Source organism: Lytechinus variegatus, chromosome 1 (assembly GCF_018143015.1).
Source record: "Lytechinus variegatus isolate NC3 chromosome 1, Lvar_3.0, whole genome shotgun sequence".
Classification (NCBI taxonomy): Eukaryota; Metazoa; Echinodermata; class Echinoidea; order Temnopleuroida; family Toxopneustidae; genus Lytechinus; species Lytechinus variegatus.
The window spans coordinates 37,063,920-37,130,487 of record NC_054740.1 but is presented as its reverse complement, the minus strand read 5'-3'; the positions used below and the strand labels follow the sequence as shown (position 1 = coordinate 37,130,487).

At 35.6% G+C, this 66,568-nt stretch overlaps 1 protein-coding gene and 1 long non-coding RNA gene across 2 annotated transcripts in view; one reads left to right on the top strand and one right to left on the bottom strand.

The window, feature by feature from the left end:
* The window catches only part of LOC121413112, a 2,667-nt gene extending 1,485 nt beyond the window's left edge, over window positions 1-1,182 (bottom strand). Inside the window, exon 1 of the long non-coding RNA XR_005969681.1 lies at window positions 1,108-1,182. This is a non-coding gene — a long non-coding RNA (uncharacterized LOC121413112). The remainder of the gene's footprint in view (window positions 1-1,107) is intronic.
* A 9,149-nt stretch (window positions 1,183-10,331) lies between these two features.
* On the top strand, window positions 10,332-47,289 carry LOC121430468. The gene is made up of 41 exons (XM_041627737.1): window positions 10,332-11,069; window positions 12,374-12,448; window positions 13,631-13,839; window positions 14,408-14,561; window positions 16,321-16,514; window positions 16,887-17,043; window positions 17,197-17,442; window positions 17,725-17,841; window positions 18,418-18,531; window positions 18,684-18,797; window positions 19,366-19,479; window positions 19,630-19,743; window positions 20,437-20,550; window positions 21,592-22,734; window positions 23,179-23,292; window positions 23,853-23,969; window positions 24,551-24,667; window positions 25,296-25,409; window positions 25,834-25,950; window positions 26,391-26,504; window positions 26,976-27,092; window positions 27,853-27,968; window positions 29,136-29,369; window positions 29,707-29,938; window positions 30,657-30,782; window positions 31,344-31,428; window positions 31,954-32,053; window positions 32,490-32,539; window positions 33,048-33,177; window positions 33,989-34,098; window positions 34,559-34,658; window positions 36,065-36,215; window positions 37,660-37,726; window positions 38,408-38,471; window positions 39,190-39,287; window positions 39,789-39,915; window positions 40,709-40,750; window positions 42,196-42,408; window positions 43,385-43,486; window positions 44,525-44,574; window positions 46,790-47,289. Exons 1-41 carry the CDS (start codon window positions 10,982-10,984, stop codon window positions 46,905-46,907), a joined length of 6,078 nt encoding a protein of 2,025 aa, XP_041483671.1. The 5' UTR covers window positions 10,332-10,981; the 3' UTR covers window positions 46,908-47,289.
* The last annotated feature ends 19,279 nt before the right edge of the window (window positions 47,290-66,568 follow it).

Here is a 66,568-nt window from a genome sequence, read left to right as displayed (position 1 = left end):
AATAGAAATATGTGCTAGGAAAAAGTTATTGGCCCAAAAACACCAATTTTGAGAATAACCGGAGGATGGACAAGGAGTGAAATAAGGGTGAATAGCAAGAAATAAAACTAATTTTCTTTCTCGTTATATTTTTTTCTATAATTTTTACAATTAACCACCATTTGATCCCACTTGTCACTCGGTATATCCGAAATGGTTCACCGTCCCGAAGTGATCAGGTAGGTGAAGCATAGTGAAGTGGAGTGGAGCCTACACGAACACAAATTGGGAGTGTCCCAGAAAACAAGGATATCCTCATAAACCAAGACGAATCATGTCTTGATAAATTGAGACTGTCTTTGTTTATGGGGACTTTTTTTTTCACTTCCCCCTACGGGACAAAGACGGCAATTACGGAAATTGAGAGTGCTAAAAATAGATTCAGTGACCTCAATTCCCCCCAGTTCAACGTCTATTTTTCATGAATTACCGTCTTCCAATAATCTTGTTATGAAACCTGATATGTTTGCATTGACTAGCACACTTGATTGGTGTCGGCACTTGACAGGTGAATGAACTTTCCTAGATTTCTTGTGTGAAGAAATCCTTATAAACTGAGACAGTCCCTGTAAACTGGGACGATCCCAAATCCCCAATTTTCTGACCAGCGCCTCTACTGAATATAGCTTAAGAAAAAAAGAAAAAAGAACAAACAAAACTTAAAATGAAGAAAGATAAAGAATGAATAAACAGAGAAGAGAATTAACTTAGAAAAATAAAAAAATAAACTTCAACCTGCATTCACAAGCATCAAGCATATTAAGAGTAAAGACAAAAGCCTAACCTCGCACAAACAATGTGCTAGACTACTTAGGGATTTATCTCCATGTATTAAATTCGAACGCTTGTAGCACGGTAAGCGTGCGTAATACTAGTAATCGCCTGCAAAGGTAATAATACTGGCCTCGTACCGGTATGTGGGATAGGCAGTGCAGTGGCAGCGCAAGTTCGACGCCGGCCCATCGGCCATCAGGAGTCAGAACATGATCCAGATTCATCCAGTCAACTTAAAGCGAAGGCATAGTATTAATATGAATATAGAGGCTTACGCCTGCATTTTAAACTCACCTCTAAATTATCCTCGTAATTACAACAAAGAAAAAGAGACTTGTAACAGTGGAGCCGCTCTTTGAATCTAGCGCCCACAAGACATGTATTGTGTCGCCGAAAACCCATTGAAGAAGGAAAAAAAACTCTCCAAAAAAATGTATTTTTCTTGTAAGATTCAAGATTATTATTTATATTGGTCAACGAACGAATGCAAAGAAATTTGGTTTTCAATATTCCATATACTTTGGGTATTACAGCAAAAAGATCAGAAATTTCATCTTTAGCATTATGCGTCACAAAACTAGTTAGTAAGCTGGATTTCTGTATACCGTAACTTCAAAATACCTTTATACTTTCGATATCATATTTTTGCTTGTAACAATGGAGCTCCAGCATCCTCATCCTATTGAAAAAATCCAGCTCAGGAAAGTCAAATAAGAAGTCGCGTGGCATTTCAAACTTTCAACTGATTACAGCATTAAAAAGATGAACATTATAGCTTCAATTAACGTGATATAGACTGTCCCCTACTTTCAATGGTGTGAAGATTCTCTTCTCTTATCCCCTGATACATCCACGATTACACTAAAATATGTACAGGCTACATCCGATTTTTATGAATTTTATATTTAAGTTTACTTTTGCCATTCTTTCCATTCAAATCAACTTATGTTGTTCGGGTTTCCTAACCTTGACCTATTAAAGGTCAAGTCCACCTCAGAAAAATGTTGATTTGAATCAATAGAGAAAAATCAGACAAGCACAATGCTGAAAATTTCATCAAAATCGGATGTAAAATAAAAAAGTTATGACATTTCAAAGTTTCGCTTATTTTTAACAAAATATTTATATGAACGAGCCAGTTACATCCAAATGAGAGAGTCGATGATGTCACTCACTCACTATTTCTTTTGTTTTTTTTATTGTTTGAATTATACAATATTTCAATTTTTACGAATTTGACGATTAGGACCTCCTTGCCTGAAGCACAAACTGTTAAAATAATGGAATTCCACGTGTTCAGGGAGGAATGAACCTTCATTTCACATGACAATGACGAGAAAATAAAAATAGTTCATATTTCATATAATAAAATACAAAAGAAATAGTGAGTGAGTGATGTCATCAGTTCCTCATTTGCATACCGACCGAGATGTGCATATAACTGTTTTGTGAAATGAAGCGAAACTTTAAAATGCCATAACTTTCTTATTTTACATCCGATTTTGATGACATTTTCAGTGTTATGCTTGTTGAATTTTTCTCATTTTATTCAAATCAAGATTTTGTTGGGGTGGACTTTAACTTAAATACTCGATATGCCACGCATTTCTTAAAAAAAATAACATCTAAAAGAAATGAGATATTTTTTAACAATAAATTGATTCGACTAAACGGGCAAATGCTATTTGATGAAAAATTATTTCTTAAAAATATATATAAATTGCATCATTTTATTGTTCACAAGGAAGGTATTATCAAATCTCCTACAGACTTTCTGAAAATGGGGTTAGGTGGAAATGAAATAAATAAAGTTTATAAAGTTTTTGAAAGTATTTCAGCAACATGGAAACACCTTTTGAAGAAAAAAAGACAACTGTGAAGACACTGGTCTAAATCTAGAACTTATATTTAATGGTAAGATTAACAGTTTACCAAACGTGACATCCAAGAAAATATACAAGGCACTTTAAAGTATTAAATTGGAAAAATCTTATGCGTTTAATAATATAGAGAAGACATATAATTTCTCCGAAAATGATATCTGTGCTATATTTTCAAGACCCAGAAAATGTACTCTAAGCAGTAGGCTTAGAGAGTTTCAATTTAAAATGCTTTATGAATTAATATACACGAAGAAATATCTACATTTATTCAAAATTCTATCAGATAGTGAATGTTCATTTTGTGGGAATACTGAAGAAACTTACGAGCATATTTTTTTTTGTTCATGTGAAAAGACGAGAGACGTATGGATAGATAGTGGTAACTTATTCAATATGTATGAAATAGAAAAAATGCCAGGTGCATTGGTGGATATACACATTGGTTTTAAGCATGATAATATAGAGTAGGAACAGATAATTAATCACATTATTCTTTTAATAATATCTGATCTTTGTTTACAGCAGGACTAAAAAAAGACCACCATGTCCCAACGAAATTAGAGAGAAGGTATTAGAAAATGAACGTGAAGAGAAAATTTTAGCAGTAACGCGGGGTAAATTATCAAACCATATAAGGAAATGGGAAAATTTCCTTACAAGAGTATAGATGCGACAGAGCTCACGAGATTACGTTCGTTCATTATTTTTTTTTCTTGTTTCAAACGGAACGCGGGCACCGTATGCAAGGGCGTTTGAAGTGTGTGAGTGTTTGAGGGTGTGAAGTGTGGGGGTTTGCAAAGGGAAGGGGGTGGGTAAGGAGGGGGCAGGTACAACGCATATACTTTATAAGCTTTTTTCTCTGATATTTGTTTGTTAAACTCATCTGGTAGTGGTACGATGCAGTGTCTTAGAATATTATTTCATGATGTGCATAATGTATACGAGTTTAAGAAATCTGTTCGAATTATTATTTACAATTGTTATTTTGTAAACTGCATTGTATGAAATTTGATTTGAGAGAAAAACAATAGAACATTTAATAAAAAAAAAATCCGCATCCAGGTATAGGGGCATATCGGGCCCGTCCCCCCTTTCAGAGTCATAAACAATGGAAAATGTCGTGCATACGCAAGCGAGGATTTGTTGTTGTTTCTGTTTTTACTTCTTGTTTATTTTTTGACTATCAAATTTGTCGTGACATAAATCACCAACATTCAGGTAAGAAGACCAACTTTTGTTTTGTTTGTCAACAATTTTGTGAACAAAATGCCCCCGGCCCCGTTGGAAAATGCTGGATCCGCCCCTGCATTTTTGGCTCAAAACTCATTGCGAGTTGAGGATGAACATGCCGTGTTTGAACTGGTCAAAGTGTACGGCACCCCTCCCCCTCTTCGTTGCATATACTTCTGATGTTTTGTTTGTCTTTGTTTTTCAACCGTTATAATAGATTCAGGGTAGTGTATAAACAATAAATTGGACATGCAGGCAAAACTTTGGGAGTATACACTGTTAAAAATAATCCCGGGGGGGGGGGGGGCCACTTCCATTCACGAGTGGATACCATGCGCGACCATGGGGTCTCGAAAAGCACCCTAAACACGTAATTTTCATTTTCTGAAAATGCACCCCTTAACAAGTATTGGCGTTTGAAACCCTACCCTTAACAAGTATTGGAAACAAAACGATACTCTTGGCAAATGTTCCCTGAAATGAACCCCTAAACAAGTAAAGGAATGTTTTATTGTTACGGGTCCTTCGGTCGTCGGCTTTACCTTATTTGGTTTAGTACGACCCCACCTTCTACACCTCGCGCAAATCGGACCCTAAACACGAAGTGTTGGGGCAAAAAAGACATCCTTTATAAAACATTTTATCTTTGTTTTATCATCCCCGCAAATTCGACCCTAAACACGTAATTTTCCTAGCGAAATAGATACCCTTTTTTCATTATTTTTGTGTTTTTGACACCCTTATCACGTTACGTACGTAACGTGCCCTATCGTGAAAAAGACATCCTTTTTACGTGTTTTTTTGGTCGCGCATGGTATCCACTCGTCAATGTAAGAGGCCCCCCCCCGGGAAAATAATTTAAACAATGCTGTTTACTGTGTGAATCACACAGTAGTTGTTTAAACAGTTTAAACAAGTGTTCAAGATCTTGCAAGCATATATCATTGATGATTAAACTTTGTTGTTTAAGATTTTAAACACTTGTTTAAAATGTTACAGCTATTGTGCGATTCACATAGTAAACAACGCAATTGTTTAAATTATTTGGAATAGTTTGAATGCCGGTGTGAATGGTCGATGCGAGATACCTACTCCCGCAATTTTCTGGGAGGGGTGGCCTTTAAAGTAGATCACAAGTGATACATTAGTGCAATATACTAGTATCTTGTTTCATTGCATCAATGAAGTCTCCCTTTTCTTTATAATTCAGTTTCGGGTTCAAAGTGACACCCCCCTCTTTCTCCATCTGGCAGGTCTGTCTTCTGAGTGATTCAGCTTACCCGTTTTTGTTGATTTTTTTCTCTTTTATTTTAAATCATATTTATTTCTTCCTCCCTCATATCACATGTAAAAATATATATATATAACATGACATCATTAAAACTTAATTGTTTCAAGTTTACACATAAACATTTTAACATGGTGAGAAAAGGAATATATATGAATTTCAAATGTAAACTTAGAATTAATCTGCTCACATTTCTTTAACAACTTATAATCACGAAGGGATAAATACAGAACAGAATCCGGGTACAACAGCAAATATCTAAATTACGGAAATAAATCTGTATATAAACTAATATATAATATGTATATTAACTAATTAGTTAAGATTCTCCATACTCTTCAATTAAACTGATTAATGAGGAAGTTACATTAATAAAAAAACATCACACAACTTAAAGCCAGACCCTTAGTTACACTTAACCCCCCTACCCCCATAAACTACAAATAAAGAATAATAATAATAATGATAATAAAGAAAAAAAAATCGGTAATGCCGAGCAAAATCGTTTGATTTTGCCAATAGAGGCAACTCTTCTACCTGTGTATCCTAGATGCCTTAAAAACAAGAACATGCTTTATTATTATATCTTCAACCATTATAGATACAAAGTTTTAAATTAAATGAAAAAAGGGATTGTTCGTGATATTACCCCTAATTCACGGGCGATCATGAACTCTCTTCAATCAGTATGCTCTGCCCGACGTTTTACTATAAATCATGAAATTTATTTGTGTTTGCTTCTAAAACAACGATTGGTCTATAATAGTTCACTTCAATAGCGCATTCTCCCAATTTATGCAGCATGAATGATATGGGTGGGGCAAGACGAAATAAAGGTGACGTAACTTTTTCTAAAAAATAGGCCTATACTGCCCATCTCTATCTTCACTTTTTATTCCTCTTTTCCTTTTTGTTTCTTCTCTCTTTCCTTTCTATAACACTTTATATAGGGACGGTCGCCTCTTGGCGAATTAAGAGAAAACGAGTTGCTGGAAATCGACAGGTCGACTTGGTTTAGTGAGTCATAAAACAAGATGACGAGTTGTTGAATCTCTGCAGGTAATTGCTCGTTCTTTTAAGCCAATATTGCCAATCATATCTACGGTTCGTGCGATATTAGCCCTAATTCGTGGACTATCTCTGGAATCTCCCATTCTGAGCGATCCAATATGATGATTCTCTATGCATAGTGCATTGAGGGGTGTTGTGTCTGATTTATTGTACACTGTTAGAAAAAACAGAATATTTTACAGAAGTAAAAAAAAACAAAAACAAAACAAACAAACAGGTTTTACAGAAAGAAATAACCAAATCATTCTATAAATTGTTATAACAGGAAACATTTTCCACAATTTTAAACAACAGGTCTTTAATTTTTTTTTATTACAATGAATTTGTACGGTTACATACACCAAATAAAAATTTTCTGTAATTTTACACAAGTATATGTAAGATTACACAGTGCAGTAAGATTTAAAAGTTCTCGAGACTCTGCTGCGGGAATTATGTTTTTTTTAAGTATAAATTTTCTAACAGTGTACATGTTGGTTGGTCAGAGAGCGATAAAAATACCTGCCTAGCAATTTCTTGATTTCTCAGGACCTTGAACTATCTTATGTAATTTATTATTTATTGGATTAATCCTGATGGCCCTCTTCATTTTCACCACCTTTATTGTTCTACGTTTCTTAAAAATCCATTGAATGACGCATTTTGAAAAGATGCATTTTTCATCGTCACTGACTCTACATGTATAAACACTGGCAGGTGCATTTGTGCCTTTTATTCTCGCTTTCATCATATCACTTCGTCTTTTACTTCTTTTATGTTACATATTTTCTTTCTTTCTTTATCTCCACTAGTTCTTCTTCCGCTCCCCCTTTATCCCCTTCTTCGTCTTCAACGCAGACCTAGCCGATATTTATTCTTATTATTTTCTTTAAAAAAAATCTCTTATCGCATTACAATGGAAACGGCTAAAGTATTCCGCATCATCCTCTTCGATTTTCAGTATCTATATTATCATTAAACTCTACCCACTAATCATTCTTCAGTTATCAGTGTTTTCCTTCAGTAGCTTTATTCCCCATTCAACCCTGCATCTTTCTCTCACCTGAAAGCAACACCAATTTGTTCCCATGACAACAGGACGCCACCTCGCCACTGGAGCAGGTGCTGCGCCACTCTCCCGCTCCAAGACGCAGTTTCCGCCCCTTTCAATCCTCCAAATGCTGTTAATAATCTATACCTTACACTCACTTCGACTTCCTGCCCCATCTATTCAGCAATTCAGTTTTATTTTGCTACCAACCATCTAGGAAGATCCAGGAGTTTCATCCTTGGTTAAAGGAGGAGGAGGAGGCGCGATAGCTCATCAGTCAGTATAGAGCGGGGGTTTCGATTACCATTTGATGCGCTAGTGCCCTTTGGTAAGGCATTAATTCTCATTACCAGGTCCCTCGGAGAGGACGTTAAGCTGTCGGTCCTTTGATTGTTTGCTTACAAGCGTTTATGCTTTCTTAGCAATTAGGTAAAAAAAAACACCACCCGGAGTAGTTGTTTACAGAGGGATATGTTAAGTGTCCATCTTTAATACCCAGAAGCATCTTTTAGTGTAGGAATTTTTTGAAAACAATGACAAGTACGGTATTCAAAACTGAAGCAGCTCAAATACAATCTGGATAAAGATGTAGTTTGGACATAGTCAATAACCCGATCCGCCGTACAAATTGTGTCCAATAAGAGTGTTTAACTGTTCAAGCTGTAATTCCGATACATTGTATTCATAATCCATTCCTATCACGTCCCAATCGAAAAGGATAATAGCCTTACCTTAAATTAAGCTGGAAAATGAGTGTATAATTAGGTGAAAAAATGGGAGTGATGTTTTGTTAAAAGACGTGATTGAGAAAAATCTCTATTTCCCCATTGTTATCGCATTATTGATTTCAGTTAAGGCCTTTTACACTGTAAAAAACTATTGGGTAAAAATGCTCCATGAGGGTGATTATGTGTCCAACCGACATTGGACATTTCTTTTGGGCATTTTCATTTATCCAGTGTGGTAAAAAAATTGCCCATTCTAAAGTAATCGCTGCTTATTTTTTAACCTTATTGGACAATTTTCTTCCCGCAATGGGTAAAATATTGCCCGAAATTGGTTGAAGGCAGATACCCTCGTGGTGGATACAATTTTACCCAATATTTTCTACGTGTATAGTGTATAGCTGAGAAGGTTTCAAAATTGTGTTATACCGGTAGCTACTTTTTGATGATTGCTAGTATTGTGAGCCTTTAAAAATGACGACGAAAGTGAATATCGTGTCAGTGGATCCAGATATAAAAACTTCTACGCATGCTCAAAACATTTAATTAAATACACAGAATGAAAACAATACATTTATTTTATTGAATAAAATGATAAACGATTTTTTTTCTTCGGAAGGTGTACTCGGGGAAAGCGGGATTTGGCATACATACTCAAATCGAGTTTTAACTGAAGTTGTTGTTTTCGAAATATCATAGACATTCATGAGATTATTAATATTCATAAGATAATAACTTATATCATGCAGATACAAAGGTCAGTACGATGAACATTGTCTGTTTAATTACATTACATAAAGGCCTATGTACATTGGGTGTTTCAGAAAATAAATCAGGTCAGTGACAGAAGAGTCATTTAAGGTATTTTTTTTTATAAGCACTTGTATCACGTGGATGACATGTACCTTGATGGGGTTTCCAGGGCTATCTACAACATAATTGTTCCAATAATATTCGAAATATTGTCGTGGTATATATATATATATATATATATATATATAAACACTGTAAACACTGCGGTGTTAAAATTGACACCAATTTGTGTTAATAGAGGACCACACCCTAAGGTGTTAAAATTACACCCTAGAGATTAAACATAACACTAAAGAGTGTAAATGTATCAACAAAAGGTGTTGTAATAACACCTATAGGTGTAAAACTAACACCACCAATTTAACACCGGTGTAAAATAACCGGTGTGGTCCTCTATGTATACCGGTTCACACAGTTTTTGCTGTGTGTGTGTGTATATATATATTTAAATTTATATATGTATATAATACTCTGCTTTCTGTACCCAATATTGGATAAAATGGTAACATGCATGTTGGTTGGGTAAAAAGATACGTAATATTTTGTAAATTTTACGCAATGTTACGTTGAAATTTACCCCAATGCATTTGGCCCAATATGGAGTAACAAAAAACCCCAGCTAACGTGCATGTTTCCTTTTCTACCCAATATTGGGTAAAATCTTACTCAATGCTTTTAGAGTGAAGCGACTCTGATAGCCGAAATCAATTAAATCATTTTCTTAGGGCCTTGTTTTCACTCTAAAAAGAAAGAAATGTTAACTTAACATTTGAAAGGTTGGAGGAGTGACAACATTTTCTATAGGTTGCATTTACCACTTTGAATGGTTCTACCCACACATAGAATGTTGGATTCAGCTTTACAGAAGGTTGGATGTAACATTTGGAAATGGTAGTCACTCCTCCAACCTTTCAAATGTTGATTTAACATTCGAATTTTAGAGTGTTGATTTGGGTAAACCACCTGCTATTTTACACAATGTGGGTACAAGAATAATCATCATTTTAAAACTCAAATTTTAAGAATACTGAATAAGTTAGTTGTTAAGTCAAATAACTCCGAGCTTATCAAATTTATATTTTGTCATCGGAATTATGAAAGTTTCTTGAAATCTCTATTTCATAGACGGTATGCCTACAGAAATGAAAAAGATGAAACACAAAACATATCATCGAGTCACAAGCCAATGAATGGATGACTACTAGGCGAGTTGGGGGGGGGGGTGGTGGTGATGATGACAATGGTGATGATGATGGCAATGGTAATGATGATATGATGATAATGATGATGATGATGATGATGATGATGGTAATGATAATGATGAAATGAGAAAATGACTTCTTTTCACTCAGTTTGAAGAATCTTCAAGAGCTGCTTCTGATAAGTGTGAACGCTCAGGTGTTCGAATAAGTGGTAAACACTATGGACAATATAAGAGAAAATCACCTGCCCCACACTCGTGCAAATAGACGCATTCATAGACAAATTGTCAACAGTATTGTGAGAAATCTACGTCAAGATGACCAAGAAGGCGAGTTCAAACAGTCTCTTCAAACCAATCAAAGTTCGATATTTTTTACCTTCTCTCTTTATTTACCATAATAAACAGATAGAGCAAAACATACAAGAGAGAGAGAGGTAGAGAGAGAAAACACACTTTTAGGCCTTGACCTGACTGTCATACCAGTAAGAAACAACAACAACAGACACTTATGAGATATGAAAGCACCAAACAGTCTGCTTGATATGAATTAATAAAGAAACCTTGGTGCGAAGATTCGTCCAATCAATGTCGACCAATAAGGAAGGCCGCCAGTTTAGTGGATTTCTCCAGACGACATCTTAGCAATACTTCATTTTGGCGCGAACCGATTAATCACCCACAGGCGTTTGCTGATTTCTCTGAAACGCCCGGATGCCAAACAAGCAATCGCCGATAAGCAATCCATCACGTATCGAACAAGCTATTGGAATTTAAGTATATCGGAAATTGGATTCATAAATTTGGGCTAACAAAACAAAAAAAATAATAATAAAAGAGGGAGAGAAGCTAGAGAGATGGATTAGTATCATTACCTCGGCCCAATTTTGAAAGTTTTTGTATTTGTTGCCTTCCCCCGTCAACAAAATGATGGACGAAGGCGTCGCCGATGATGATAGAGCGAGGGCGGGAATGAACAGGAAACCGTCCCCTGGTGGAGCACCCACGTCACCTGGTAAGTGGTGTCGAATTGACGTCGATATTCCTCGATGTTGTCGAATTAAAAACAATTAATATCCCCTGTAATCACCAGTTCATTTGAGAATAGCTATCTCCATGATTTGAGCCTATACATAATATAATGTCACTAAGGATCTTTTGTATGTACCGTGAACCTATTAATAGTGGGAGGACGTTAGATTGGATTTTGTTTTTTCACTACATTTAAAAAGTGAAATTGGCCAACGGCGGTCGGAGTAATCGGTCGGGGATATTTCTTCTCAACACGCAGGAAAAAAGAAGTGATTTAAGAGTATTATTTTGGAAATTATTTCACTGAACGACATCAACGATCAAAATAAAAATAGAAATTGCAGGAACGGGGTAAGTTTTTCATGTGATGTGTAGATATAGCATATAATTTAGGATGTGGTCTTTATAGATCATAATTATATACCTTTTTTTCTTCAATCGAACACCGTGTTCAGAGGCAAATATATATCAATACCATTTTCATGTTAGAATTGCATATTCTCACATAAACGCCGTTTAATTTATATCATTCTACATGCTCATGATAATAATCATTTTAGATAACACCCGTGATGTCCAGATTCATAGAAAATTAACATCTACATAATTTTACGGAAATGTCATCACTCTCATTTTGTCGTCGTCATAATCATTGCGATTATCACTTGCAATAATTAGGTCTATATATCGTTCCATTAATACACTTACAATTTATTCTTGGTAAATGAACTTTCTTTGTTATTGAGGCATTATGTTCTGAATCAATTCGATGCAGCCGCAATTTCGATATAAAAGAGAGGTTGATACTGTCCACCTTTTTTTTTACCATTAAGTCAGTAAAAATTCACTTCATTGATATTGTCAGAATTAGAAATGGGACGATACGGCGAGTGATTATACTACATGTATAAAAACCAGTAAAGCTGTTTAAACTCTTAAAATGTTGGGCAACATACTGTCCACACAACAACTGATGATTTTTTTTAAATCAATTCTGGGTATGTTTTAACCAATACTGCGTAGTTTTTACCCAAAATACCAATTGTTGTGCGGACATTATGTTGCCCAACATTTTTAAGAACGTAGGTTTGTTTCTATAAAACTGACAACATTGATTTAATATTTATTTTTGGGGCCATTCGTAAATCATCGTGAATAAAATCATAATCATAGTAATGATATTTATCACCATCTGCACGACGACGATTACCTCATTCTCCGTTTTGCTGAATCATTTTTTTATAAAAGTGCCTCGTAATTTTGTAGGATTTATCCTCCTTTATCCAGATTGGGTGATGCTTGCCCGGCAGTATCTAACGCTCGTGTTGATATCTCTATTTCTCTCAAGCTGTCACTTAGCAGGTAAATAAAATTCAGTAAAACTGTATTCATGTATAATTCATTTCAGTTAGGTTTGAATATTACATCAATACTAGGTTTTTTTTTCCGGGCTTCGGCATCAATTAATAAATCAACAATATTCATACAATTTATAATTGATAATACACATTGTGAAATATATGTATTTATCATATGTGCAGCGCTTAGAAATATTTATAAACCCTATATAAATGTCGCATATTATCATTTTTATTATAATTATAACTGAAAGGTAATGATAGAATGCACATTCTGCATGTATCTATTATGAAAAAAGTTGATTGAAGCAATACCGGCGGGTATAGCTATTGCACAATTCTTTCATTTTATAAAATGAAATGATAGCATTGTTTGTACTTTATGCATGCTATCCAAATGTTAATGTTAATAGTTTTAATGTTACAGGAGATTGTAGATATAAATCATCCACTATAGTTATTTTTTATTACTATTTTTCTCCCCCTGCTACCACCCATCAGTTTGCTCTTGATGACGATATTTTATTAAAATGGGGGCATGAAGTCATACAAATCATACAAGATATTTACTGCTAAAATAATTTAAAGCCTATTTTTAATGTATCAATTTACCAAGATAATAAATGTATAGGTACACCATTATGCAATCGCTATATATTAAAAGTCTATCATGTATATACTATTGATTTGATTAATTATTATACCACCTATTATACCAATTGATTTGAAGCAACTGACCCCTTATCTGCTAGGTGTGTATGTGTGAGATCAATTACATCAAGGGCGCCAGAAATGGGGGCAGGAGCGGTCGCCCCATCCAAAAAAGTGGGACAGGGTCAAAATGCATGCATGAGTAACCGTCTTTCTTTTCCGCTTGTATTGGTTACATGATGCATTCCCTTATAATTTCAAACTCTGACCCATTTCTAGTTTACATTTTGATCACAGAAGATGTGAATTCAAGATAAACAGATCCTTATTATGACAATTTTAAGTTTTTTTTAAATTATTTTATCCAAAATATCTTTACCGGAAAATGAACGTTTCTTGCATGGGAAAGAATCAAATGAATATGATAATGTTATCTGATTGGTTTTGAAAATCGAGAACAAGATTTCACTGAGATCAAAAGTCCTTCGTTCTGTCATGATGACCAAATACCATGACCACATTTATCCTTATGCAGGGAGTGAGCAATGCTTTGCGACAGACACCACAGACGATCTCGAAGCATGGTCGGGAATCATTCGGTCGGCCAACTTCGGCCTCGTGGCCTATCCAAATAACGAAGATTGCCGATGGGTCATTCGACTTTCACTCGGCTCACGGATTTCTCTTCAATTCAACCATTTCGACTTGGAACCACCAGGGAGCATATGCTTCGACTACATTGAGGTCTAAACATTAATTAATTAATTAATTCATTCATTTATTCATTTCATTTCATTACATTTTTGTGTCTATTAAGGATCATTTTTTACGCTTGATCATTCACGCTTGGGAAAAATAGAAAAAATCACAGAGTGATATTACAATATGAAACGAACATAATAAAAACAATGATACAAATCATATACAAATTTATTACATACATTCAGAAAATTCTGTTTCATTGCAATGTAATCATGGCGGATCCATACTAAAGGATAGCGACTGGGGTAGGGGGATGCTAAATTTGAAGACAATATACAGTTTTCACAAACATAGCAAAACTGCAAATAAAATACTTAAATGCTGATTTCGTTGAAATCATGCTTAAGTTCAGCAAGGACTAGATTTATTGTTGAGAGAATAGGACCTTCTTGTTACAGTTAACTACGAAGTGAATATAATAAAGCAGAATTGGTGGATAATTACACGACAAAGGTTCGATGAATGACATTTTGAAATAGAATAACCACACTAAAGATTTTCTATAATGGATGAGAAATGAAAGATAAGTTTGTATTTATGATATTTCTAGATTTTTGACGGCGGAAATACCAATGCTCAATCCCTCGGTCAATTCTGCGGGACTACTCCCCCAGAAGATATATTGTCATCAGGACACGAGTTAGCCGTTGTATTTCACTCGGACAACACGCAAGGATTTTCAGGATTTGAGCTGCAATACACAGGTCTGTATATTTCGTCTTTGGATATATCAAATGTTTTTTTTTAATTATGTGTTTTATTAGTATTCAATCACATATAATACAAATATTTACAAGTAAATGAAATTTATTTGAAACTATTCAAAGATAATAACCATCACAAAAAACAAAGGAAAAAAGGAAATAAAGATGTGACATTATGTAAATCAAAGCAAAACAACAGATGATACAAGTTATTGCATGGAAGTACAGTTCTCTCTCCCTCATAAGAAAAAAGAATTATTAGAAGATGAAGGAGTGTATGAAAGATAAAAAAAATAACGAAAAGGAAGAAAAGACGAAGGGGGGGGGGTATATTTATTATTTTGATAAAATGAATAAACAAATTAATCCAAAGAAGATATCAAAGAATATGAAGATTGTAAAGATGAAAGCACACGGGGGAAAATAAGAAGACGTTGAGGGCCCCTGGAGATGAATGAATTCAGAGCCCCTTAAATATTACAGAGTTTTCAGTGGGCTACAACAATCTGTAATATCTTTTGAACCGTGCTTGCCTACTATAGCAATACACACCTTATTGAAATAGTGTTAACGACCGTACAACAAGGACCATATTTTTTTGGAGTTGACATATTCGCTTTTAATGGTGGAGTTACAACAATCTGCAATCTAGTGAATGTGCTTGCCTACAATACAACAGCCACGCACACCTTCTCACTGAAAGGGAATTGGCTGACTTCAAAAATTATAGGCCCCGATTGTATTCTGCTTCGGAGGCAAACCGCTGTGAACAGTGCTTTGAACCCAAGAAGAAGATGATGATAAAGTAGAAAAGGGTGAATGAAAGAAAGAAAAAAAAAAACGTTTGCGATTGGAAACGTTCAATTATAGAATTGTATTGTCTCAGTTGGATAATTGCTGTTATATAGGCCTATAATTATGTATAATAGAGTTTTATCATGTAGACATTGTGGAAAGATAATGGTTCGGACCTTGATAAAGTTAATACGCTCTGGTAGGACCAACCAGTAACTGACAAGAGGCTAAATGGGTTCAGCCATGGTGGTGTTTATTTAGATGGTCTAACAATCCAACCATCTGCTAGTATATATGGGTTAAGAGGATACAAAAAAATATGATATTTATATTGGTGAATATGATCTGCTTTCGATAGACCATTGCGTTGAGTGATGTTTTATGTGTCTGTTTTTTTTACCGATGGGTTTCAAGTATTCCTAACAAAATGTATGTACTTACAAGCAACGAACCTGGCTCATTTCATGAATAATCATGGCGTAATGAGTAAAAAAAAATGAGGGGTCAGACATTGCGTATGAGGAAAATTGTAAACATGCACTCGCGAGCGAGCCAAATTTTTGAACATCTTAATAAATATACCTTATTTTATGATTGATCTTGACAAAAAATACAGAAAAATAATAGTAATTTCACACTTATTTTTCCTTAGTCGAGATTTTTGTTTTTGTTTTACGGAGGAGGTTTCTATGGCTCCCACGCCCCCTTTCTGTCCTCCATAGGAACCCATTGAAAGTGATTTTGTTCTTTTCTGGAAGTCTCTGAGTTATGCCCACCTTAATTTCACGTGCTCTAAAGTCGGATTCATAATTATTAGTAATACAGTATAAACATAGGACCCGTGTTAAAATAATATATTGTTGGTAGCAATGAAAGTAAAACGTCGTTCAAAGGTCTGTTTGCCCAAAATTTGGCAGAAGCATCAAAAGAAAATTTGATGATTTTCTTTATTCTGCTATGTCAGGAGTATGTTCCGCCGTCTCGTTCCCCCTTGAAGCCGACGAGACCATCACTATCGAGTCCCCTCTCTATCCAGCCGCTTCCCCGTCTCAACCGGCCTGCAGCTGGTCACTTGAAGCACCTGAAGGACATTACGTGGAAGCAGAATTCAACGATTTCCAACTGACTAGTGATTCGTGCGATGATACAGCGATAGAGGTCTGTAAATTACCATCATAATTATTATTAGCCGTCTTTATCAGTAGTGGATCAGCCCATTGATTTAGAAATGAACATATGAATAGGACTTAAAGAAAAGGGAAATAGAAGAGCAAGGGCACAGATACCTCTTATCTGAAATACGACATTTACATTTTAGTGTTATATACTCAATTGTAATATTCTAATGGGGTTTAGTTCCTACTTTTTCAATAAATATAATTATGCACAAAAATTTATAATGACATTGTAATTTTATCAATGTTCAGCACCCCCTTTCAAAAACGGCCCTGATCATGCCCCAAACCTGAACTCCTAAAACTATTGTATGAAAACAGATACACCACTGAACATTATTATTTTTTTTAACAGGTTTATGATGGAGAAGTCTCCCCCTCTGGTATTTTGATGACGGTTTGTCCCGATGCAACACCGCCACCTAAGTTGTTTTCGACCTCCAACACATTGATCATTGTCTTTGGAAGCAGTCAAAGCACAACCTTCGTGTTCTCGATCAGAGGTTCTGCAAGTAAGTCGTTAGAATGATAATAATTAGATAATTATGAGTATTTTTTTACAAAGTTTGTGTTAAAATGATATTTGTTCATGAGTACATCAAAAAGAAATTGAAAATACATGAGAAACGCTGAAATGTAAAGATTATGATCTATTTTTGTTTTAGGAGTCTTACCTTGCACATCTTATCCTTGCCTGTATGGCGGTTTCTGTTCAAACAATCTACAACTGACCCCTCCCACTTACCAGTGCACATGCTCGGTGGCATATACGGGTGCGCAGTGCGAGACAGAGATCAACGAGTGCGCACCCATCAGCCCATGCAGTGACAATGCGCAAGACTGCATCGATCATGTGGGGAGTTTCGAATGTGTATGCAGTTCAGGATTTACAGGTGTCTTGTGCGAAACAGGTAAAATCTTATTTCTATTATATACCTGCTTAAGTATTTCATAATTGTGTTCATACTATACGCTGTATGCCAAAACAGTTTGTCCAAAGTGATATCTAAAAATGTTTGACCAAAATGAAATCTAACATTAGGGGACCTGATGTATATAGAGATGCATTTTGAGATAATAATGATATAAAAATTAATTAATAAAACTCCTGCCAAAGCTGATGTCATATGTTTACAACATTTTAAAGAATATTCTATCAATTTCTCTTCAATTATTTGCCACCACATTGACAGATATCGACGAATGTAGTAGATCAGATGTTTGCTCAAACGGTGGCATTTGTATCAACACCGATGGGTCTTTTGAATGTCAGTGTGCCGGAGGTTTTACAGGAGAATTATGTGAAACGGGTAAGCAGAATACATGATATATTCCCCCTTCACTCTTTTTTTAAGGTTAGTTTTTAACTTGATTTTTCTCCTTGTTCCTGCAAGTCTGCTCTGATTCTTATGTCTGTCAGATTATTTGTTGTACCTGTCAATATAATATGTTCGTGCCTACCACAGGCATTTTCCAGTGTGTTCAATACCATGTAAAAATTGAAATTTCCATTTATTTATTTATTAGGAGAATAAACACTACCTTATGAACCTTATGAACGAATGGGTACACTTGCAGTCTGCAAGCAACCTGTCTGTATTGAGTTTATGCAAACTTCAATACACATGACAAAAAGTCATTAAAATATCCCTTTTGCAAACTCAAATGCTCAATTCCATTCAGTGATGATCCATGTTTTTATCATAATCTTGGGAGATTTTTTTTTACTCACCAAAGTGCTCAAAAATGTATTTAGGGGCATATTTATGTAAGGCCAATTTTGGTGGAAAGTAAAAACAAAGAAAATGTCGACAAGCTTTGGTCAAGATATATGATGAATAATTCGAGAAGAAACTGACTGCGCCTTTTCTATTCTTGCCTTTTAGATATCAATGAATGCGATGAGTACCCTTGTCAGAATGGAGCATCTTGTACGAACGAGCAAGGCAGTTTTTCATGCCAGTGTGCAGCGGGATATGAGGGAGATACTTGTGAACAAGGTAATATTAAGATATCAGCGATTGTGGTCAGAACTGGTGATGAAATATTGCATTTTATACAGTACATAAGCATGATATAGTTTTTTAAAAGATGTATTCCCACTCGATTTTTTTAATGGTGACTTTATTTTCAAAATTCTTTTCTCTTCTAGATATCAATGAATGCGATGAGTATCCTTGTCAAAATGGAGCATCTTGTACGAACGAGCAAGGCAGCTTTTCATGCCAGTGTGCAGCGGGATATGAGGGAGATACTTGTGAACAAGGTATAATCTACTCTTAAATCTGCCTAGAACACATTCATGTTAAAAATAATTTTCATGATTAGTCTCATACTCATTATTATCACACCGCCATTGTCATTAGCGTTATCATTAGTGTTGTAAAGTTACAATTAGGTGATCATAAATATTCATTGAAGTACACTCTAAAAATGAAGTGCTAATTTAGCTCTTAAAGAGCGTGTATAGTGACTGCACTTCGGAGTGCTGATTTGTCTAGTTTAAATTTGAACTGGACAAATCAGCATATCAGCATATTTGTGAACAAGGTATAATCTACTTTTAAATCTGCCTAGAACGCTTTCCGGTTAAAATAATTTCCATGATTATTTTCATACCCATTATTATTATACCACCGTTATCATTATAATTATCATTATCAATGTTATAATTAGGTGATCATAAACAATATCTTAAGTAAAAGTATACTGATCGAGATATTGTTGGATTTGATTGACATAAGATTTTTGGATACAATATTTAATTTGTATCAAAAATATTAGTTCGTTTCCTCAATACGAATCCATATTTTCCATGTTCAAATATTTTTCAGATATCAACGAATGCGATGAGTACCCTTGTCAAAATGGAGCATCTTGTACGAACGAGCAAGGCAGCTTTTCATGCCAGTGTGCTGGAGGGTTTGAGGGAGAAACATGTGAACAAGGTAATATTATATAATCAAGATATCAGCGATTATGGTCCGAATTGGACATGAAATGTTGCATATTATACAGCAGGTAGGCATGGTTTCCTTTGTTATATTCCCACTCTTTTTTATTAGTTGCTATATTTTCAATATTATTTTCTCTTCTAGATATCAATGAATGCGATGAGTACCCTTGTCAGAATGGTGGGTCTTGCACAAATCAGCAAGGCAGCTTTTCATGTCAATGTGCAGCGGGATTTGAGGGAGACACATGTGAACAAGGTAACATATTATCTACTGGTGCATTTCTCAAAGCTTTTTTCATATTGAAAAACTAATGGCAATTCTTTAATTTAATACCAACAGGCGTAATTTGTACAAATTCGAGATCCTTCTATGATAATGAAAAAAATAAAAGGCATTTATATTGCGCCATCTATCTAGAACTATTATATTCCGAGGCGCGTTGATATTATTATTACCACAGCTTTAGCTCGTGCTGCCTTTCAGCGCTCATGCATTAATCCTGCCGAGAGCAGCACAATGTGGATAATTTTCTTGCTGAAGGAAATTACGTCATGGCTGGGATTCGAACCTACGACCGTCTGTTTCAAAGTCAGAAGACTAATCCACTGGGCCACAACGCTCCATAGATAGTACATGTCCGATAATTACATGCACATAATACATGTATGATAATTAGTAATTTGTATCTTACATTTTTTCGATTTGTAGGGCCTTTAAAAGTAACAACGACCTACAATGTGTAAAACACTTAATAACTGTAATAATAATTATAATATTATCATTATAATTTTTTTCTATCACATTACGCATATAAATTAATCCTGATCAAGATGCTTCCAAATTTCGATATGAATGGGCATGCTCGATAGAACATTTTATCTCCATTCAGACATATTTAACATATTTAGAAATAGTAATTCGTCTTGTCTTTTATTTCTTATTTTCTAGATGTCAATGAATGCGATGCAAATCCTTGCCAAAATGGTGGGACTTGCACCAACAAGCATGGCAGCTTTTCATGCTACTGTGATCTGGGATTTACGGGCCTCACGTGCGATCAAGGTATATTATACGAAACAAGCTCCTTGAAAGAAAATCAACATTCTAAATTGAATAATTTTGATATTGAAATAATAACTTGCTTCGTATTTAATATGGTAATATTTACTAAATTTTATTATGTGTGGGATCTTGGGGGTTTAAGTAGGGTTCTACGTTTATCCGAGGAAAAAGTTCATTGACCGTCAACAAGCTATCATAACTCTTCTGTCAACCAAATGAGTGCCAATTAGGTGAGTCTCATATATGTGAACACCATGCCAACTAAATCAAGGCCAAGTGGACCATGTGAAATGGATTAAGAGCTGAGATATATTCAAATACAAGATCGAATTGAAATTGACCTCAATTATCATTACACAATCTCAGTTTGAGTTTGGAAATTATTACAAATTTTGATAACTGGACAATTCGACATAATAATAATAATAATAGGCATTTATATAGCGCCATCTATCTATAAATATTCTATTCCGAGGCGCACAAGAAAAGAAAGAATGAGAAAGTTAGGATGAGTGTCAAAGTGCCAATAACTAATACTGTTAGAAAAGATAAGATTTCAGTTTGGATTTAAAGGTCTCCAGTTTGCTTAACAGAACGAATATACACGAATATACACGAATATACACGTACTTGTAACGGCCACATTGCCACTAGAACATGCTTGGTGAATATTAGATGAATCATATGAACATTAAATAAACTAGATAATGGCATTGTATCTTTATTCTTGTTGAAATATCTTTCTAATTGAAAACTGATTTCCAGTTATAGAATTGTTTTATAAAATTGTTTTCGATATTTTTTTTACATTTGGCTTCATATATTTCACATGCCAGCGTTAGAGTAACTTCTGTTAGTGTTCGTGGGGGCATTTGCATGATGATGTACTTGTTATGGAAGAACTTCATATGCATAACTAAAAAGGAAGCAGTAATGACTAAATGGCTAGTACAATCTTAATATTCAGAAAGGTACAACGTTTCCTTGTAAGATTTTTCTCAAGTCTTTACGATTTGTTTGATGCACCTGCTTGCATTACAGATATAAACGAATGTTCACAGTCTCCTGCCATATGCCAGAACGGTGGTCAATGCATAAACGCTGAGGGGTCCTACAGATGTCAGTGTCTTGCGTCCTTCACGGGGACGCACTGCCAGGAAGATGTTGATGAGTGTTCTAGCAATCCCTGTGTAAATGGAACTTGCTCTAATAGTTTCGGTTCATACCTCTGCCTTTGCGCAGATGGCTTTGAAGGAAAGAACTGTGACAGCGATGTCAACGAGTGCTTCTTAGCGCCATGTCTGAACTGGGCAACCTGTGTTAACACTCCAGGGTCCTACTACTGCCATTGCTCGGAAGCCTACACGGGGAAGACTTGCAACAAGGATGCAGATGAGTGCGAGCTTGAGCCATGCCTGAATGGAGGTAGTTGCATCAATACGATCGGATCCTACCGATGCGAATGTCCGTTGTCGTTTACTGGGAAGAACTGTGAAGTGGATGTCGATGAATGCCTCACCAGTCCCTGCCAGAACGGTGGGAGTTGTACTAACATCTTTGGTTCGTATACGTGCACTTGCCCACCATCTTACTACGGTAATAACTGTCTCGATGACGTCAATGAATGTGATGTCGATCCCTGTTTTAACTATGGTACATGCGTCAATCTTGTTGGTTCATATCGATGCGAGTGCAATCCCCAATTCACAGGACAACTCTGCGAAGATGATGCAGACGAGTGCCAAGCCCTACCTTGCAACAATGGAGGTATCTGTACAAACACATTTGGATCCTACACCTGTGAGTGTACACCTTATTACACAGGACAAAACTGCGAGATCGACATTGATGAATGCGATAGCAGCCCATGTCTTAACGGGGGATCTTGCTCTAACAGCGTTGGTTCTTACGCCTGTACGTGCACGCCCTCATACAGGGGTCAGCACTGCGACGAAGACGTTAACGAGTGTGAAACCAACCCCTGTTTAAACGAAGGGAATTGTTCTAACAGTGTTGGTTCATATCATTGCGAATGCCCCCATTCTTACACCGGGCGACACTGTGGTGATGACGTAAATGAGTGTGAAAACAACCCCTGCAGAAACGGAGGAACCTGTTCCAATTTTCACGGTTCTTATCATTGCCAGTGCAGTGACCTGTTTGCCGGCGCACTTTGCGAAGAAGGTGTGTATACCATTTCGATTCTTCAAAGGAGTGCTTGTAATCTCGAATTTCACGACGAAAGAGCATATATGTCCTCAGGTTACATCATTATCTTGCGTGGCGATTTATTGCAACCATAAGGGGGAAGAAACAATCCTCTCTCACAGGCACTGTACAAATTTCGAAATTCGAGACGGAAGGGGGCGGTGGGAACGTGTCCCTCACCCCTATTTCCTATTTATCGCCGCCCATGATAATAAACAACCTGGAAAGTTCAGTCTCATTTTTGACTATACAGCCTGACCTAAATGCTGAAAATGTTGGATTGCTTTTAAAATGATTTAACCTTGTTTTCCTTTAAACAATGTCAATTATAAAAAAAAACAAATCTTTAAGCTTCTACGGTTTAATATCAAACTGGAAGAATCAAAGCTTGTATGACTTTTTTTTTATCATATCCCACAGACGTGAATGAATGTATAGACACACCCTGCCATAATGGAGGAACTTGTCTGAACTTACACGGTGACTTTTCCTGTACCTGTCCAGACACTATGACTGGAAAAACCTGCGAAAGCGGTCAGTATGTGGAGGCAAAATCAGGCTCTTTTTATCCCAGTCATTACTTTTCGTTCTGATTTTCAGGAATCTTGCATCAGTCCTATTTTTACATTTTGTGAGCAGAAATGGGACTAGATGTAATTATCATTTCATGCGATAGAATACAAAATCAGGCTCCGTTCACAAAGTGATGCTACAATAACAAATGCAAAATTTCTAAAACAAATTTACTATAAGCCAATCAGACTCTCAATGATTTCAGTAGCTTAATTTTAACTGTTATTGAAGTTTGTCATTATAACAAGTTTTATGAATCGGGCCCCAGATTGCTCAATTCATGTCCACGCGATATTCATATAATTTTCTTGACCGAAATGCCGAAATAAATGCAATGTTTTATAACAGTATAATTTACAATGTGTTGTCTGTTTGATCTGTCATATTTACAAATCATCATGTAGTACCCGTTTAAAGTAATATTTCGCCAAGTAAAGTTGCGGTGATAATAATGACAGTGTCTTTGACAATATTAAGAGGGATCCAAGTGCTTAATCAATGTTTATTTTTTCACACACTAGATGTTGATGAATGTGCAATTCACACCCCTTGTGAGAATGGCGCCACATGTATCAATGAAGATGGAGGGTACAGCTGCGCATGCGCCCATGGATTTCAGGGAGACACTTGCACACAAGGTAGGTATGGAGGCAGAGAAACCTCATTAATTTCACTTATTTTTTGGAAAAAAATATGTAGCTCAGATTAATTGAACATTTTGGGTGCTTGAGTTCTATTCCCAACAAAGCATGGCGTGTGAGCGCTATGTAAGCAAGTGTTCTTAGTGTAATATCACACTGAAAACATGGACAATGGAAGCACTTGTACGTCCTTTACCATGATTACAATGTAATACTATTATTGTAATAAGAATAAGACCGAAAGGTAAAGGTAAAGTAAAAATTCGTCAGCTGCATGATACTGTCAGTCATTTAAAGTTGATGGACGGAAATTGTGGATTATAAAAAAAACAGAATTGTATTATTATTATGATTATTATTACATTAATATGGTATCCGGATACGTGAGGCCTTACACGAACAAAGTTCATACCACTTTTGGGGTAGACATCTCCATAAGTTTCTTATAGTTTCTCCATCATGATGCATTTCCTTGACATACATATATTCATATTCTGCTATTTTTCAAACAAGTTTACTAAAAACTGTGGACACAAATAGCCCACACCCTATTTCCCTTTTTTAAATTTTAACTTTAGACGTAGATGAGTGTACCTTGACAACCCCGTGTCTGAACAAAGCTCATTGTATCAACATCTTTGGTAGCTACTCGTGTGAATGTGGGCGGAACTTCACTGGCAAAAATTGTGCAATCGGTGAGATTAATAAATATCTTATGGCTTTTGTAAAAAAAATCATATCAATGCTCCAGATGTCTGTTCCCGCCTGCATTTTTTTGGTCAAGTTTCTCACATAATTTAATTCAAATTTTTATCATAAGTCTCCTATCGTCCAAAAAAAGTTCACGACAAATCCCCCCCCCCCATAACTGAGTGTAAGCATTAATGTTAAAGTCAGCATGCCAAGGTGTAGCAACAACTTAAAACAGCACTAGCTTAAGTCATAAACGACTCATATAATTCATTATTTCACTGCAACACTTTCATCAGTCTTATGATGTACATGATACATGTCAACTCGAAGGATAACAAAAGTGTCTTCTATTTACATATCCTGCTATATTTCAAAAGATCTGGTGGATTACAGTATGTTTCTCAGCATTCCCGGTTTAATTGGATCAACCTATTGGTATCTAACTCTGCGGATCATTTACACTTTTTTTCACGACGGAGCTTTGTAATATCAATGAAAACCACAGAGGCAGATTTCTATATCATTCAAATTAAATCTCTGTTTAAAGTTACCATTTGTCAATGGTGATGTCCTTCGTTTTTCTTTCTCTTCTCTCTTCAATTTTCCTGATTTGCTACGTTTCCCTCCAAGATATCAACGAGTGTATATCAGATCCCTGTCGAAATGGAGGATCCTGTATTAACACGTACGGTGGTTTTGCATGTGTCTGTGCTGGAGGTTTCCAGGGAGCACTTTGCAATGAAGGTCAGTATATTTATACAACTTCTTTATATTAGAGAAGAACCATTGTGCATTGACAAAGTGATTTTGTCTCGTATATACCTGCGTATACCCCGGTAAATTATACCCCTGTGGATTGACCTTTGGCAATTCAATATTTAAATCGAAAACCTGACTTGTAGAATGTTTGTGTGCTTTAATTTCTGCGTTCAAAATAATACAATACACAATATGAAATTTATTTACATGTACAATATACAAAATAATCCACGATACAAATAATATAGTCATAATATATAATGTATACACGACAACGATGTGAATATAACCTATTCTTTTATTAGAAAAATAATGAATTTGTGAGCCCTGTAGTGGCACAATTTTTTGGCTGGACGGTGGTATTAAAACTAAACGATCGTATCATGCAATTAATTCCTTTATCATTTAGACGTCAACGAATGTGATATACTAGGAAGATGTATGCACGGAAGTACATGTATCAACACAGAAGGTTCATTTCGCTGCGATTGTGCAGATGGGTATCAAGGACCACTTTGTGAAGTCGGTAAGAAGACCTTGCACCTTTTCTCTACTCTGATACACTATAACAAGTTTGTTTATTAAAAAAGATTTGAAACATACTCAATAAGTAGATAATAATGATATACCGGAATCATGTCATGTCAAGTCAAGTACTTTAAAGAAATATTTCAATTTAAACTGTCATGTTAAACACGTGTAATATTAATTTAGATATGATCTTGATAGTCTTCACTGATAACATTTTTTTTTAAAATCCCGCCAAAAATTAATTATCGCATACTTTCACTTTGTCTTTCGTGCGTAGGTGGGGTGTATGTGTGCGAGTGTGTGTGGAGGGGGATTGTCAATCTGTTAAGCAGTAATTGTGTAAAGCCTTATTATTTCTTCAAGCTTAGCGCATTAAATGTTGTTCAATATAAAATCTTGCGAATTTAATGTTGTCTGCTTATTTTTCTTTGACAGACATCGATGACTGTGCAGAATCACCATGTATAAACGGAGGGGCATGTGTTGATGGTATCGACAGTTTCACCTGTGTCTGCTTATCAGGCTACTATGGGAAGAGTTGTGAAATAGGTATAAACCAGAAAAAATTCAATCAATTTGATCTTATTTTATAATTTTTAGTGATTAGTTTTTATTAAATAGGCCCCCTTCGGCCTCGGCATACTTGTATATATTTACATCTAGGTACAATACTATTTTCCTGTTGTATATGATGGGCTTATGATATCTTCTTCCGAAACAAGTCAATGTACGTATTGCTGTTGGTAATTAATTCATTATTTTGCTCTCATTTACTTTAAAGACAAATGTGTTTGTTGTTCAGTTCTAATTTTCCATTCTCGAACTAACCCCCCAACAATAACTTTAAAAATTCCTTATACTGAATCAAGGCCGTGTGCAAATATCTTTCCGGGGGGGGGGGCCGGGGGGGGGGTCAACGTTTGATGCACAGTCTACGTGTATTTTGGGGAACAAAAAGATAAAATTATCGTTTTGTTAAATCATTTGATTTTGGTGAAATGATTTTCTCTCATTATTTAGTTGTGAGTGAGAACATCCCAGACTGCGAGGAAGGGCGAGATTCGATTAGTCGTCTGTACTGGAATAGAACGACTGTTGGTAAAACGGCTGTGACCGCCTGTCCACAGGGAACAACTGGTAAGCTACCCAGCAAAAAAAAAAAAAAAACGCCGGTGTTGATTTAAAGGACAAGTCCACCCTAGCAAAAAGTTGATTTGAATAAAAAGCGAAAAGTCCAACAAACATAGCACCTTGCTTTAAGCTTTGGTCTAACAGGTATCACCTACCTTTTATTTAATGATAAAATTCAGATAGCTTTCTCAGGCCGTCATCTATTAGAGAGGACCATGCAGTCTAACTACTGCAAATTAACTTGTAATCGGTTGTAACGGAAAGTTCACCTCGGTCTAGTAAGACCACGGTAAAACCGAGGCTTAGTGTTATTTGAAGCGGGATTTGAGAAAACAATGCTAGTGATTGGTTCAATATACAGAGATATATATTCAAAACGACGTATCAGATATTGTTATTTTTTAAATGATATAATATGAACATTTGAATTTTCTTATTTTGACTTGGATGATACACAAAAAATTATACACTATAATACAATCATTACGTGTAATTGATCGATTAATGTTAAAATTAACGTCGAAATACCCTCAAAACCAAAATTAATCAACATAAATAAAATACTTTTGTTTATTGCTGGCATTTATAACAGTTGATATTACTGATCACCGTTCAATGGTGCTATTGGGTCCAGGGTTTACCTGCTGCGTCACTAAAATCCATAATCTAAGCCTCACGAAGTAATTACTAAAGGATGTCAATACACCGACTAGAAGTAGTTTCTGTCTACTACATAAGCTTTCCAATTTTGTTTCGATCAATCCAGGGCTTGCTACCCGTGTATGTTCGGCTCTTACCGATGTCACACCAACTCTTTCGTCCTGGGATACACCTGACCTGTCACTATGTGTTAATCCTAATTTCTTGATGGTCACCGAAAAGGTAGGACCATCAGGACGGTAATAATCATGATAATAATATGTCCATTTATATATAGCGCAGTTACTATGTGCAATACTCAACTGCGCTTTGATGCTTAGTATCATAATATCATATCTGGTCGAGTGCAGCACAATGTGGATGAATTTCTTGACGAAGGAAATGACACCATGGCTGGGATTCGAACTCACAACCCTCTGTTTCAAAGTCCGAAGACTAATCCACTGGGCCACAACGCTCCAAAAAACGGTAGCACCTCTTTGAAGCAAGCATGATGACATGTGCGAGTTTCAACTTCTAAAAAGGTCACAGGTTGGAACATTGTGTGTTTCCACGCCACTGTCCCCGATCCTTAGGCCCGTATTCTGAAGTCGGATTAACTTAGACCACGTACGGTCTAACGCTGTGCTGAAATTATATAAGAGCCAGAAATTCAAAAAATTATGTTTATATTGTATATATCCTGTGTTTACTATTTAGTTTCCTTTTGCTTTCATAAAGAAGAAAAATACTTGTTATCATTTCCACACAATTATGAACAATTTGTGTGTCATATGAGTTGATGAATTGAATGTGTGCTGTTAGGGATTTGTGCTTCCATTGGCTCTCCATAGTTAAATCGCAACTTCAAAGCAGGGGTTAATTTAAACCCTAATTCAGAATACGAGCTTTAGTGTTCTGGGATTCCTATATTCTTTACTGCGACAATTAAACTCTAAATCACGTCTGTGTTCCCAAATAGTCAGGATAGCATTCATTTGGTTCTAAAGATCGTTTTTTTGACTGCCCTATGTAGCATAAATCATAATATATAATATTCTTTAAATTGTGTTTTGACTCTTACCTTCGTTTTTTGTCATCCAAGAATGTTTCAGCATTCTCATATTATCTCGACACGAGTATGAATGAGCTTTAAAAACCAAACTTTGCAACACCTCACCGCTCTGTTCCTAGATTCATCTGGTGCAACCCTGCATTAAAAAACGATATCATTTTAAAGAAATATTCTAATTATGGGCACGTACAAATATCCAGAATGTATAGATGCCCCGAAATTTGGGATGGTAATAATGGTTGACACCAAGTGCCGTAAAAAAATTATATAGAAATGTAATTCAAATTGAAGATGAACAAAACTTGTAAATTGTATAAAGTGATTCATTTCTACAGCTCGATGAGCTTGAACAAAGACCAAACATCACCGTCGACGATGTCATTGGCCTGGCCTCCCTTCTTTCGAATTTGACGTCATCGACGAAGAAGAATCAGTCATCTGACGCCAATGAGCTCCATATCGTACCCCAAGACATAATGATCACCACGAAGGCTCTAAGTGCAGTGGCAGATCTATCGGCGGAGATCGCCAAAAATCTGACTGACAAGGACATTGATGATCTAACAAACGTAAGAATTATTTAATTTGTGAATTCATGATAATCGTGAAAAATGTGTGAGATTCAAGGGGAAAAAATGTCTCAAATTTGATACAGGGAGAAATAATCACGGGAGTGGACGGAAAACTTATAAAAGATTGGAAAATTTCGAAAAGATTTTCGATTGCTGCATTTCTAATCGGAAATCAAACCTCCTTAATGATTGTTTGCAAGGTATTCTTTATTTGTATTATAGTTTTCCTCAGAATTGGTTGCTGTCACCTTATGCCTACATGACATACGCTCATAATTCATATCTGTAATGAATGAATCGATGATGTAATTGAATTCTCTATAACTTACCCAAGGCATTTGTTGACACCGTGGACCATATTCTTGATGATGCGAACCTTGGGGCGTGGAAGACCTCGGACGATACCGACATCGTGACTCAGCAGCTGACGTCAGTGGTTGCGTCTTCAGAAAACATGGCCCTCAGCATGGCTCAGGCTCGGAGGGCTCGGAGTCGATTGGATCAGGAAAAGGATTCTGCACCCAATGCTGCCAACCAGAGCCTGTCATTCAATAAGACAAATATAGGTAATACTGATTGGTTTCCAAACCTGACTCTCTGTCAAGTCTGATCAAGAACCTTTCTTTCAAGTTGGTCTAGTTCGAGATATACTAATAATCAGTATTAATATACTTTGATAAAATAATCGATTTCGTAGTGTATTTGACTGTTTGAATATTCATGTATTCTAGCAAGGAATCGGAGCGTCGTCGATCACTGAAAATAACTGTAGATTTACTCTGATCACTTTTTGAGTTGAACGAATCGATCGGTTTAATTAGCACTCGGAAACTAACACCATGCAAGGGCAATGATCGACAATTTTCTGGCTCCATAATCATATATATTGAAAATTCCCAAAACATTCGAAAAGGTAACCAGAGCAACGTGCATCAATCCGACCATCTAATCACGTTTTGTGCTTCCCCTTTCGCAGAACATAATGATAAGACTACATTATTATCAGTGTGTTGCACTGAATCATACATAGAAACCGTGGAAGGTTCGAGGAGTTTGGTGGGGAATTTCATGAAAGGGTTTGTCAGATATTCTATCCGACAGAGTCTGTGTTATCTGACAGGTCTCAGCCAATCAAAAATCAAGAACATCATTCTGTCAGATCTGCACAACTTGTCAGACAACAAGTGTTGATGAAACCCTCTCCCTTTCCTCTGGCTGATGCTGTTCAGTGTGACTATGGACAGTGCCTTCTAATCTTATGTTTTGCCACTTCATTATCTACAGAGTTCGATGTCGTCTTCGTAGCGGACTCTGTGGACGATGAACGCGAGAAGAGAACGTTCGCACGATCAGGCGGTAGTCTCTCCCTCCCTCCGGAGGTCTTCCAGATAGCCAATCAGCAAAGCGATGGTAAGTCACATGGTTATGTCCGCGCGCAGCGGGGCGGAGGGGGTATTTTCAACTTGGATTTTTTTTTACAAAATTCTCCAAAAACTGTGTACCAGAACCTTATATATCAAATAATAAAAGCATTCTAAAATGTCCTTGAAACGAGCTTGGTCGCCTTGCTTCCTCGCCTATCCATTTTGCATGACCCGCGGAAAAGATGTCTTCTTACGATATTCTGAACATGGGTCGTCACTGGGTTTTCCAACAGATACAATCATGTGCTTTGATTCAGTGTGCCATATTATTTAAAACAAACAGAAACTTTACTATGATTCAATATTTAGTATAGTTCAAGACTGAACAACTTGATTCTATTCATTGATCGTCAACAATTACCACGCTGCGACCGAATTGTCATATTTATCTTTTGAAATCATGAATAACAAAAATATTAATAAAGTATGATTAAGCTACGATTACTATTTATTATTATAGTTTGATTCAGATATTTAAAACATTGGTGAATTATTTTCCTAATTCTTATTCACATGGGTTCATTTTCTACGTGTAATTTCTTTTCAGATTCAGATCAGTTAGCTATATACAGAGCTAGATACCCATCGCTTGCCTCATTATATTCTGCCTTAGAAGATGAAAGCATATCAAGGTAGGCCACTATCACGACTCTTTCAGTTAGGTTTTGGATCCCGTGTAAAATATTCGTATGGCTAACTTTAATTTTGCAGAACATGTGATTAGAAAAATAGCATTCCTTTAGAAAACAATCTTGATTTATTCTTCTTATCAGACCAAGACCTTTGATAAATGACTAAGTATTGACAACGTTAAATTTACACAGAAGTAGCAACTGCAGTTAAGCGATTGCTCTACCAGCGGGCCTTAAATAACATGTTATGCATAATATGTTATTTTATTAGCAAGCTAGAAGGCATATTGTCTCATTTAAAAAAAAAACTCATGCTCTAACACTGAGCCCGATGATAATTAAGTTTTAATCATATTTGAGAAATCTATGAAAACCCCCATGTTATACAATATCTACAAATTATTTTGGTTTGTTGACCACTGTTTCTTCAGGCAGTCTCTGTACTCTGAAATTTACCTCTACTGAATACTTTAACTTATTCTGAAATCTATAAATATGTCTTTGATTTTTGTTTTTAATTTCAAGAATCAATACTGATGTGATGGCTACCAAGATCTTAGGTGTGGACGAGGTTTTCTTTGGGGAACTGACTGAACCTGTAGTAGGGATCTACAAACATCAAGAGGTAATCCCGTTCAAAAAAGAAAAAACAAGAAATAGAAATAATGATAAAATTTTCCTTAAATAAGAGTGGTAGCAGTACGCTATCGATGTATAAGTTCATTGATCGGAATATTATTGAGAACTATCGTAAAGATTTTCAAAAATTCATGCAGTTATTATGTAAACCAAGCATTTCATCTTTTTACTCATTTTTTTACCAAAATATATTACACGCTACTTTCTAAAGGCTCACTGTCATGGCCAACTTCATAATTCGAAATGACAGACTATATTTTTGCTCTTGAAAGCATATTTCATGATTCAAATGAAAAAGACATTAGAAACACCCATCACGATAATCACTTAAAATGAAACCGAAAAAATTCATATAAACACCCCATCAATCTATAGGCGACCAGTACTAATACAGGTTCCATCTGATTATTCTCTCTTCGTAGCTTGGCGCCAATTTGAACCCGAGTTGTGTATTTCTTGATCTCGATCAAAAGTAAGTTTTACAGAGAGCGTTCTCTGATTCCGACTTTCCATGGACTGCAGAATCGGGGGTGGGGTGCTCAATAATCGTGTACAAAATCGAACCATCTTATTTATGGATTTTTTGCATGTTTGGTCCCCATCCATTACCGTTCTGCGGTCTCTGGTTTATCACAATTGATTTTCTTGTAATTACAATTTTAAAGGCAGTATCTATATCAATTTCCTTGTTGTACTTGAAATCATTTCTTTAAAAAACCCGAAAATCGCGTTTGAAATTGCATTTACAATGATCACATAATTATTATCGCCATATCTTTAAGAAATAATTAATAAAATAATAGTTACATTTATATAGCACTCATTACACTTTGTTTCTTAGCGATTTATATTGCAATTGTTATTACCTCAATCATCTAATTGACATTGACTGACAGTCACACACAAGTTCACAAGATTTGTGCATTTGTACATTTGCTATAAGCGTATATCTGTTTTATTCGATCATGAAACGGAAATAGTTCTGGAGTACAGTCTGACATATGGAAGACTACTGGCTGTGAAGTCTACGCCAGCAATAGAACCCATACAACGTGTCACTGCAATCATCTCACAAATTTTGCAGTCATCATGGATGTCCATGGTGTTCAGGTAAGGCCAGGGCCCTGTCTTACAAAGAGTTACGGTTGATCCAATCAATCTCAACTGTATGGAAATCCATCCATACCATATAAATTTTTCTACAGGATTTTTGCACAATTTCCTTAGTAAACAAAAAGAATCACACTGGATATTCAAGTGAATGATGAATTTACGAATATACATCATATCTAGAGAATATTTTAAACAAACATGAATGTTTAGATGTTGATGTTGCAGGCCGTCCATAGTTTTGGTTGGTCGGATCAATTGCAATTCTTTGTAAGATGGGCCCAGGACAGATCAGAGGGGGAGGGGATGCAAAGGGGTCACCACATCAGTATGTGAAGCAAAATGAATGAAAAAGAATGATCAACTTAAATACATGTACATGTTAAAGAACGATTGTATTTTCTTTGACATATCCTGAGACTTTGATGCAAAAGTTGTCGAAATCAAAAGTTTGGGGAGGAGAATTATACGAAAACAAAATCATCATGTCAAATGCATGATTTGTTTTTCCATTCAATATGAGATACTGTCCATCTGCAGCAATCTTCGAAAAGGCATTGAAGACTTACAATATTAGTATTTGGGGATTCGAAGATTATAAGATACATGTATTTTGTTCATTTTTACCACATAGAAATATTTCAATTACGCCAATTAAAGAGCGTGAAAATTTATGCTAGCTATCCAGGAAATTAGTCATGCTAGAACAATGCTAGATGTGACAACCTAAAACTCGTGTACATCAAATGCATTGGGACTCGTGGCAAAATAATGAATAGAAATCAATACGGTGATAATTTGAACTTTTCAGGATAGCCTGTCGAACGGCCATGGGACTGCACTGTCTATTCTTTCTCAGATCGGTGGGTCCATGTCTATCGTAGGATGTGTAACATCCGTAGCAGTATACGAATTCTTCAGGTAGGTAGAAAAACCATGAATAGGTTTTTTACTGGACTGAGGGGACGTTGCAAGAAGTTTACGTTCAATTCAAAATCTAGTGCAAGTCATTTGATTGACGCAATGCAGTTGATTCGCGTTCAACTGCGACTCAATTTTCTTGCAATGTCATATTTTGCTCGTGACTAACGATTGATCTGTAATTGAACAAAAAGTCTCCTTTATTACAAATAAAATGTTTAGATAATCTATATTATCAAGAACGTATGCAAATTACAGAAAATTCTAACCATCTATAATTCATTTGATATGTTTTGGTATAAAAAGCTTAAAACTTACCGGAAAAAAGGGATTTGACTCCCAAATGTTTGTACACCTCTCCGTGGACGATATATTTTAAAAGGTAAATGTTTTCAAGTTCGTAACTGCTTTAAAAGACAACTGCTGAGTGACAAATATTTTTAAATTCAAATCATTACAGATTGAAATCGGACAGGATTCGCGTACACGAGAATCTAGGAGTGGCTATTGCTGTTTCACAGTTTATCTTCCTTGTAGGGATGGAACGAACCGATATTATGGTGAGCTGTCAGAAAAAAAATAGTTATTCTGAATTTTATTCCATATGTTTTTTCTTGCTATGTATTTACTTAAGATTTAATTTTGCATTCCCATTGGCGACTTACATCATAGGTCACAGGTATTGATTCGAATTTTCTTCATTTACATTTGGGATATAAACGGGAAAGTGCGTTGCAATGCATACTACACTGTCATTAAAGTAAGAATTAAACGCTCAATAGCACTGCTCGCATAAAAGCATCAGAAGGAGGTAATTTATGATTCATTTAGTAAATTTTCATCGACGCTAATCATTTACTTATGATCGGTGTTTTATGTTTCTCACTTGTATTTTGTCATATTACGCACTTTTAAGAGAAAACGTGAACAAGATTTAAACAAAAACGATTACTGATGTATCGTTAAAACTTCTGTATTATTATGTTTCAACATAGCACCAAGTCTGAACATTTTTATCGAGTAATAAACTCATGAAGATATACAGTGCGTTTCAAAAAAAGTTTACACTTTGAAAAAGCCCTAGGAATAAAAAATATACAACATGTGGGTAATTTTTTCACATATAATCTTGGGTTTGGGTTTCATCTATCCAATAAGTAAAAGTTTTACAGAATGTTACACTTGAGTGAGCACTGTCCATTGTTGTAAAGCTCGCAGAAATCTGCGCAAAAATGCTCGTTTTCACGCTGTGTCAAGGGGAATGGCGAAATCAAACTTACCCTGTGAAATATCTCTCATACATTTCCTTTCACTTTTATTTACTTGAAATAAAACGGATACATTCAAGCATTTTGTAAAAAAAATTGCCACCCAAATTTTAACCTTTCTGTGCCAGCTGGATCTGAGGACATAACTGAATCTGAACAAAAGTTTACATCAGACTTCTCCAGCATTTTTCACTAAGTTTCTATCATTGAAAGTGGGTTTCCAATTCATTTTTCTTTTATTGCTCGTTTTTCCACACTTTTCCCAAGCTTGACAATGATAAACAAAATGAAAATCAAGCCTAAGCCATGTCATGTAAATCACAGCTCAGTGTAAAGCAAATATCGTCACGATGGCCTCAGTGTGTGGGGGAATTTGGGGCAAGGAAACAAGTTCAAAAGGTAAAAGATATCTTCAAATCAATTTTACTTGCTAAAATCACGTGTTCTCCATGATTAAGGTCTACTTTTATTCGCATAACTAAATTCTGCTCAAATCATTTTTCACTAACTTCAAAAGTGGTGTTCACTTAAGCGGAAATATTTTTCGACAGTTATATCGTCAATTGCTTAAATGGATCTGTGTCAATGTTAAAATGTGGAAAAATCTTCAGGATATTACAAATGTGTAATTTTACAGGATTTCTTTCTAAGTGTAAACTTTTTTTGATACGCACTGTATTTTTGTTTGTCTTTGGTAGTGGTTATGTAAAGCGGTCGCTATCACTTTCCACTACTCCATCACGGCCATGTTCTGCTGGATGCTGCTAGAGGGCGTTCACCTCTACGTCATGCTCGTCAAGGTATTTGGATCAGGAAGCAATGTCAAGAAATACCTATTAGCGGGATGGGGTAAGTAGGAACCCCGTTTCACGAAGCTGTCTTTCAATAATTCTTTATTGATCTTTAAACGGGGATAGGGGTTGGGGGTGGGGTGTGGTTGTGGGTGCTGCAATTTGCTGACACCAGAATCTGTGGATAACAATACACAGCAAGCACTGTGGTGTTAACCGGTGTACATACAGGACCACACCAGTTATTTTACACTGGTGTTAAATTGGTGGTGTTAGTTTTACACCCACAAGTGTTAGTACAACACCTTTGGTTGCTTTGTTTACACTCTTTGGTGTTATGTTCAATCTCTAGGGTGTAATTTTAACACCTCAGGGTGTGGTCCTCTATTAACACCAATTGGTTTCAGTTTTAACAGTTTTTACAGTGTACCAATACCTGAAGTATAGCTGCACTGTTGTACATTGGGGAATTTTTCAGTGTCGTCGAATCGAGATTCACAACAAAAACTGTGGTGTTAACCAGTGTACATAGAGGACAAACCAGATATTTTACTCTGGTGTTAAATTGACAGTGTTAGTTTAACACCTATAGGTGTCATTACAACACTTATGGCTGTAACATTTACACTCTCTGGTGTTATGCCCAATCTCTTGGGTATAATTTTAACACCTCAGAGTGCGGTCCTCAAGAGACGCCAACCTGTGTCAGTTTTAACACCACAGTTTTTACAGTGTTCCTTTGCCTGATTTGGCGAGAGTCATAGTAGAAAAAGGGGGCTAGTGACTATAATGAGGCGATGATACCAATTATACTATAAACCATATTACAAAATATACATAATTACATAATTAGCTATATAAAATTCAGTTATAAACATGATTCGACTCGGGATGAGTGGCGCCTGGCACCCACATAGCCAATTCATACATAACTTGAACACTCTAAAAAATGAAGCAGTTAATGTCCATGTATAGTGACTGCAGTAATTGAGTGCTGATTTAGTCATTCAAATTTGAACTAGAAAATCTACACTCAAAGTGCAGTCAGGCACTATTTAAGGACATTAAGAGCTAAATTAGCATTTTATGTTTTAATGTGAATTTCAATTCAATTTAATTCATTTCCACTTAAAAAAAACAATCATACAAATTAATATAATACAATATTCAATACATACATGTATCAGTGGGGGATCATAAACAGCACCAATTGGCTATTGAAAGTGAACGCTTGAAGCAAATAAATATAGTATTACAGAGATAAAATTACACAAATTTGAAATAAAAAAAAAGCATGTCCAAAAGAAAAAAAAGGACAGAAAGAAATGAAACATACCTGAATTTATTCTGCATCAATCGGGTAAAGTAAGAAGAAGATTTCTTTTATACAAACGTTTATTTTCTGAAAATGATGTGACTGTTTGCTTTATGTTTATAACACCTCACATGTGTTTCCCTACTATCTATAGCAATGAAAATTATTGGTGTTCTTCTTTTTACAGGAATTCCTTTCATTGTTGCCGGAGTGTCAGCTGGTGTCTTCTACAAAGAATACGCAGTGGGAAATGTGTAAGAAATCCAATTTTATATAATTTCTGTCCATATCAATTTCGATTTATTTGTACACAATGTAAAAAGTATGCTTTTAAAACATAAACAATGTCTAATGTGATGACTGAAGCATGACATGGATCCGATGCTGCAAAGATGCATCACAACCCCAAACATTGGTACCAAGAGCATCATAACATTCATCAACGTTACCTGCCGTCATCATCATACTCATACCACCACCACCACCACCACCGCCACCACCACCATCGCCACCACCATCACTGCCACCATCACCATCATCATCGTTACCATTATTTGGCTACTGCATAATCAATTAATTATTTGGGTGATTAGAAACTAATATCAATGATAATAATAATAATAATTACAATAATAATGATAATAATTAATAATGATAAAATAATAATAATAATATATGCAATTTGTTAGGCGCCATATATCAACGCGCACAAGTGAAGGGGAAGGGGCAAACAAAATTACAAGTAGCCAACAATCTAGTGAACACTTTTTGCGAGAGTGATCACGAATTTCCTTGTTGACCATAATAGATTGCGAGAAAAATAAATACCCTCTAGCGATTATTTCAGTCACTAATGAACCTATTAGCAAAAAAAATAATTGATATAATGAGTTTTATGAATAATTTATTCTCATTTTTTCTGTTACTTCTTCTAGATGTTGGATGTCTACCAGAGCCATGCTTATTTCCTTCATACCAACGGTAGCCATTGTGATAGTGGTGAGTTCATAACCCACACGATACAGTGTTTCAAAACCATGATGGCTATCATTTGTTGATAGCTGGAGTGGATTGAATTGAATTTATTACCAAATATCACTGTCTGGTACAATTACATGTAATAGTACATCACATATAAACAAAACATTTGGTAATTGGAGCTAACATAATAGCAAGATGGTAATTGAGGTTAACCAAATCTCAATATTGTACATCAAATTCAGTACAAATTCTACTTATCACTGTTGCAGAAAATTGCGATCATTTGGATTTGATAAAAATCTATTGATTTGAAAAGGGTGAACGTGTGACCAGGCCATTATTTTTGGCTCAAAAGCATATTATCTTGAATATCATGAACGGTCTTTCTTTTACTCTCGTGTATGTCCTAACAAATATGCGTATTGTTTTTTATTTTCTGAATCATGTTGATTGAGAAATCTATAGCTGTGTTGTGTGTTATATACTTTATGATAACCCTCATTTTTCAAGAGATCAATAATAATGATCGAGCGCAACGATATAATATTTCTAAAAAAACTATTGGTTAATCGAAAAATAGTGTTAAACTTTCAAAACAATAAAAGCTGGCTCGTTTGGCGTTCCACTGTGATCTTACTATTGATGTTGCATTGCGATATGAAACCATAAATGCTACGATGGCTCTTCCTTCGTGATGGTGTTATTTAAGATTTATTTATAAAAAAATTCTTTGAAGGTGAACACGGCTTTCTTGATTATGGTACTTCATGTGATGATGAGGTCAATGTCGGCCAAGTATAAGAGCAGGGTCTCAAGCAACACATCACAAGTCAAGTAAGTTTGTTACCAGTTTGTGAAAGTTGTAGGCCAATCAAATACATTTAGAATATAATTTGTAACATGTTTAATTTTCTGTGCTTCCAAAATATCACGGGGATTTAATTTACAATCCTCACCTTTAAGATCCAACAGAGTATTTGAGAAAGCACTGTTGTAGGGAATTATTATACTCTATCAAAAAATATTCGCAAAGGAGAGTCTAATCATTTGTCAGCATTTGAGCAAAATGAAGTTAGTGCCAAGTTTAGATATTCCGTTCTTGCATGTTGAGAATTTAGATTTCGACTTAAAACATTTTGTTATTCTATTCCTTAACTGTTTCTTCTGTAACTTATATTGCAAAACTGTCACTGGCTAATCACTGATAATATGTTGCTAAGTTTTAGTTGTAGCAGTTCGAGTTCCAGGCTCTGACTGAATCTAGTCTGATATAATCAAAGTTGAATATAAAGCACCGTATCCTGATATTTGTTAAAATCCTTTCTCATTGTCTAGGGCTGGATTAAAAGCGGCCGCCATCTTGTTACCTCTGCTTGGTCTCACGTGGGTGTTTGGATTCTTGTCAGTAAATGCTCGAACTCTCGTCTTCACTTATCTTTTTGCCATTCTCAACTCATTTCAGGTGTGTTTTCAAATTTAAATAGATGGTAATACCTGGGTGTACATGTATATTCATTGATAGTGTGAATGACCCCTCCCCCAAACCCCTTGTAGACTTATATTTCGTAAGTGATCTACAGTATTCTCCCTACCTCACATACGTATGTTTTATTTCTATTTTATTCATTTTTTGTTATCTATTTGCTGTATTTATTTATTATCATTATTTCATTTATTTCTAATTTTTACTTGACTGTTTATTTATTATTTTTTTAATTATTGTGATAATTATTTTTCTTTGGGGTGGGCTTAAAATATGCATAGTGATACAGCAATATCTCCCAATATCATGTATTGTGATCAGCAAAATAATCATTACAGCTTTGACAAACCTACAATTTAATAATCCAATAAAGACATTGTTTGCTTTTCGTTTGTATAATGCTCGCCCCCAGCAGCTTATTTACTATAAATATGCTGCCACAATCACTATCGGCGTATCTAGAAAGAGGTGAGGGGGTGCTACCCTTCTGCTTCTTAATACGTATTTATTAAACATGCTGAATCCTCCCCTGTCAAATAAATTATTTGTAGGGTTCCAATTGTCATAACAAATTGCAGTTTCTTCTATTTTATAAGATCTGCAAATTTATTGAATCATAAAGTTACAACAATGACGATTCTACTCGCATATAGTGTCGTCAAACCATGGTATGAGAGCCAACAATGGAAATATTTCTAATCAAAATGATGAAATTACATCGAAGACTGGCCATATGACCATCAAATGTTTCGTTTTTGTTCTTTATTTTCAGGGGCTATTCTTCTTCATCGCCCATTGTATTCTGAACATGGAGGTGAGCTTTTAAAGCAATTGTATTATTTTTTGTGATCAAACTGTAGAATTGATTCATATCGTTAATTAATAGTTGGAAAGTGTATCATCGAACCGTAAGTCTTTTCGTTGTCAGATGAATGAATAAATGAGGGGTTGGGTTGATCATACGGAAATATTCGAAATTTACGAAATCTGCATCGTCGTGAACATAATAATGAAAACAATCCGCTTTTATATAGTGCTTTATACATCGGAACGACGTGTCTAAGTGCCTTATAGATGATATATTATGACACCGGTCATCGGATTCAATCAGTCATTCCCACACACAATGTGTGCACATCCTCCACTCCCTGGGGAGTATTCCAGTCGGTCGCCGGTGAGGCGCACACAGTACTGGACAAGCTACAATTACCTTCACATCGTGCCGGGTACCCATTTAGCACCTGTGTCGTGAGTGGTATAGATTTCACGAGAGTACGTAGCTGGATAGATGATTACATTTTAAAACAAGTGGAACGCCACTGGCAGTCTCGCCTGCATTACGCGATCCGACATAGCAGCAGTGCAGACTTTGAAAACAGTTATTAAATAATTATTCACAAAAGAAAACACTCATATGATAATAAAATGCTATGTCGACTGACCCAACATGACATTTGGCCATGACCATCATGTGACCTAAGATAGGTGAAAAAGAATCATTCATATTTGGTTACCCTTATGTCTATGTTTAATGAACTAGATCCATAAACTTTCAAAGTTATGATGCCAATTCAAAGAATGCCCCCAACACGGCCAAAGTTCATTGACCCTAAATGACCTTTGATATTGGTCATGTGACCAAAAACAAGAGCACAAGATATTCAGGGATACATGGTTACTCTTATGTCCCAGGTTTCATGAACTAGATCTATAAACTTGAAAATTATGATGACGATTCCACAAATACCCCCTACATCAAAGTCCATTGACCCTAAATGACGTTTGACCTTGGTCATGTGACCTGATCGAACTTGCACAGGATGTCCAGGGATACTTAATTGCTCTTATGTCCAAGTTTCATGAACTAGATCCATAAAATGTCAAAGTTATGATGACGATTTTACAAGTACCCCCAACATGGTCAAAGCTCGTTGACCCTAAGTGAACTTTGACCTTGGTCATGTGACCTGAAACTCGCATAGGATGTTCGAGGATACTTAATTGCTCTTATGTCTAAGTTTCATGAACTAGATCCATAGGAAAGGGCAAGTATTTTTTTTTGATGTATGAATATGATTTTGGCACTGTCGATTACAAGATTTTTTTTCATAATTCTTATTATCAGATGTCATCGGGGTACAGGGAAACACATGGTAGTTTTGTGAATTGGGATTGACGTAAAGTGGGATTAGCTAACTGCTATAGTAATACAAAAAAAATGGGTACAATTAAAAAAAATGTATTTGTGTGTATTTTCAGGTGAGAAAAGCATACGAGCGTCGATACGGCAAGACCAAGGCGGGAATGATCAGTTCTACAGCCCTTTCGTCCGTCTCCAATACTGCCAGCGGGAAGGGTGGTAGCAGGAATATTTCGGGAAAATCTAGGTCGACTTCAGGATCATCTTCTAAAAACAAGACAAATGACACGGTGGCGCTTTGCAGGAAAGGCAGTAACGACTCACACGGCATGGTAAAAATAACGATGATATGCATATTGTAACAATTCCGGTTCAGATCAATTTGTGACCGAGTCTGTTAATAATTGGCATCACGCCCCGTTCCGGTTAAAAATGATCCGAAATAAGGTGCGACCATTTCTGCATCATTTTTAAGCTTTCTGCGTTTTTTTAAAGGAAAAATGCGTATTGCAAATATATGCGATAAAGTTACAAAAATAAACCAGATTAATTCATCAGCTGCGAAATCATTGAATCATCATAAATAGAAAACAACAATAACGACAACACAAAAAGCGGAGCGTCGTGGCCCAGTGGATTAGTCTCCGGACTTTGAAACAGAGGGTCGTGTGTTCAAATCCCAGTTATGGCGTAATTTCCTACAGCAAGGAATTCATCCACAGTATGCTGCACTCGACCCAGGTGAGGCAAATGGGTACCGTCAGGAATTAGTAATTCCTCAAAAAGCTGTGTGCACCTAAAGAGGTAGCCTTTATTAACCGGGTAATAATAACTGCATGGGACCCGCTGGGAGAACAGTTTTAGGAACGGAAGTAGCTACCATGGGTGAATATACCGTTATCATTATTATTATTAAAAAACAATGTTGTAAACAACAAATTATACATAGGAAGCAGCAAATAAGGCTGGAGTTTGATCCTAAGATAACGATTCCGCAGTATCATTCTAAAGCACTTTTTTGTTTATCAGTGCGTTCCAGAAAAAAGCAAACAGAGAAACGTATCAATTTATCATTACTTCATCAACGTAACAATCAATGAAGCATACATTTTCGTATATAACATGTTTTAGAATGAACCTTCAGACTAATTTACTAAAAGAACATACAAATCCGAATAAGAAACGATTTTCTAAACCGGCACGAAAAGTTGCTTCTTTGTTTTTTAAAAAGAATAATCTTGATCGATTGATCATGTGCAACCACAATGAACCACACTCTATAGATTATTATATTTTATCCACTTATAGGATTGCCATGACAACCCGGTAAAAACGTCAAGCGTGGATGAAACTAACCATCTTAACAATGGATTAAGTACTAATCAGGAATCTACCAAGAAGAAACTAAGCGTAAGTATCATTCCAAATCTAAAGAGTTTCATAATATAATAGAGTCCTAAAATTTCTGTCTATAGAAATATAAGAAGTTAATCTACCCATAACTCTTACAATATAACCCTTTCCCAGAAAATCTCTCATTTTTGTTTGCCAGAAAATTAAAATACATACATGTATATCTATAGAGGTATCGTCGGATGTCTTAAATATTCTGGTGTTTCCTGTTAAATAGTATGAAGTATAGCTTATCCTTTTGTTTGTACTCCACCTTACTTTTGCAATATTGAAAACAAAATATAGGGGAATAAAATCTGCACAAGCCATCTTCGGAAATTTTTCTTTTTCCTATACACGTTACCATGCATGCGCACACAGCGCTGCAATGAGACAAGATTGATTTCGTAGGGAAAGTTTTTAACAACTTTAATGCAAAAAGTATTTTGGTATTGGTTTCAAATTGTCCATCAGACCATGCAGATTAAAGCATGCGTTGTAAAACACTAAACGGAAGAATTGTACATAATCCTATAGCGTTTGAATAAATACATATTCTATTGTTCAAAATAAAATATGAAACAAATATACTCCGAAATTTAATTTTGCCCGTATTGATTATGGGCCTAGCATCCACTTTTCAGTGCCATATTGACGTTGTCGGTTTATTAATAAGTAATAATTTGACCAAATAAATTCCCTAACATTATTTTCTTCATTGTCGAAAAAAAGTGCAAAAATGGTGCCTCCAATATGTTCTAGCTTACGGTAAACCTACTGCATTTATTTGGATTTTAAAACGAAAGTACGTAATATGGGAGCATTCTGACCATGTAAAATTGCTGCGAAATTGGTGAAATTTTATGCTGTTTTTATTGATGGAAAATTAATGGTTGATTTCATAATTCACTAAATCATTGATAAAATAATACAAATTCGAATCAAATGCGGTTATCTTATCATCATAATACAAAATTTTATGATGTGTTCTCTGCTGAAAAACATTTATTTATGGTGTCAGTATTTTTAACGAATATTATTTCCTATCAACAACAGCCTGACGGACCACTACAGCATAACGAAATACAGTGCCTCGTGAAAGACAGGTAAATAATGATGTTCACATTGAGTACTGTAATTGGACTCGAACTTTTATGAATCGCTCTCAGTAGTGGTTCAACAACAATAGTACAAGATATGAAAATAGCTTTATCCTGTGAATATAGTCACACTGAAACTTCAAATGGCAATTACAAAATATATTAAAAAAATTATACACCTGAAAGAACGAACGATATAAGTTGTATATTTCAGGGGCCCTTTGCATAAAATTTTTACCTGAGAAAACTCTGGTAAAAACTGAAAACTAAGGTTAGTCTGATATCTGCCATTGACTTTAACACAGGGCAAAAACTCCGGTAAAAACAACCTGAGTTTTCTCTGGTAAAAAGTTTTATGCAACGGGCCCCTGGTGGATATGAATCATACACAAATGAAAGAACGAACGATATAAACAATCGATATCGTAGTACTGGCAAATCCCTCTTAATTTCCCTCGTTAAATAAAAATCTCCATTTGATAATAGCCTGTGATCAGCATTGAAATTCTTCATTATCACTTTGTGGTTATTAGTATTACTTTTTACCATTATTATGATTATTATCTTGAAGTTAATAGTTATCATCACATAACCATTATCAGTATTCATAATCTGTTCTTTAGATCAGAAAGCACTCGTGACCCCCATATATTTCATATACAAAACTTGCTTGCCATTCAACTTAATCCAGCTTGTGTAAGTTTTCAGCCATCCTCAAATTACAAAAAAGAAGAAGTCTTTTTTTACCTCACGGAAATGAATATAATTAATCAAACACATACTTCATTGTTTTTATTGTCTCACCTGCGAAGCAAAGTGAGACTATAGGCGCCGCTTTTCCGACGGCGACGGCGACGGCGGCGGCGGCGGCGGCGTCAACATCAAATCTTAACCTGAGGTTAAGTTTTTGAAATGACATCATAACTTAGAAAGTATATGGACCTAGTTAATAAAACTTGGCCATAAGGTTAATCAAGTATTACTGAACATCCTATTAGAGTTTCATGTCACATGACCAAGGTCAAAGGTCATTTAGGGTCAATGAACTTAGACCATGTTGGAGGAATCAACATCGAAATCTTAACCTGAGGTTAAGTTTTTGAAATGTCATCATAACTTAGAAAATATATGGACCTAGTTCATGAAACTTGGACATAAGGTTAATCAAGTATCAATGAACATCCTGCACGAGTTTCACGTCACATGACCAAGGTCAAAGGTCATTTAGGGTCAATGAACTTTGGATGAATTGGGGATATCTGTTGAATGCCCATCATAACTTTGAAAGTTTATGGATCTGATTCATGAAACTTGGACATAATAGTAATCAAGCATCACTGAACATTTTGTGCAAGTTTCAGGTCACATGATCAAGGTCAAAGGTCATTTAGGGTCAATGAACTTTGGCCGAATTGGCGATATCTGTTGAATTCCCATCATAACTTTGAAAGTTTATGGATCTGATTCATGAAACTTGGACGTAATAGTAATCAATCATCACTGAACATTTTGTGCAAGTTTCAGGTCTCATGATTAAGGTCAAAGGTCATTTAGGGTCAATGAACTTTGGCCGAATCGGGGGTATCTGTTTAATTACCATCATAACTTTGAAAGTTTATTGGTCTAGTTCGTTAAACTTGGACATTAGAGTAACCAAGTATCACTGAACATCCTGTGCGTGTTTCAGGTCACATGTCCAAGGTCAAAGGTCAATGAACTTTAGCCGAATTGGGTGTATCTGTTGAATTACCATCATAACTTTGAAAGTTTATGGATCTGATTCATGAAACTTGTACATAAGAGTAATCAAGTATCACTGAACATCCTGTTCCAGTTTCAGGTCACATGATCAAGGTCAAAGGTCATGTAAGGTCAATGAACTTTGGCCATGTTGGGGTTTTTTGTTGAATAACCATCATATCTCTGTAAGTTTATTGGTCTAGTTCATAAAAAGAGGACATAAGAGTAACCATGTATCACTGAACATCTTGTGCGAGTTAGAGTAGTATGCAAAGTCAGCACTGCTGCTATATTGAACCGCGTGATGCAGGTGAGACGGCCAGAGGCATTCCACTTGTTTTATTTCATTTCATTACGCAAGGTAGAACTACGTAATTTCCCGAACTGTGTATGGCTGTAACATTTCATTTGTTAGAAATGTTGATTCTGCGTTTGATTTATTAATAACCTTTTCCCATTTCTATATTGTGTGATACTATAGCGAAAAGAATATCAACCAAGGAAAGCAAAATGGCGGACTGTCCAAGGAAGCTAAGGTGGCTATGGAAAACATGATTTCAAAATCTAATGTCGCCTCGAACAATGATAATATTGCATAGAAGGAAAGAAATATACATACATTAATTTTGAAACAAACGGCTTGAAGAAAGTGATGTCATTTACTCTCAATATTTGACTATATTTCGATGTTCAGATTAAAGAACTAAAAAAGATGTAATTTCTATAACTCACTGCGACCTATATTTTTAATTTGATCAGTAAATCACATTTTGCACGTGGAAAACACTCTGTATTTATAAGTAGGACCACCCCATCTACGTTAGAAGTACGCACAGGTTTGAGGCTGGTATAATGATAGTTAATAAAAGTGTAAAGGCCACCGCGCAACTTACGACTGACTGTTCGCTCTCCGATTTTGGAACAAATCGCATTTTGCTCATTTTCTGAAAATGTGAATGGAACATATCATTTTATTTGAGGTTAAAATTAATTGAAAGAATACTAATATAACAATTTTGACAGATTGCAAGCCTTTATTTTAGAGTAAACGGCAAATTAGTTTCAAATCGTAGCCAATCGTGCGACTGCTATGACGTCATTACTAGATATTAAATCCGCTTTTATTCTAAGAAGGATGGTAGCATAGTCACAGATTTGAACATAGGTATTACTATGATGATTTCGAACATTATACACAGTAAGATATCCCAAGTCTCAATATTAGCATCAAATTCTACTACATTTTATTCTGAAATCGGGTCGCAGACCAATCGTAAGGTGTGCGGTCGCCTTAAGGCTATCAAACTCACTATATCCTGTGCAATTGTATTGCCGTGTAGCTGTTTTATCTGTGTTTAACGAAAAAAACATACACATTTAGCTACCTTTGTCCTTTACAGATATGAGTCTGAGTTTCCAAATCAAGATATAATAAAATAAAATTCTACGTATTTCTGAATTTCTAAAAATATAGCGAATGATGCTTCAACTTAAAAAAAAATGAATTGTGCTTGTAGGTATGACTAGCTTTATGAAATGATTAAATTATTTTGAAATTGAAATTTGATATTAATCATGTAATATTATATATATTATATTTTTGTATCAATATGTAATTATTATTTGATAGTTCTACTGGCGGGTAGCTACTGTGAACAGTATGCCGATCAATTTGTAAATAAACGACTTTGAAAAGGACTCGAATGTAGATATTATGGGGGCGTTGCGTAGCTACACAAATAGCCAAACCTTTTTAGTTGAGGATTTATCGATGTGGTTGTCAAACTAAAGGTCTCCCATTTTAAGGAGGTTCGTCGATTTGTCTTGAAAGGAATCCCTTTCCATCTTTTTAAAAGCAATTATTAATGTGCCCTCATCTATTCCGTCCATTATACAACGTTAGATTTTGAAAAAAATTATATAAACATTGAAAGAACATAGAAATAAGTTGAAATGACATAAAATGTTTATTTGTTAGAGATAGAAATAACGTGAATGTTTGTACGATGGACATTTATAATAATGGTTTTGATTGTTGTTTTCACATTCGTATCTGGTGTGCACAATATTTTTCTTAGAGACCACATTCTCCGCAATCTTTCAAATCTATTTCGTTTTTCTACACGAAAAGTCATGGGTGTGCTGTGGCTATGTTCTCAAGGATAGTCTGGTTTGGTATTTTGATTATTAAACTTGAAGACGCAGGCAAAACATGGTTGTGTTGATCTATCATACCACCACATAATGCTACGAAAATAATCGCCATCGGTTCACACAAGAAACAATTTGAACGAGGAATCACTTTTCGAGCTTCTTTGCAATCGTGTAATGAGATGGAAATTGCTGTCGGAAAATAAATTGGGTACTGAATACATCTTTATCTCCTTCTCTAATTTTTTTCGGAGAAATAAAAACAAAGGAGAAGAAAAAGGAAGAAACAATGTCCTAATTCAATTAAAGCCTTTGGTTTGGTCAACAGAGAAAAATATCCCATAATATCAACTACTTTCAAATTTGAACTCACATTTAACGTTGTAGTATTTGTTAAATCTTATATTAACTGATTTTATATTGTGGATCTTGTACTTGTGACACGTTTATTTGCTCTTTATGATGCCTAGTTATTGTCATATTTAAATGTCAAGTCCAGCTCAGAATCAATGTTGATATGAATCAAAAGAGAAAAATTTGAGAAGCATAAAGCCGAAAATTTCATCAAAATCGGATGAGCTCTAAGAAAGGTATGACATTTTAAAGTTTTGCTTATTTTTCACAAAATAGTTGTATGCACAATTTGATAACATGACAGAATCGATGATGTCCTTCACTATCTTTTTGTTTTTTTATTCTTTGAATTATACAATATTTCAATTTTTACTAATATTGACAGTAAGGACCAACTTGACTGGACCGTAAAATGTTGAACAATGGTAATTCCACATGTTCAGGGCAAAATAAAACTTTGTTTCACAGGACAATGAGGGGAAAATAAGAATATTTCATGTACTATAATACAAAAGAAATAGTGAGCGAGTGATGCTATCAGTCCCCTCATACTTACCAGGATGTGCATGTAACTATTTTGTAAACTTAATCGAATCTTTAAAATGTCATAACTTTCTTATTTTACATCCGATTTTGATGAAATTTTCAGTGTTGTGCTTGTCGAATTTTCTCTTTTTATTCAAATCAGCTTTTTGTTGGGATGGACTTGTCCTTTAAAAGGTTAGTCCAGTATTCTAAGAATTTTTAGGCGAGTAAAGTAAACAATTTGATCTTTTGTCTACTCTGTTAGAAAAAACAGAAGAAAAAAACAAAAACAAAATTTTACAGAAAGAAATAATCAAATCATTCTGTAAATTGTTATGACAGGAAAGATTTTCTACATTTTAAATAATTTTACAGAAAATGTCTATTTTAAAACAGGGGGGAAACAGTTTTATTACAATAAATTTAAGTAAGTTACATACACCAAATAACAATTTTCCGTGATTTTACACAAATGCGTGTACGATTACACAGTTCAGTAAGATACAGGTGTTCTCGAGACTCTGCTGCAGGATTTTGGGGGGTTTTTTTAAGGAGAAATTTTCTAACAGTGTAGTCTCTCGTACTGAGATTCAGAAAGGTTTGGAAAGCTCGTTTACTCATCTTGAGGCACGCAAGATGCGATATTGTAATAATTCTAGATAGACTTTGGTATATATATTAATTATCACAAATCAGTAAAATATTATAAAATAATAATAAGAAATGCATCCTTCTTAAATTGATAAAAATATACTTCAGTAGATTCAAAGAACAAAGAAATTTAACAATAAACCAATAACTGAGGAACAGTTTGTTGACTGATAGCTGTCCCATTGAGACAGATGGTCAACACAGTAGAGTTTCGGAAAGGACACAAATTTATTTCTTTGGAGACTGAAAGAGCATGATAAATATTGGCATTATTTTAGATTGAAATAACAACCCTACCACGGGGAATCTGCATATTTTCCCCGTGCGCTAGACTCACTCATGATGTCTGAATTATATCCCTGTAATTTCGTAAGCAAATTGACCTGTATAATGGTGGACCCTCATTGTTTTTTAGAACTTCTTGGTACTTAGCCCCAAATAAAATCGACCTTTTTAATGGTAGTTGCCGTGGTTATCCCAAAAGTCTTTCGATGTGTCCCAACACATTTTTCATCATATTTAATAAATGTGAACTTTGTGCAATAACTACCTTGTGGATAGTATCATTAAGTATATAATGAAGTTGGTTTCAAATTATGAACGTGATGATTACGAAGATTTGGTGAAAGAAACATGAGGAAGCAGAGACTAAACGGGATTTACCAATGATGATAAAAGTGGTTTGGATGACTGGAGTTGTTGGTTGTACATGCTGTATGCATCCTATGCCGTACAAAAAAAAAACCGGCAATCAAAGGACACAGAATTACTTGATACTTTATAATTATGAGGTAATCCCCTTGGTAGATTATACAAAAATTCGAGAAAATATACGAAATAACTAAATTCATTTTAGTCTGACTTCTAACTCCAGCGGATCGACGGCAATGAGAATGAATTTTGGTCTGAAAATAGAAAATTCACTTTTCCCACTGTAGAAATCAACTGATAACATGGCTCTGCATTTTCCTTAACCCGGAGAATAATGGAGACACTGCATGTTGTTAATTTGGTATGAGAAAATTGCATCTCTTTTCATTGTATCAAATTCGATGCTTTCTATTTTTTAACGCGATTTGAGAATGAGAAATATACGATATCCTAAAGGCAAATGCATGGAAAGAAGAAATATATGTGTGTATATATATATACATGTATATATATATATATAATGTTATATGACTAAATGTAAAGAGGGGGGGGGGGAGAGACAAGGCGTGAAAATCTTTTAAAGGGCATACAAACCAGCAGCCTTGGTAGCCCAACCTAAAGTCCTCAACTATTCATATTCATTACCCATAATGCATCATTCTTATCAGTGTGGTCTTGTAATAGAGTACAATTAAGTTAAATAATAATTCATCCACTCAAAATTGCACCGATTGTGTAACGAAGGAGCAAAACAGACACACTTCCTCCCAAAACATCTTAGATTCTCTACACAAATGAAATTCTAGGCCTAAATTCTCTGTATTCAGGGTTGGGCCCAATCACTTTCTTCAATTACAATTACGTAATTGAAGAAATGTTCATTTACACTGACTTTTTAATTGAATTACATTTTTTTTTCCAATTACAATTACAAATTACCTTTGTCAATTACAATTACAGTTTCAATTACTTTCTAGAAAAGTCATAACTCAAACCAATTTTTATTCTGTACATATTACCGCCTATTTCAACAAAATTTTAAGTTACAGAGAAACTGAAAAGATGAAAGTTTAGGTTAAAGAGCACAGATTCTGCCTGTTACCCTCTTTGAGGCTGAAGAAGTTGACATGAAAAATGTCATAAAATTAAATCATAAATTAAGTGAGTTTATTGGAAAGTAATTGAATGTGGTTAAAAGTAATTTACAGTAATAGCTATTTGATAGATGCTGATAAGTTCGCCCGCTTTAAAAGGAAAAAAAACTATTTCCATAGTGCAAACCAGCCAACAAGGAATGAGCTAACCACTCCACAATATTGTACGTTAGCGTCCAACATCTCATTAAGAGAGACACAAACTTGATGACACTTCATATCTTTCAAACGGGTGATTATTGTATCATTTCTTCCATGCCCAAGCCACTCGAGAAATTAGATCAAGCAGATAAAAAAACTATGAAGAAATAGATAAAACAGCAGAAACAACAATTTGTAAAATGAAATATGATTCTAAAGCAAATTTTGAGGCACAATAGCGAAGCATCTCGCTCTTGTTGCCTTAAACGGTGGACCGAAACAACTCTAATACCGTGATAACGGAAGCAATGAGAGAGAGAGAGAGAGAGGGTGAGAGAGAGGGAGAGAGACAGAGAGAAGGAAAGACCTGTTATACCCCTTTCATAAACCCAATTATGCTGCTATTTTTTATTATGCGGCTAATAGCAGCATAATTTGGTCGTAAAATTGGAGGAGGACAAGAGTAATCCGCATTATTTTGATGCTGCTATTATCCGCATAATAGCAGCATCGGGATAAGATTTTACCCTTTTCATAATGCGAATAATTCAATAAAAATTGCGTTCACAAACTCCGAAAATAAGCCGCATTACTTTTACGAGCGCCCGTCCTGAAAAAGGCGGATAATCGTCATGACAACTGGACACGCCCCCTCCGATGCGGTTGTGTTGGAAAAGGGTGACCTTGTGACCGCACCATGGCAATTATCCGCATTATTTGGAAATGCGTTTATAAACTCAAAATCTTGTCCCGATGCTGCTATTATGCGGATAATAGCAGCATCAAAATAATGCGGATAACTCTTGTCCTCCTCCAATTTTACGACCAAATTATGCTGCTATTAGCCGCATAATTGGGTTTATGAAAGGGGTATAATTAGAACGCATTTCCAAATAATGCGGATAATTGCCATGGTGCGGTCACAAGGTCACCCTTTTCCAACACAACCGCATCGGAGGGGGCGTGTCCAGTTGTCAGGACGATTATTCGCCTTTTTCAGGACGAGCGCTCGTAAAAATAATGCGCCTTATTTTCGGAGTTTGTGAACGCAATTTTTATTGAATTATCCGCATTACTCTTAGGCGGCTAATTGGAGGATAGGTTTATGAAAAGGGTATTAGTCTCGGGGGAAAATCAAGCATGTCAGAACACTGTGTGAGATATCATCCCTGTTTTTCATATCCCCCTCTTTTTCACGATTTGAAAAAAAGAAGAAGAAAGTATCGGTGGGGGAGTCCTTGCGGTACCACTTATCACCATTATCACCATTTGTGCCCCATCAGTTCAAGGAAAAACATAAAAATATTTAAAAAATTGGCAATTAGGAACAGGCACATTTCGTATTGGGGTTAGACCACATCATTACATAGGACTAAAAATTATACAACTGGGTGCCACGGGATAAACATACTTCTGTAAAGAGGTCTGTAAACAGACGATTCTTTTTATATACAAAATGTCGATTACGTATGCACAATCTCTACGCCCTTGGGAATACTCCTGCTATGAACACTAAATATACTTTCATCGCTAAGCCAACGATATTCTACCGGGTACCTACTTAACGGAAAATGAAACATTTGAAACAAGATAGCTTGTGTGAAAACAGAGAAATCGAAGAAACAGTTCAAAGAAAGTTTGAGAAAAGTTGAACAAATAATAAGAAAGTTATGAGCATTTGAAGTTTAGATCATTATTATAATGTAGATCCTCCAGTTGGCAATGCGACAAAGATGTGTGATGTCACATGTAAACAACTTTCCCATTACGACTTTTCTATATATTTCACTTAAACTGCTTCTTTTATCACATCTATTAGTAGATCATGTATTCTTTCTACAGGAGTAATACATAATTTTTTAAGGAATACATTATGGATAAAGAGTTTGTATCACCATAAAAAGCAAAAAAAAAATTAATAAATAAAAAATAAAATACATTTCGGGGTTTTTTCATAGTCCATCACAGGGAAAGTTATTCACATCTTTATCGCACTGAAAATGAGAGGATCTCCATAGCAGAAGTGATCGCAATATTCAAGTGCTCATAACTTTCTCGTTATTTGTTCGATTTTTCTCAAACTCTCGATCTTATTCTTTGATTTTTCTCTTTCCACACAAGCCCACTTGCTCGACAGGTCTGATTTCCCTTTGACACCCGAATGGAGAGTGACAAAGTATACACTGATGCCTTTGCCAAAGGGTGATAAAGCAGCTGTATATAGGATTGGACCACAATACTGTCTGGCTAGTACTGTCTGTATATACAAGGTAAGAGCTAGAACAACTATAAATACGACGCAAAATAATGATCATTTTGTCACTGGTTCAGCTATGACACAACAGATAAACATATTACCTTGAAATGTATGCAATGGTCCAGTAATTTCTAGACCAATGATCATGGTGATGAAATTACATAAGGCTTGCACGATATGTTTTATCACCAACCTCATTTCAAATGACATCTCGTGAGTAAATGTATCATACTCAAATCCTCATCGATACTTTAGAGAATTGATACATCGTGACATCGTGATTTGAAAAGTAGGTTAAGAGAACGATTCAATAATGGGACTTCAATTTTGCGCGTGTATCTGTAAAACGGAGAGCCTTTCACAACATCGGTATCATGTAGCCTATATTTTTTTCATATGGAATAAGTCGAGGTCGAATATTCAAAATGGATTGAGTCATGTCTAAATACAGGAATCAAAATATCTACAAGAAAATATGCAGTAAATAGAATTCATGCAGTGTGAGTGATGGAGGTTACCAAACAGAATTAAGGTTGTCGGGCAGAATTACCCTACTTTTTATCATGATTAACACAGTTCCACACTTTCCAATGATAAATGAAATGCAAATGGGTAATTATGAATAAAATGTGTGTCTATTTTGCTTACCTGGGTGTGACAGAAATAGACCAACGCCTTGCCAAAGGCGTTAGTGTTGAGGCGGGAGTCGAACTCCGAACCTTGTCATCTTTATTTTGAAGACCATTTCCATTAGACCACGACAAATTACGGAAAAGGGGAGTAGAAACTGAAGAATGAAGAAGAGTAAGAAAACAAAACAAAAAGAAGTAATTGATGAAAAATAACATGTGGAGATCCGTGCCCTGTCTCACAAGTAGTTGCGATTGATCCTATCAACAATAACTATGGAAAGCCAGCAACGCCACCATCACAAATGCATATTTGTTAAAAAAGTTTTTAGGATGTGATATATATTCATACATTCATCGCTTTCATGGCTGTCTTGACATTTCAGTATTTGTGCAAATTTCCTGTAGGAAAAAAAGATGACATTGATGGATTTCCATTTAGTTAAGGTTGATTGGATCAAACTCAACTCTTTGTACGACGGGAACCCGGGTATACTCTAAATTTCCAGTGTTATTATGTCTTCTTGCTCTTATATACCTGACTCCCCCTGTCTGCAATAACCCAATAATAAAATGCAAAAATTTAAGAACAAACAAATAATGCAAATCATCGTGTGATTTTCAAACAGGTAATTCACTTGTATCAAAGGTTAACTGGTAAATTAAAAGTGACCAAAGACTTAATAAAATATGTATTAGGGTATAGAGGTGAAAAAAGGGAAGAAAATGAATGGATGAAAGCCCCACAGGCACCTGGGTAACTATGACTGACGTGAGCATAGTATTTGAAATTAGACCTGTGAGATATAGATCTAAAATAAGAGAGGGTGGTATTCTTCTTATTATATTCAATTATCAATGTCAATTTCAGCTCCACCACAAAAGAGGTTTTTGATTATAAAGTAAAAATCAGATTAAAATTCTCGCCATGGGCAGGATGTCAATGAAGGGTCCAATTCGGTGCTCGAGGGGAAAAAAATCAATCCCAACTTTCTGATAACACAACCGCAGTGAATATACTTGTTTAATAATTTCCAGATTTCATCTTATACGCTATTGCAAATGAGTGCTTATATTACACGATTTCACCTTTTCATTTCACATCTTTTCTTTTTTTAACTTCTGTTTTTATCACCACATTCCCAACGGGGAGGTTTATGGTTCACCATAATATGAAGAAGGGAAACGAAATACAGGCAGAAAAAGTTGAAATGGAAAGACAAGGATGCAAAAGAGGAAATTAGAGGTATTCTTTTCTTGAAAGTGAGTGAAGTCCTGAAAAGGACTGTAAACTAGATGAGATGAGCTGAAAAAATGGCTTGAGTAGCGATGGTTTTGAGTAGTAGCAGGCTAAAGTGAAGAGAGATTACTCGACGTTTCGGGCAGGTTACTACCCTATCAAGGTTGGTGGTGGTGTTTTTTTTACCTGATTGCTAAGAAAGCAAGAATGCTTGTAAGCAAGCAACCAGAGGACCGACGGCTTAAGGTCCTCTCCGAAGGACCTGGTACTGAGGATTAATGCCTTACCAAAGGGCACTAGCGCACCAAATGGGAATCGAACCCGGGTCACCGGAATACGAATCCCCCGCTCTACCGACAGAGCTATATAAACTCCATCATGCAAACCTACAAAGATAATCTCATCACGTTCCTGTCTTCAAACACCATAAAACAAACACTCCTACCCCCTCCCTCAAACACACGCACGCCCACCCTCGCGCACACAAACATCCACCCACACACACCCCACCCACACCACTAATCAGCATAATATGGACTCACACACCCACCCTTACTCACACGCTTTTCTTGTAGTCGCGCAGGCTCTGAGATAACACGTTCGATACGCTAACTTAACATCATCATTAGATCTCAGATGGGAGGAGGGGGATGGGGGCTAGTTTAATACACAACACCGATCGCCATTGTAATTTCTAGCATCTTACCAGCTTTTCACCTGATCATGATGGTCGAAACAAAATGCTGCATTTGATAAACACTGCCTGTTATCTTGCAAGTGATCAATATTAGAGAGGTGATAAATATCAAGAAACTGCAAAAATGAGAAAATTATGAGATTGTGCAGCATTTTCTCAGTGGATGTTTGTTTGAGTTCGCATGCCTCTAGCAAAAGCATCTTTCCTTGTGAGAATCCTTGCCCGTCATGCCGATGGATAACCATTGATTTTTTTTTGTGTGTGATTTTGAAAACTCAACTTTTTTTGATAATTTAAATTGATTTATATTTGCTTTTTGCACGATTTGTCTTTTTTAAGGTCAAATAAATAATAATGATAATAAAAAATAGAAATAATTAATTAGGACGATGATCTAAAGATGAGTGTATATGAATGTATACAGCCCTCTTTTTATTCAGAAATGCCATCTACTTTAAGGCCTCTTTCCCCTATTTACACAGTCACTGAGAAAATAAGTATGTAATGTCATGGAAACCTTGAAATGTTTGATGATCATTACGGGGGCAGAACTAATATCTCCAGGAAAGCACTGGCGTTCAGATGAGAGTTGGGCCTTGAGGAAGGGAGGGTGCTCTGCCTCCCCCCAAAATTTCCACGACCCCCCCCTGTATCGAAAATTTGTAATTTTCTTTTAAAGGAGCGCACATTTTCGCCCTTACATGTTTTATGACATTTTATCTTTTTTTATATAAAGATAAAATATCATTGTATATTTTCACGACACTGGGCTTTTGAATGACATCTCCCACTTTGTCTCCCCGCTCGAACTGAAGCACTCTGCCACTGCTCACTTCATGAGCAGAAACAGGTAAACTCTCGGGAAAAAAATCGTCCTTACTCGATCGAAGCTCTTACATTATTGAGAGTACATTGACATAGGCAGGTACAAGTACTTTGGATAGAAGATATACTTTAAACATGGCTAAAGGCATCTGGAATCCTCTCACCGCCCAGCCCCATCTATTCTTCTCATTTTGCGAAAATGAAAGTGCATACTTTTAGGTTACTTGCATTTACGCTATTAAACCTCTGTCATCTACACGGACGTGGGTTTCTTCGATGTCTTGACAAATTTGCTATATCACTCAGCAAAAAATCATTTTGACCCGGATTGGGGATGCATACATTCTGTGCATTTCCATGGTAACCCTTCCATGAAGCAGGGACGTGAGAGGGAAGCCTCGAGATGAGTACTTTAGACTTGACGTGGCGGTGAGGATAGATATGGGAGTGAGGCACGGAGTGTCTTAGGAAGGAAAGTGAGCGAAAGTGAGAGAGAGAGAGTGTGTGTGTGTGTGTAAGAGAGAGAGGGGAGATGAGAGAAAGAGTGGGTTAATATAGTGAAGAAAAAAGGGAGAGAAAGAGAAGGGGGTGGGTCAAGTCGGAAAGCTTTAATTTGGAAATTAAACTCAGAAATTACTTTTAAAAATCAGTCTATATGAAGGAAATTTTGCTTCATTTACTTCAGAAAATAATTGTTAGCTAAAGTGATGCGAATGGTACAATATCAAAACGAATGCAGATTTAATGGGGGCACCAAAACAAAAAAGTAATCAAATAAAACAAGAAATAAATAAAAGCTGCAGGGAAAGAAGACCATTCTTCCAAAAATATAGATGTCATAACAATTTAATTGGAAAAAGCAACGAACAAAATTTGGCTATCCTCACGACTCTACATGAACTGCAAAGACACGTGTCAAAACGTTTTGTAGTCGAATGCAATTATAGTTGATCGATTTCTTTTACAGCAAGCCATACGGATGTAATTTCATACATTACTAAAAGTCTTTATGTTGCCCAAACCATCTCAAATAAAAGTTCACGAGAAAAGGGGGAAGTGCATGCTCAGCTTAGGTGTCATAAAGTTCATAGGATAACTTCAAGGTGTATCATTATTTTGTTCAAGTTGAAAAGGCGTAATGAATGTTTTTTAAAAAATGATTCCCCGTCTAAAAGGTGTTCATTATGATCATATTCGCATTTCTGTCAAATTCTTTGGTGATCTTATCCCCATGCATCATTCAATTTCAATTCATATTTCATTTTTTTCCAAATGATGTAATATTCCATGTCTACTACCATTAAAAATTGTCGAATGATATTTCATTTAACAATTTAAAGGTAATATTAAACGGCCACATTCAACAGCTTGAGCCCTGAAGAGTTCACGGTTCCTTGCCCAGAAAGTAATTTCTCTCTAGTCTTGCAAAACATACCCAATTGAATATCCAACTGTGAATCCTATAGTATTCTACCACAAATACGTAGAAAAAACGAACACCGACCCATAAAATTAACCCCAAACGAAATATATATATATATATTGGGCAATTATTATCCAACTGAACAAATTTATTACCCATTTATTAGTTTTATTATTACCCAATTTGAACAGATCTTAACCAATATTTGTGTGGACAATATCATAATATTGTCCAGGCTGGGTTAAAAATTTGACATTTCTTGCCGAACCTTTTTAAGAGTGTAACAAAAAGGTTTAAAGGTGCAGACTGAACAGAAGTCTATTACAGGTCCCTTGTTGTTCAGGGGTCCCTTTAATGGATTACATAATCTTTACTCAAGGATTGCTATAAACTGTATTCTGAAATCCAATAGAAGAAAATTCCTTTGTTGGGCATTTCAATATTCTCCCTAAAAGCCCTCCAACATATCGCCGCATGTAATTCGACTATGACAAACGACATTCAATCTAACCGGCTTGCTACAGCGCATCATCAACATGAATTCATGTTTGAACAATGTTCCGCCGGAGCTTTATCAATTTCAAGTTAGCCATAAAAGATTGAGAGCGAGACAGCGATTTTATTAATTGAGGGGGGGGGGGGCACAGGTGCATCGAAGTTCATTATTTTTTATGGTAACTGTAAACTCGAATGAAATGCTGAAAAAAAGATTAGCATAACATTGCTTTCCGCCTTTGAGCATCAACCAGATTACGTAGAAAAAAAAATCACTAATGTTAAGTTTCAAACGCTGTTGCTTGAAGGTTGAACATCGTTTTTTAAACACCTTTTTAAATCCTCATGAAATAATCGTATATTAAGCCATGCAGATTGTATGAAATTTATCCATCTTTTTTGAGTTTGTTAATACGCTGTATGTTCGATGTACATGGATTTTTCTTTCATTGCTTTTATTGTGTCATAATGAAATTTGTTTCATTTAATATATATGTTTCATAAACTATGCAGTGGTCGTGGGGTAATTTACGATTTCATGTCGAAAATATGAATATGATCTTCTTGACGGATTTTGTTTTAAATGCGACTCTTCTTCTCACGAGTGTCCCCCGTGGGCCTAGGAACAATGTTTGGAGAGGGGATGCTGACCCCTTTCAAACCTGACTACCAGACCTTTGGGTATGGAAACTTGCACGCTGTGACTAGCAGCCCTTATAAATAGTGGCCATGAGTTAGTTCAAGATATTATTTTCAGACCACGTCATTTTTGTTGTTAAGTGTACATGGTGTAAGTGTCACATATTCTGGTTCATATCAACGCATAATCTGCAATTCCCGGAATTCTAAAACCACCATCATCAGTCATATATCGGCAGTATAAAGCAAACAATTTATAATTATAATTTATAATGTTCCTCTAGATGACAGTATACTCCTGGGGGCCGTTTCATAAAGCTGTTCGTAAGTTAAGAGCGACTTTAAGAACGACTGGTTTATCCTTTCTTACGTTCTAAATAATAGCCAATGAACATTTAATGCTGGATATCATTTACCAGAAGAAAGGATCACCAGTTGTTCTTAAAGTCACTCTTAACTTACGAACAGCTTTATGAAACACCCACCAGGGCGGGGTCACAAAGATTTAAGTATGACTTAAGTCGCACTTAAATGCCGACGCATACATGATATGCAACGCGCGATCTTATTGATAATGTTGATATTCCCGTTACCTTTATGACACGAGCTGACGAATGCGGTCAACCCTTTCATATCGTACGTAACTCGGTATTAAAGTGCGACTCTAAGTCATACTTCAATCTTTGTGAAACACACCCTGGTACTCTCGTCTTGCCCCTCTTCTCATTAAAAGTAGAGTGCAATGCCTATATACATGTACGTTTCATACTGAACTCTCCCTCTCACCTACTGTCTCGCATTTTTTGTTCTCTCTCTCTCTCTTCTCTTCCCTTCGGTCCCATATATTGATCCTCCAGTGGTTCTTCAAATAAAATTGAGTGGGAGGTTAAACGAGTGGTCAAATTTTACACCATTAACAAAATTACCCCATAGGATTTTCCTTGTGTACTTCTCCTAGAATAAACACAGCTATGTATGAGTAGAAGAGTGAATAATATTCCCATAGGAAGAAGGGTATATAATGATTAATACAATTTCAAATTTTTATTTTGTACAAGTATATCTAAGGAGTACTACAAACACAGTGTATAGGCTCCATTCAGTGACGTGGTGAGAGGAATACAAGAAGACCTTAGGAAAGAAACATTTGTAAAATTAGGAGGCTCACAACTGATTAGTGTTATTGCGGTGTTGCATCAATATCACGATAGATGTTTTTTCCACATACATTCGTAATAATACCGAAGCTTCTTTATTCCGAAGGTTCGGATATTCCGAAGGCTCGTCATTCCGAAAATGAAATGAGGTTCGTAATTCCGAAGGTTCGTTAGTCCGAAAACGAAGTGAGGTTCGTAATTCCGAAGGTTCGTTAATCCGAAAACGAAATGAGGTTCACAATTCCGGAGGTTCGTTAGTCCGAAAACGAAATGATAAACGAACCTTATTTCGTTTTCGGACTAACGAACCTTCGGGATAACGCCACAAATGTTCGGATTAACGAACCCTTTTACGTTTCCGGATTAACGAACATCGAGGTATGGGCAATTTACGTGTTTCGGAATTACGAACCTCGGAATAAGGAATCTTCGGAATTACGAAGTGTAACCAACTTTTCATGTAATACACCTTTTGACATAAACATATATTATAATAAATCATTATAAGTATATTTATCCACATACCGCATTTCTATTGGAATAATATATAAATTATGTGTAGTAAACAAAATAATGTGCCAGACGTAGGTACCGTCTTTCTGACGGCGGTGGTGGCAACGTCAACATTAAAAACTTAAGCAAAGTTAAATTCTTGAAATTTCACATCTTTAAAATTACTCATGGTATTACAACCTTTTCCCATGAAACTTGGATATAAGGTTGGTATTGCTGATCATTTAACGTGAATAAAGTCAATTAAATTGGACCATGTCTTCACTCTAAAATGTAATGGGTAAAAATGCTCCATGAGGGTAATTACGTGTCCAACCAACATTGGACATTCCTTTTTGGGCATTTTTATTTATCCAGTGTGATAAAAATTTTGCCCATTCTAAAGTAATTGCTGCTTTTTTTATTAACCTTACTGGACAATATACTTACCACATTGGGTAGAATACTGCCCTTAATTGGTTGGACACGTAATTACCTTTGTGTTGGTTAGAATTTTACCCAATATTTTCTACAGTGTTGAAATGAAAACATATTTTAATCATTTTAATATTTAAAATTGTTATTCCATAAAACTTACTTCAGATCAATTAAAAGATAACACTTTTTGTCTTGTTTGTTATTTCAAAAGTATTTTATTACATTAGATGAAACTTGTGTAAAATGGTTATTTGATATCATAAATAATATGATTCCTAATCAGGGGATTAATGAAGTTGAGGTTTTGAATATTTTATTCTATAATTGAAAAACGATTAAGCTTATTAGCTATTATATTCCACGGAGCTTGTATAGAAAGTTTATCATTGCTCAAATGCTGGTCAAGAATGGCATTACTCCTTCATGACCTGCATTGCATATTCAAAAAGGTAAATAATAAAATGAATTATTTGATATTTCAGTGTCACAGAGTCAACCCTGCCGTTGGCATTTTATTTCATACATCATCAATGGAGCTCATCCAAATTTGTTTAGTATAATTTGATTAATTGATTTTAATATATAAGTACAAAATTTATTTTGTAAAGTGAACTAAAATGTGACCCGTGTAATTTCAACATTTTCTTGATAATCCAAATTCCTAACCTTGGTAAAGGAATTGATGTTGACACCCCTACATGGTCAGAGTTCATTGACCCAAAATGGCATTTGATCTTATTACCTAGTATGTGACCACAAAAGCATGCCAAAATATTTATGACACGCGAAATTGCCCTCATATCCATTTTCTTTTTAATGTGTCTTTTAACATGATAAGGATTTATAATTGTTCCAGGTTTAATCAAAAAGATTATAAAAAAAAGAAACATTTCCTCGGGGAGGTTTGAATGTGATGGTGCTGCCACCGCCGCCGCGCCGTCGGAAAAGCGGCGCATATGACCATTTTTCCCATTGTGCAGGCGGGAATTGAATGTATTCAAACGCGAACTCCAGGGGAAAATCCCATCAGTTTGTTACTCTTAACAAATAAATAAGGAAATTATACAGGAATTACTTTTTTATCTCCAAAGCATTATCACGTTTGTGGTCAATGTGGGTTGCTCTTTAAAAAAAAAAGAGTAATCCGCTGATCGAAAAAAATAATGAAGAAAACAAGAAAACAAAGGAAAAAGACAAAGAACACGATGGAGCTAATAGAGAAGACTGTGGAACTTAAAATATTAAGCTTTTGAAGTCTCAGTATAATCCTTGCTCTGAGTAATTTCAAGGAGCTGAGAAATATCAAAGATGCATGGCAACCAAAAGAGAAATATGAAAATAATAAAAAAAATGTCCCAAGGATGGGTTGACAAATAACAGTGAGATAACCAGACAAAATAAAATCAATTATTCATACAAGGAAGGAAATCATTGAGTAGGCCTAATGCAATTTTCTAATCAATGGTACACATTCAAAATGTTGAGAAACATCCTGTCCACCGTGTTGGGTAATAGAATTGACAATGAATTATATTTTTCAAGTAGTTTTCTCCAGTAGTCTTCTGTAAAAAAGGAAAATTTGTTTCTCTCTTGGGTCAATGTCCTCACATGCAAGAATTTAGTCAAAGTGTAAATTGATATGATCATGGATGTAGGCCATCGACTGGTGAGAAATTATTGCCTCAATTTTCTTAACTCATCTGACTAATTGCTCATTATAGCAACTGGGGCTAAATGGAGGTGATTAAGGAGACTTTCACCTTTTAGACCATTCGCAAGACTTTCTCACTATAAACACAGACATGACAGATGGCTGGGAGAATAGATGCATGCCTCCCTCTGCTGATGGTGGTTGTGGAGGTAATGATGATGCTGATAGTAGTGATGATGGTGACGCAGTGACAATAATGATGATGATGATGGTTTTGATTATGATGATGACGATGTTAGTACGAAACACATTACAATGAGTGATTAATAGTAAGACATAATAATAAGACTTACTAATCGAGTTTACAAATGTTCTTGCTTGAATGCTTGATCGCTTCACTCACTCGCATACAGGTAACGGGAATATCCCTTTTTTAAGGCTATGGCACATGCTTTTCATGACAATTCCCAATGCTAGAAAAAATATGAAGTTCCGAAATGTGGGAAAGTTTTTTTGCTCGGTCGCTACCCTCCCTCGCATGAAAACAGCCAACCAAATTGTATTCCGTATTTTAGGCTTTAAGTATTTTTTTTCACTTCAATTCAAGTACCAAGGCTTTATATTATATTAAGTTGAAAGAAGTAAATGTACTTACTTGGTTGCTCAGCTTGCTTGTATAAATATAGCTAACATTTATTATTAGGAAGTCCACATAATAGCCACATGCCCTCTCCGCTATACAAAATTGCACAATGCTTGCAATAAAAATGCTTTATTGTTTTCAAGTCCATATACCAAACCTCGTGCTTTACGCTTGCAATATTTTGTTCAATCAGATATGTCCCGGTATTATGTACCATGTTCAGGATTACAAACTGTTTTTGAAATTATCGGTTTTGTGATCACTATTTACAAAAAGAGCTCACGCTCGACCCGCATCCTGTTCATTAATTTCTGAGAACAAACTTAATATGTCTCCTTTTCTTGTCGATATATCAAATAAATCGATTTGCGATTAGCGCTCTCATTTTTTTAAATGTCCCGAAGATAATAATGTTAGCGATTAAAAAATGTGTATAACAAAATATTTTTTTGTTTTTGTATCAGGTCAATAATTCACAAATTTCAGCTCGCTCTTCATGCTTGAATTATTTCTTCAAAAAGACATGTTCCGGGAATTTATTTCATTATATTATAGAATTCAGAAGGCGCTTCGCGGTCGCATTATAGATACGAATTACTTTCACGATTAAAAATTGTGCTCAATAAATATCCTGTTTTCGGTTCAGTGTATGAAAATATGTCCTCTTGCACTCCCGGCTTGCATTTTTCACTTTCGTATCATGATCCTTCAAAATATTCCTTAAAATGGCCTTTTCATGTCCCAAAATATCCATAAGTCTCAAGTCAACTTCGCGCCAGCATTATCATTTTTTTAACGAAATATGTCATGGGAGATATATTTCTGATAACAATTACAAAATGTCCTTAATAAAATGTCCCGTTTTCAGATCAATATAAAAGCCTATGACAAAAAATCGTGTTGGAATTATCCATTCCTTCCGACGGGTCTGACGTGACCGAATTTGATATTCATGTAGTGCTTTTCAGGATTCATCACAAAACGGTCGAAAGAACTTGAGGACGCATGCGCAGATGGTTTGTTCGTTAATCTCATCGTTGCAGAACTCGTGGTGTAAAAAAGAGAGCCCCTGTTTTACTAGCACGGAGGGTGAGAATAGCTTTATGAATAGCTATGATATAAAACAGATACTTACCGATTTTTCGATTTTGACAACGTCTCAAATTGGAACCAGTCATTTCTAATCACGAGGTTCACTTAAAATTCGTATAATTCATCATGTCTACGTGAACAGGACTGTAATTCGTGACCTTCCATGATGTGTTCAACCCAAACAGCTTGTACATGACCCCAATATTCATCTTCGGAATCTTACAAACGAGTTGGTAGGCATTATTCCTTTCCACCACTGTAATAGAGAGGTCGCAAGTCTTTGCATAGAATGAATGCCCATTGAAACTACCAATTGTTTGGGCCTTTTGACACGAGAATTAAAATCATTATTGTGATGATAATTGCAATTCATCTTAAGAATCATTTACCATTCTCATGTTCACTCGAAAGCTGTGATTTGAATTCGAATTCCTGAGCATAGGAAGTATTGTGTCCTTGTAGACTTGTCAACCAAACCGAATCAAAGCACTGCATCGCAAAAAAAAAGAAACTACGATGACTGCATGACAATTTGTCTCCGGAAGTGCTTGAAAGGTCCACCCCCTTTTGATGGTCAACCCTTTCAACCCTTTCAGACGTAAAATTCGTACCGTAATTTGAGTGAAACTTAATTGAAATTCACCTCCGGAGTAGAACTTGAATTTGTGATTGTAATCATGGACCTACTAGTTGTAGGTCAATGATGAACATTAATTAGCGTTCGTGATTCTAGTTTGGTTTCACCATGTGCTAAAATTTGTCATAAGAATGATTTTTCACTGGAATCATCATTCAAATTAAGATTTTAATTTGGTACCGTGTGAAAAGAATCGTGCTTGCCTGAAAAAGCATTAATACGCACTATGTTGTAGCCCACGTGTATTCAGATTTGACCAAACTCTGCAATAAAATGAATAAGGGATCGTATCCAACATCGGGGTAAACAGCAACCGGC

What these genes read in the sequence shown, in the direction of transcription:
- LOC121430468 (XM_041627737.1), top strand. Translation starts at nt 10,982, where the DNA reads ATGATGGACGAAGGCGTCGCCGATGATGATAGAGCGAGGGCGGGAATG. An exon ending in TGGAGCACCCACGTCACCTG is followed by an intron (nt 11,070 to 12,373) that starts GTAAGTGGTGTC and finishes TCCTTTATCCAG; the next exon opens with ATTGGGTGATGCTTGCCCGG. An exon ending in ATTGTATTCTGAACATGGAG is followed by an intron (nt 40,751 to 42,195) that starts GTGAGCTTTTAA and finishes GTGTATTTTCAG; the next exon opens with GTGAGAAAAGCATACGAGCG.